General features: G+C 42.6%; 1 long non-coding RNA gene across 1 annotated transcript; it reads left to right on the top strand.

Moving 5' to 3' along the window:
- The first annotated feature begins 21,972 nt into the window (after positions 1-21,972).
- On the top strand, positions 21,973-23,522 carry LOC310714475. The gene is made up of 2 exons (XR_014529817.1): positions 21,973-22,411; positions 23,351-23,522. It is a non-coding gene; the product is annotated as an uncharacterized lncRNA (long non-coding RNA).
- Positions 23,523-72,089: the final 48,567 nt, after the last annotated feature.

The raw sequence follows: 72,089 nt of genomic DNA, 5'->3' as shown, positions 1-72,089 counted from the left end.
AAAGCAATGCACACAATGGAAGTTCCCAGCAAGCAGTGCTGGAATGTAAACAGACATGTGACACACAACAGTTCCACACGTCTGCTCCTTAAGGTGGAATTCTCAACACAACTCCCATGATCCCTAGCTAACAGGACCAGTGGTCAGGGATGATGGGAATTGTAGTACCAAAACATCTGGAGGGCCAAGTTTGCCCATGCCTGGTCAAGAACTTATGGAGGGTGACAGATTCCCCATCTCTGCTGCATCTGAATCAGTTTAGTTCCTGTATGGTCTGTTCACTATCATCCCTAACCCAAAACTGGTACTTTTACAGTGCATTCTGATATATGTCCACTCAGAGGCAACTCCAGTAAGTTTAATGAGACTTGCTCCCAAATGAGAATGCATAGGATTGCACCCACTGAAGCACCACCCCTAGTACAGGTTTCAATACAAATTCAGCTGGGTTCAATTGATTACAGCAATGAGGATTTCACTCTTATTTTCTTGGGAGGCAGTAAAAGGTAGGAATCACATAGCTGCTGTGAATCCTCTAACCGCCTATCAACTGCAGAGCAAAGTACATATAAATGAAAATCCCTGCCTCTGGATATATTTCTTAAAAGGTTATTGAAAGCTCGCTGCTGTTGGTGGACAAAATAACAATATTTTGTATACCAATTGGAACGCTTTCTAATAGCAGAACGATTTAGATATTCTACATATAAATGTATAAACAAATAATTGCAGCTTTTATGGTTTAATTATTGTGTAAGGCTATTCTGCTTCCTGCTGTGGGGCTGGGAAGGGTGAGGGTACAGGTTGGTCAAATAAATTAAGGCCTGTTAGGAGGTTGACTAACACTGGGAACCTGGGAGATAGTATTCCCTATATAATGTTTAAAATGGCTCTATTTTCGTCCACTTTGCAAGGAGGCTGCTTAAGACCCTTTAAAAATGGTAGCCTTGAGAGTTCTGTTGGTCACCTCAGAGGAGGTGAGTTACTAGTCATAAGTTTATGTTATTGGTGTGTATTAGTTTAGTTATCATTAGGGTTATTTAGCTAATTAACTCACACCAAATAAATGCATATTGCTACTGGGCTATTCCCATAATTTTAAAAGTTACGTATTGCTGCTGAGCCATTCCCTGTTGAATTGTTAATTCTTTTTCTATTTTCTCTCTCCCTCCCTCTGTATATATCTTTCCCTTAAACATACTCATTTTAAAGTTTGAGTGTGAGTCTATGTTCTTGGATAAATCTGCCAAAACACATTATTTCCAATGTCTAAAGATTCGAATTCACAGACAAAAAATATTAGCAGGTGTGTGTGTGAAACCCATATTGAATGAGGAGGCTTGCTAACTGTTGAATAGCCAAAGAACCCCACAAATGTTTCTGCGTAACAAAGAGCACTTTGGGCATGTGGGGTTTTTGAACAGCTGCTCCCTCCACATCGGAAGATGCTTTTGAAACTGACAGTGCACCCCCCGGTCTGGGGACAAATCCCACCTTGCAAGATTTTTTATGAAAGTCCTGTTAAGAAATAAATAATCAGGAAGGCTACTCTTAGCAGGTTCTTTATCTTCTCGGTCCCAGCTCCTGCCAACCTAGCAGTTCGAAAGCACAAAGTGCAAGTAGATAAATAGGTACTGCTCCGGCAGGAAGGTCAACGGTGTTTCCGTGAGCTGCTCTGGTTCACCAGAAGCGGCTTAGTCATGCTGGCCACATGACCTGGAAGCTGTACGCCGGCTCCCTTGGCCAATAAAGCGTGATGAGCACCGCAACCCCAGAGTCATCCATGACTGGACCTAATTGTCAGGAGTCCCTTTACCTTTGGGCAGCTTCCAACAAAAGATTAAAAATACATTAAAACATCAGTCATTGAAAACTTCCCTAAACAGGGCTGCCTTCAGATACCCCAAAATCTGCCACCTGAGATGAGCCAGCTCACCCCATTAATGGTAGGACTGCTCCTCCTTCTGAGGATTTGTTTTGAGGAGGGCTTGGGAGCCATTTTAGTTTTTGTTTACACCAGTTTGTTTCCAGGGGTAATGTCAAGAATGTGGGAACAAAGGAAAAAAATAATATATATAAATGAATACTTTTTTGGGTCACTGGCAAGATTGGGGACCAGGAGGTTTTGTTTATGTTTAAAGTTTTGTTTGTCTAGCTCTATCTTGTTATATATCTATGAAAACCAATAAACGTATTTACAAAAAAAGAATAATATAATGCTGTGAATAAAAAGTCCAAAATAACTGATGCTTTGCTCTGCCTGGCATAGCAGTTTGACAAACAGTGACATTAATCCAAAGTCTGCAAATCGTGATGGTTTTGAAGCATAAATAATATTATCTTCTGTCAACATGTCTTTCAGAACCGCTTCTTAACATAAATTCCCTTACCAGAAATTGTCTAGACTCCTAGGGGTTAAATACAGAGCATATTATATTACTTTAGCTCCTACTTTACATAACTTCTTCAAAACCTTAGTTTTGACTTCCCAAATCAACTTTTACTTAAGCTACATGAAGAAACAATGTTTAGATGTTTGCCCCAGAAAGGTGACTCGAAAATTAGTTTTCTTTTAAGAAAATGGTTGAGTAACTTGTGTGAAATATTCATTTCATAGCTCTTGGATACAGAATACCCACGTCAAAAAGCAGGCATTTTGCAATAACTGAATGGCATTGCGCATGTTTTGATCACAGGTGTTTGTGGGGGGTATGAGACTCTCCTGAGAAACCTCTGAAGCATTTTTTGGTCTTTTGGGGGCTACCTTTTACATTCTTTCATGTTTCTCCTGAGGAAAAATCCCAAATTCATTTTGAATATTGCTTTGGGAAAAAATCTGACGACTACCTAGCAATGCATAGGAAATGCACACACCTCTGAGAAATGCCAGCCTTTCTGAACTGCTTTAAAACAGGTGTGAGGGGTCTTTTGCAGCCCAAGAGCCATATTGCCTCATGGGGAATGTTCCTGGGGCTACATGGGTGGGGCCAAAGACAAACCTGGATGCAACAACAGGTGTGCCTCTTGTCTTTGTTCTGTAGGCTGTACAGTGGTACCTTGGGTTAAGAACTTAATTCGTTCCAGAGGTCCGTTCTTAACCAGAAACTGTTCTTAACCTGAGGTACCACTTTAGCTAATGGTGCCTCCCGTTGCCCCTCCACTGCCATCGCATGATTTCTGTTCTCATCCTGAAGCAAAGTTCTTAACCCGAGGTTTCTGGGTTCTGTAACCTGAAGTATCTGTAACCTGAAGCATCTGTAACCCGAGGTACCATTGTATTCCAGAAAGAAAAGGCGATAGTATTAATAAGTAGCAGCAGCAGTAGTAAACAGTAACTGCAGCAGTAGAAGCATTGCTTATCTTCTTAAAAAATTGTTTTGATTAAAGATTTTATTGGGTTACAGAAGTACATACATCATCTCTATTTTCAGATCATAAAGTCCTTTCTACAGATCCGTTATATTTGATGTGTGACATTAATGTTCTATACAGTACAGCATTGCTTTTCTTGAGGCCAGGCCTTGCCCCCGTGACAATGGGTGCCCCGTGACGGGCATAATGCTGACGTCATTGTGGCATGTGCACATCTGTGCATCATGTCGGCACACACTCCAGCATGCTGACGTCATGTGTGCATGTTGTAGGGCAGGGACACCCAACTCCCAAGATACTGCAATCTACTCCTGGGGGGGGGGGACTGGGAGTGATCTACCCATTTGGTGGGGGGGAGTTCAGAGTTGTTGAACTTTTTTTAGGGGGCAGACCTAAGTTGTTGAGCCTCTTTTAGGGGGGCAGGTCAAAGTGGTTGAGCTTCTGGACCATAAAGAAGGCTGATCGCCGAAGAATTGATGCTTTTGAATTATGGTGCTGGAGGTGACTCTTGAGAGTCCCATGGACTGCAAGAAGATCAAACCTCTCCATTCTGAAGGAAATCAGCCCTGAGTGCTCACTGGAAGGACAGATCCTGAAGGTGAGGCTCCAATACTTTGGCCATCTCGTGAGAAGAGAAGACTCCCTGGAAAAGAGCCTGATGTTGGGAAAGATTGAGGGCACAAGGAGAAGGGGATGACAGAGGACGAGATGGTTGGACAGTGTTCTCGAAGCTACTAACATGAGTTTGAACACACTGCGGGAGGCAGTGGAAGACAGGAGTGCCTGGCGTGCTCTGGTCCATGGGGTCACAGACATGGCTAAACGACTAAAGAATGACAAAAAGTTCTTGACCTTTTTATAGGGGGGGCGGGCTTCACAAAGTCGATGACCTTTTTTTAAACAGTAAGTGTGCAGAATTAAAATAAATCGCTCACCAACAACACAGCCACTAACAGACAAACACAGCGCTACAGCAACAACAAAGGGACGCACACTAAACGTGGCACAGGGAAAGACTGAGGGGGGAGGGGGGCAGAGACATGATTCTAAACAACGCGAGCAATAACAATCCAGCGATCGACCATGATCGTCCGGGGATCGACCTGTCAATTGCTGTCAAACAGTTGGACAACCCTGTTGTAGGGCATGTGCATGTCACAGAATAGAATCTGGGGGTCCTGGCCCCTTCATTTAAAATTTGTGGAATCCCAGGCACCCAGGGGCCCGCATAGTTGGAGCCTGTGCTTGAGGCTTCTCAGAGATAGGAGGAGTCCCAAATTCACCCCCAGATTTTGCTTGTGCAAAATATTGGGAGCGAGACTGATACATGGACTGGGAAGCTCACTTTCCTATTTACATATGAATTAAAACATGTCTTTTCCTAACACAAATTTCATGAGGAAATTTAAATTCATGGAACATGATCATATAAATCTCCTCAAATATACCTGGAGAAATTTCTGGAACAATGGGATATCAGCTCCGCCCAAGGCATGATGGATAACAGCAGCAACCGGGAGATAGGCACAGCATTTTATAAGGATAGGGAGAAACGCTACAGACAGAATAACTGCCACACATAGAAAGAACAAGGATATAGTCTGAGTGCCTCATTTGTAGTATTATAAATCATTTACTGTGTCAACACAAATAGAAGTTATTGATATTGCAGTTGTTGTATAAGGGATTATTATTATGACCGGAATGTAATTGAAATTAATAAGATTATGGAATGCAGAAATCAAGAAAATAATCAAACCATCAATTCTAGCACATGGGGGGCACTTTATCTAAATTATATAATTCGGTATTTGAACAAATGGTATTAGTAATGGTATTATAAACTGATATTGTTATAATGAAACTATTATTGGATTGTAATTGAAAACTAATAAAAAATATATTTTAAAAAATATGCCTGTGGAGAATTCCTTCTTTGCAGGTGGTCCCCACTCATAAAAATGAAGGGGACAGGATATGGTTCAGTGGTAGAGCACATAGGACATGCTTACCATGCAGGGAATATCCCATTAAGTGCAATCCTAGAGATCTTCAGTACAGACAGTCCTGAGCTAGGTAGACGAAAGTTCTGACTTGACATTAGGCAGCTTCCTGTGTTCCTAAGCTCTCCATACAAGGGAAAGCAGAGAAGGAGAATTTATTTCAACAACAACCCTAACAATAAAGCACACCTTGCATACAACCCACGTCACTGGATCTATCCATCTGAAATTTGGCATAATCTAATCAAAAGGGACAGATTTCATCCAGATGTGTCAAAGAAATAAAAAGTATAGCTGTTTATTGATTTCCCATTAAGGTCAAGGTATGTTACCCCTGGATGGTTAAGTCCAGTCAAAGGCAACTATGGGGTTGCATTGCTCATCTTGCTTTCAGGCTGAGGGAGCTGGCATTTGTCTATAGACAGCTTTCCGGGTCATGTGTCCAGCATGGCTAAACTGCCTCTGGCACAACAGAACACTGCGACGGAAACCAGAGTGCACGGAAATGCTGTTTACCTTCCCACCACAGCGGTACCTATTTATCTACTTGTGCTGGTGTGCTTTCGAAGTGGTAGGTTGGCAGAAGCTGGGACAGAGCAATGGGAGATCACCCCGTTGTGCGGATTTGAACCACCGACCTGCTGATCAGCAAGCCCAAGAGGCTCAGTGGTTCAGACCACAGTGCCAGCTGCGTCCTTTATCTTACCTTGCCTTTCCCCTTTATAGCTGGTTAGCTATAACTTTGAGAAGTGAACCATAGCAAACTCTGCTTTGGAGCCAAACCAAAGTGAACTGCTTCTCCACACAGAAGCAAACTGTTATCCAAAGTCTTTTTTCTTTTCTTTTCTGGCTCACATCACTGGCTCACAGCATGACCACATTGTGACTGTGGCCACCTCATTCCATCTGTGGCATTAAGCAGCACAGAATCAATTAAGCAACACATAATCAATGACTTTGATCTTCCAAGCACTTCCAATTCCAAGTCAGCCCTGTGTTCTCCCCACTGCCATTATCATTGTAATATGGCATCCCTTTGGCCTGCCTGTGTCTCACGTCAATGACATCACCTTGGCAGAAAACCTGGAGTGTTAACGCTTGATTAGATTGCCTCATAACAATGCTATACCTTCCTCTGAAACATTTTAATTGTCCTGGCCCTTGAAGAAGCATATGCCTCGAGAGGATTTATTGTTTACCTGATGCTCAGGAAGATTGAAGTGAAGACGGAGATTCTGGAGAGAAAAGCGATCACTCACACGACTTGTAACATTTTATGGATAAACTTTGCAAAGGCATCAAGATAAGATGATCTATCCAAAGGAGCTACAGCACAGGCAGCTTGTCGGCTTCTGACACAGACGCTACCTGGATTGAAAACCAAGATAAACATTATCAGAAGAAAGAGGAGATGAAGTATCATTTTCCTGGCAGTTTAAGAAAGAAAAGACCTAAGGATGCCAAAATATCTTTTTAACAGTGTAGAGCGATTGAGTTTCAGTTAAAGGTCAAAGGTTATTGGAACACGTTCTATGCTTTAAAAAAATGACATGAGCTTTCAGAATGTTAAGGCAGATAAAAGTTAACCACAGCTGTTTTCAAACACAAATTTGAAGTGTGTTCTTGTCATAGCTATAATAGCACACCGAGTCTGAACAATCTGCAACAAAAGACACTAGAATCCTTTATTCCTTGTTTTTGTATGTCAGAACGAAGAACCTTGACACACAAACAAAGCACTTGTTGATCCAAGCACCCCCATCCAGAACACGGAAATTCACATGGAAGTCTATTTTGTGAAGAAAGCTCCTTTATATTCAATGGTGGTGGTCGTTATGAATGCTGAGCTAGCCTCTCCATAGAAGCAAATGGTCAGCTTATTATGGCCAACAAAGCCTCGTGTGAATGCTATCATATGTATCAGGAAGATGACTGAGACTTGTAGAGATACTTAAACCACAGTTCCTAAAGCAATGAAACCAGTAAGACCTCTGCCGGTCCAGTAATGGTTTCTCCCTCTATAAATTCCACACGTATTGGGTTGTAAGAATTGGATATCTTTCTCCTACTGAATACAAAGAGCATTTGACCATACATTTGCTTTCTGGCACATCTGAAAAATCCCAATTAAAATATCCACAATTCCAATCCACACAAACACAATGTGGGCTTTGTTTTTACCCCCCCCCCCCAGCCATTGGATTCTATTGCTGTTGCTGGTGTATGCACAGTTCATGTTCCAGAGATCCATTAAATTAATTGCAAAATTAGGGAGATAAGAAGGCAGGAAGAAGGGGGAATGAAATGTTCTTCAGATTTCAGTTAACAAATCCGTTACTTGCTTCTAAAGCCCCTAAATCTTAATTAAAATCTTAGGGTAAAACACGAGTGTTTTAAGGGCCTCTCTTGTGCCCACTATCAAAATACTGAGAAAGCCCCCTGGATGCAGATTGCAATCCTCCATAAAAACTCATCCTTATTTCCTAGTCTATAATGTACACCCCCAGTAAGCAGAGTTTGAGAAGCCAGCAACAGCAAAACCATGTGAACCTGTGATGCCCAGTATCAAACTACAGTGTAAGAAGAAATCAATGTATGTTGTGGCCTCTGTCAACCAAGAATCTGTCGACCATGCAGGCTCTGAAACAGAGGCGATACTGTCACATATAGGAATGAACAAGTATTAAATCTTTGGCTGGAGTGCGATGTCTAGCTAGATGTTGGATGTGTGACGATCTCTCAGTGATTAACCAATAGGTCATTGTTACGGCATCTTCTCAGTAGTGGGCAACATGCGCCCATAGGCTTTACTTTTCCACAGCTGCCGTCTCCAACAGCACAATTATTTTATTCTCTGAGCTGATCAACCAGCCATCCATATATGATGTACAGGCTCTAAGGTTTTCTAGGCATGAAATAGATTGGGGTGGAGAAACTGTGGACCTCCATATTTTGTTGGAATCCATCATGGTTAATGATCAGGGATAATGGGAGATGCAGTCTGATGTTATTTGGAAAGCCAAAGGTTCCCCAGTCCTGAAATGGGTTTATTTACTCACTTATGCCCCCTATCTCTCTTTACTGGGCACTCAGGGCAGTCAACAGCAGTAAGTCTGCTCACCTTTTCTGGTGGGCAGCATTGTGGCCAGTGGTGGAGTAACCCCCTCCGGCACCCGGGGTGGGACGCTGAGGGGCAGGGCGAACCACCCGGTGGCGCACACGTGACGTCCCATATGGACTGCACATGTGCAACATCCCGTTCGGAGTGCGCATGCGTGGCAGCCCATATGGTCGCCGTACAAGAGGCAGTCCATATGGATGCCCGTATGGATGGTGTGCAAGAGTGGCAGCCCGTACGGCCGCCGTGCGAGAGGCAGCCCCTACGGATGCCATGCAAGCAGCGCCCATACTGGCTGTGCATGCCCTCGGCCACTCTATAGCTGGGGGGGGGGAGGCAGGGGCTATCCTGTCACACACACACCCAGAGTGGCACCCGGGTCAGAACGCCCCCCCTGCCCCCCACTTTGTATGCCCCTGATTGTGGTCAGGCATCTGGGCTCCTGCAGTGATCTGGCAGGGGGCAGAGATTGATGTCCCTCTTGTGCTGTCCCAGCCGTGTCACCGGCACTGGGCAGAGCTATGTCCAAGGGTGGCCACGCCCCCTACTGACACTGATTGGACAACTGGAAATTTAAACCCCTGCCTGGTCAGGGGCCCCTCCTTTCTTGCCCTTCACAGTATTAGTGTATATGTGTGTGTTATATACAGTGGTGCCCCGCAAGACGAATGCCTCACAAGACAGAAAACTCGTTAGACGAAAGAGTTTTCCGTTTTGGAGGTGCTTCGCAAAATGAATTTCCTATGGGCTTGCTTCGCAAGACGAAAATGTCTTGCGAGTTCCTGGTGTGTTTCCCCCCCCCTTTTTCTAAGCCACTAAGCCACTTATCAGCTGATCCGATAAGCCGCTAAAAGCCGCTAAAAGCTGCTAAAAGCCGCTAAAAGCCACTAATAGCGCTAATCCGTTAATCCGTCAATGGGCTTGCTTCGCAAGACGAAGAAACCGCTAGACGAAGAGAATCACAGAACGGATTCTTTTCGTCTTGCGAGGCACCACTGTACAGTGGTACCTCGGGTTACATAAGCTTCAGGTTACATACGCTTCAGGTTACAGACTCCACTAACCCAGAAATAGTACCTCCGGTTAAGAACTTTGCTTCAGGATGAGAACAGAGATCGTGCTCCGGCGGCGCGGTGGCAGCGGGAGGCCCCATTAGCTAAAGTGATGCTTCAGGTTAAGAATAGTTTTGGGTTAAGAATGGACCTCCGGAACGAATTAAGTTCTTAACCCGAGGTACCACTGTAAATCCATTTTGCCTCACCCTTCAGCTCCCAGAGTGGCTTACAGATCAGTAAAAAAACAAACCCAAGACCCTCCCCGCCCTTGCATTTACCATCTAAATTCCAAAGGACAGTACAAAGGGAAAACAGATGCAATGAAGGAAGAAGAAAACAAGTTCAGGCACCAGTTCTTAAAGTAACCAAGTCCTTATAAGGACCTTTCTCCTTAGGGAAAAAGATCTGGGAGGAAAGCTGTGAAACGGAGCTGGGTCTGAGCAGTGCTGCTTCCCAACTCCATGACTGCCTGATGGGACGGCTGCCGCTGCATGTCTAATAAATACATTTCACTATTATGTACAATTTGTCATGAGAATCTAGAGGGCACCAGTATAGGAGAGGTGAACATTGCTGGCATTATCCATGATGTTTCACATGGTGCACAACTTGGCTCTGGGAAATTGTCTAACAATTACATTCTCATGCTGCTCAGTGTGTGAAAAGGTTTGTCAGGATGGAAGGGGTCCTTGGTGGAAATAAGGTATTGGAAATAAAGGTTGGAATATTGTTTAGGATTTTTTATTTATTTACGTTTGCTGCTGTTAATGATATTAATTTTAGCTTTGGGGTTTTTTGGATGTAGAAATTGTTTAATTCGGTTGTGTACGTCTGATGTGTTATTTATTTATTACTTATGGCTACTTTTGTTATGTTTGTAATTACAGTGGTACCTCAGGTTACATACGCTTCAGGTTACAGACTCTGCTAACCCAGAAATAGTGCTTCAGGTTAAGAACTTTGCTTCAGGATGAGAACAGAAATCGTGCTCTGGCAGCGCGGCAGCAGCAGGAGGTCCCATTAGCTAAAGTAGTGCTTCAGGTTAAGAACAGAACCTCTGGAATGAATTAAGTACTTAACCCAAGGCACCACTTATATAATATTATTTTCATGTTGTAAGCCGGAGTCAGCAAACTTTTTCAGCAGGGGGCCAGTCCACTGTCACTCAGACCTTGTGGGGGGCCAGACTATATTTTTTTGGGGGGGTGAATGAATTCCTATGCCCCACAAATAACCCAGAGATGCATTTTAAATAAAAGGACACATTCTACTCATGTAAAAACACGCTGATTCCCGGACCGTCCGTGGGCTGGATTTAGAAGGCGATTAGGCTGGATCCGGCCCCCGGGCCTCAGTTTGCCTACCCCTGTTGTAAGTTGTCTTGAGCATGGTATGAACTATGGAAAGGTGGCATACAAATAAAATTATGTATGCCTGTATGTATCTATGGTACACTCAAAGTACAGGTACCATAGCTACATACAGGCATACATATTTTTTGTGACATGTACCTCCATATTTCTAGAACATTTGGTGCAGCTGTTCCAGCCTCCTTATTATTTGATGAGATTTCTGAGGGCAAGGATGAAGGGTTCTACATTTCTCTCTCTCTCTCTCTCTCTCTCTCTCTCTCTCTCTCTCTCTCTCTCTGTGTGTGTGTGTGTGTGTGTATTTTCAGGCAGATAAAGCTTTCACTGCAGTCCTCCAGTTGCTGGAAAATTTAACTTGGAAAATTGCTTCTAGAGACTTTAGACATGGTTGACGGTGAAAACTAGAATACTGTGCGCTACCAGACATTTACCTCTTCTGTTATCTTAAATAAGGATTTCCAAACTGTAATTGATTGGTTCCACATGGTATTCTGTCACTCCTCTATCAATGAAATGGAAGCGGGGTGGGGGAGGGGGGAGGGAGAGATCATTTAGTAGATGTTAAGTCTAGCTTGAGATGTTTAATTTCAGTTTCATTAACTTTGCCATCTGTTTTATCTCAGAAGAACAGGTAGTGGCAGATGGAGATCTTGCACTTTAGTCCATGCTGTTAAAAGCAGAACCATTAGCTAATAAAGTTAACACCAGCCATGATTTAATTAAGGAAGAGACCCTTGACTTTGTGGGTCTGGATGGGAATCTAGTGACCTTCACAGGTTCCACACTTCTAGGCAGGATCATGTGATAGACAGACAGACAGATAGATGATAGATAGCTATAGACACACACACCCTAAGTGTGTGTGTGTGTGTGTGTGTGTGTGTGTGTGTGTGTGAAGTGTTATGCTGTTGTGTATGGAGGTTTTGAGTTTCCAGATTTGCTGCTGCATCTGCTCCTCCTGAGTCCCTGCAGATACAGACAATTTAAAAAGAGTGTACGGTCATTAACTTATTGGGTGAGATGAGAGGGGTGGTGTTGTGTGTGTGCCATTAGATTTGTCCTACTTGAATTCTTGAGGAAACAGAGCTATTTATGAAGTGGTGGGCACCTGGTTTCACTTCAGCTAGTTTTGAATAGGTATATCAAGCTCTTTGGCATATCTGCACTCTTTAATCCTACCTTTCCCTACTCAGTGCCCTCTAGATGTTTCAGACCACAGCTCCCATCATTCCTAGCCATTGACCATCCCAGGTTGACCATTTCCAGCTGCCCCTTGTGTGAAGCAATTTAAAGATATAGCTAGCAAAACTAACTAAAGGTTAGTGGATCCAAAACATGCACACATTTGTAGATGTGATCACCTAGTTTACCAGGAACATGCATGGGAGGTGTGCTCAGTCCGGAAGCTTACAATTGTTCTTTACAATGTATATAAACTTGTGGCCAAGCTGAAGGTCTGAATGTGTTGCATTCTTTATCCTTCACTTCAGCCAAATGTTTCTTTTTTATAATTTTTTTATTAATTTTAACATATAAATTATAAAATGTACCACAAATCTTATCACTTATACAATCCTTTAGACTTCCATCAGCCCTTCTGCTGATCCACCGTTTTAACCACTTCTTATACATTTCTTAACTTTATATTGCATTTACATCTCTTAACAAATCATCCTCCCTCTTGTCCATTTTTACAATACTTCTAATAATACTCCTCACAAAACTTCTTGCAACCCTACAAACGTCGTCTGTTCTTCACAAATACTTTTCAAATAGTCCATAAATTTACTCCAGTCTTCCATGAATTTCTGGTCTCGCCGGTTTCGAATCCTTCCTGTTAGTTTAATTCTGCATAGTCCTTTAACTTCATCCTCCATTCTTTAATTGTCGGTAACTCTTCTTGCTTCCATTTTTGGGCCAATAATATTCTTGCTGCTGTTATTGCATATAAAAAGAGCTTACATTCCTTTCTATTTATGTCACTCCCCACAATGGCCAATAAAAATGCTTCTGGTTTCTTTATAAATGTATATTTCAACATTTTTTTCAACTCATTATATAACATATCCCAGAAGCATTTCACCTTTTTACATTCCCACCACATGTGATAAAATGTTCCCTCTTTTTCTTTACATTTCCATCATTTATTACTGGCTTTATACATTTTCGCTAACTTGACAGGTGTAATATACCATCTATACATCATTTTCATCACATTTTCTTTTAGGGCATTGCATGCAGTAAATTTTTAACCTTCCTTCCATAATTTCACCCAATCACTCAGCTGTATATTATACCCAAAATCTTTGGCTCAGCCAAAAGTTTCTTGATGAATTTGTGGGGAAATGCACGAAGCACAAATGTGTGCATCCTCTGGGTACTTGCCTACTATCCTCTCTCTCTCTCTTTTACTCACACACACACTCTCACACACACCTCTGATGGAGAAGAGCATGTGTCTCAGGTGGGAAAAGAGACAGAGAGAATGTGCAACGTGGGAAACAATTTCACACAAATTTAATTTCTGCTGGTTCCTCCCCATGGCTTCTGTGACATTGCTTCTAATATATCAAGTATGGACAGGCATACTTGGGGAACATTAAAGGTATGAGGTACCTTGGGGCAAAACATTATTTTGTGTGTGAGAGCAAGGGTGCATGTGTGCATGCATGCACATTCATATTAATTTGTGTTTTCCTGGGAATTTGTAATTATGATCCATCCCTCTTCTATACCAGTGTGCTTTCCTAAGGGATTTTTGTCCTTCAAAGACAGCTTGTGGCAGCTCCGTATCCTTCACAAATGTGTCTCTGGAGATTCCACAGACAGAAAGAACAGTCAGGTGATCTCATGCACCCAGCACCCAAATATGGCTCATGGGAGAACCCTTGTCAGTTTCCTGCATCCTTGATATCAGTATGGAAAACAGCTGAAGAAAGAAGATGATTTAGTCAAGCCTTGATGGAAATAATTGAATATTTAGCTAATATGAACAGGCAAGTAACTATTCATTAAGAAAACCATGTACACTCACAAAAGTGAAACAATAATTTCACTGAATAAACCCTGAATTGTAAGAATACATAGCAATGACCACTGCCCCTCTAGGTCTCCTCTAATCCCTTTTGTCTTCCTTTGTTCTTCTACTTGTGATTAGCATGGCCTTTCGATTATTATTTTTTCTGTGCATGCTTTACTTTCAAGCTTCCACTTTTGAAAACTGGCTTAACCACAACTTTGTCTGTTACTTTGTGGGTTTAGAGAGTTTCTTATTGTTACCTGGAATAAGGTGCTCAGAGATGTATTAGTATTAGAAGCGGAACTGTTATTTCTGCTTTAGCTCATTTCTCTTGACCAGAGTGCCTCCACTTTCCAACACAACTGATAGTAACTGGGAGCCAACAGTCATTCAATCCAGTCTGCTAGAAGGCCAGGTCTATGAGGTGCCTCTCAGTATTGAATTGTGTTCATTCCAGCTGATCATTTAAAAAACTACTAGTTAACTTTATGAATTGGTACACAAGTTTGCTCCCCACCCCTTCCCTCTCTTTTCCCCTTTCTGTTGTGTCTTTTAGATTTGCAGCCTACATGCAAGGACTGCCTTGTTTAAATTAATTGTGCATAAGACCCTCTTGGAGTCTTTGTGGCTGAAGAATGTGGGTGCAGAAGAAATGTTCTAAACAAATTGATAAGTATTCTCTGGATATTCACCAAGTGTTTGATATTAAATATGTGTGTTTGGCAGCTGGAGATTTCAGAGTAGCAGGCAACATTTGACAATACCTGACAGCTTTCATTCAGTAGCAATCAATATTCAACAGCATCTGACATACAACAGTCAACACTTGACAACAACTGACAGCTGACCTGTGGCTGTGATCAATGCTTGGTGGTATATGATTGATGACTCACCAAAGAATTATGTAATCTTGATACGAACAAGTCAAAAGAGGTGAGCTTAAGTGTTAGATGCCAAATTTTGATTGGAAAATGTGAGTGTTTAATTTAGTGATCAAAGTTCAAATGTGATTTTTTTGCAAAATGGTGAAATTTTCTGCAATCTAATTTCAGCTCTCGTGCATACCCAGAACATAAAAGCACTTGACCGCAGAGAGATAAATATAGCCAGGATATAATCACCTGAGGCCTGAAATTCAGGGTGGGCTGAACTGCCACTCATGCTCTCCTTAATGGTCCCCCTTGTAATCATTGCTAAAATGATTCTCACTCTATCATAACAATCTTCCTACAACAAGATCACTGTATTTCCTCTTTATCTTCTGCATACAGTATTGTAGACAGAGCATCAAATGGATTGAATATCTGGCAGTTTCTTTAAAATTGCTTCCGTCTTTCAGCATGTAAGAGCACTTCTTTCCATTTCTTGCAAACATGTTGTAAATGACATGCTTTTTGTCTTAAGAGGATTAATGTTCTTGGGAAATCAAATAAGCAGATGGAAGACTGCCTATCAGCGTTGTAAAGAGACACTGACAAAGAATGTGAGTAGATCATTCGGGGTTAACTTAAAAGTTAACTAGAATATTAAACACAGCAGCCTAGTAATGGAGATAAACTATATTCTTTGATAAGTCATATTAAAGCATATTGAGCAACTGAACTGCTACATGTGGCATGTGGATTGTCACTTCCTGCAATGCAATGAGTGCTTCCAAAACCAGCATCACCTGTCTTCCCAGTCTTTAAATTGAAGCCCTGTTGAATTCATTGCAACTTAATTTCAATGAATTGTCCTCAAGCGCTTCACAATTGCTTTTTTATTTATTTTTATTTATTTTTCTTCTGACTATACTGCTAACTCATAAAAAATATATCTAGGCAGTGTGAAGAATCTCAATTAAAAACAAAAGAACATCAAAGCAAAACACGTTAAAGTAAGAGAAGTAGAAAACAGGTCATCTGACAAGAAGGTTATAAAAACCGTAAATCACTTTCATAGGAAAGCTTGTTGAAGTAACAGAGCCTTAAGTTGGCGCCTACAACTCATTACAGACGGTGCCAGCTTGATTTCATTAGATAGGGTTCCATAACTCTGGTGCCACCATGCTAAATGCACCATTTCTTGTTGAGGACAGTCAGACAGTCAAGCATCAGGTGTGACTTAGTGACAGTAAACAAAGATCCGGCTGGGGTATAAGAAATAGTCATGGGGTAGGAGAGCTGTGGGGGGGAATCACATCTGGCAACCAATGGGCCCCTTGGGTTTCAGATGGTAGTACATGGGTAAAGGTAAAGGGAACCCTGACCATTAGGTCCAGTCATGACCGACTCTGGGGTTGCGGCGCTCATCTCACTTTATTGGCCGAGGGAGCTGGCATACAGCTTCTGTTTTTTTTTTTATTTTATAATATTTTTTATTGCTTTTTTCCAGGGTCAAAAACATAAACAGTATCTCATCAAAAGCGACTTTACAGAAAAGAAAAAGAAGAAAATAAAAAAGAAAATATTCATATTCTCCATACAATTTTTCATAATCCACTGGACTTCCCCACATCCTCCGCCCCCTGCATTCTTTTACAATAAAAATAACAGCAAATTGTTACCTTGTTTCATGCGTTTTTTGTATTTTCATCTAATTATATTTTAGATTTAGGGTACTTGTTGTTAAATCACTTTTTCCCATCATTGGTCCTAGAATAAAGACATTACTCTAAACTTTGATTCTTTCATGGTTGTAACTTAGTTTCCACCATTTTCAAATTTAATTACTGAAGCTAATTTCACCAAAACTTAGCAAATTCTCAACATTCATATAATTTATAATGTTTTTGTAAATAGTCCTTAATTTTTTTCCAGTCCTCTTCTATTGTTTCTTCTCCCAGATCTCGGATTCTGCCAGTCATTTCGGCTAACTCCATGTAGTCGATCAGTTGCGTATGCCACTCTTCCAGCGTGGGTAACTCTTGTGTCTTCCAATGTTTGGCTATAAGAATTCTTGCTGCTGTTGTTGCATATAAGAAGAAAGTTCTGTCCTTCTTTGACACTCTCTGGCCCACAATGCCCAAGAGGAAGGCCTCTGGTTTCTTGTGGAAGGTATACTTAAATACCTTTTTCAACTCATTGTATACCATTTCCCAGAAGGCCTTCACCCTCGGGCATGTCCACCAGAGGTGAAAGAACGTTCCTTCAGCCTCTTTACATTTCCAACATTTATTATCAGACAGATGATAAATCTTTGCTAGCTTGACTGGGGTCATGTACCACCTGTATATCATTTTCATAATGTTTTCTTTCAAGGCATTACATGCCGTGAATTTCATACCGGTGGTCCATAACCTTTCCCAGTCTTCAAACATAATGTTGTACCCAATGTCTTGAGCCCATTTTATCATGGCTGATTTAACTACCTCGTCTTGAGTATTCCATTTAAGCAGCAAGTTATACATTCTCGAGAGCACTCTCGTCTTTGGTTCAAGTAATTCTAATTTTGATTTTTCCACCTGGAAACCAATTTTTTTATCCTTTTTAAAAACCTCTTGAATTTGGGCATAATGTAACCAATCTCGCACCTTGTTTTTTAATTTTTCTAAACTCTGCAGTCTCCAGTTATCTCCACTTTTTTCTATTATCTCGCAGTATTTTGCCCAACCAACCTCCATATTAAGTCGGAGCTGGCATACAGCTTCTGGGTCATGTGGCCATCACGATTAAGCCGCTTCTGGCGAACCAGAGCAGCGCACGGAAACGCCGTTTACCTTCCCGCCGGAGCGGTACCTATTTATCTACTTGCACTTCGAATTGCTAGGTTGGCAGGATCTGGGACTGAACAATGGGAGCTCACCTCGTCGCGGGGATTCAAACCGCCAACCTTCTAATCGGCAAGTCCTAGGCTCAGTGGTTTAACCCACAGCGCCACCCGCCTCCCCAAGTACATGGGTAGATGGATGTAAAAAGCATGGGACACAAATTTTCCTGGCTCTCTAGCAGCTAAGGTGGCTCATTTACCAGAAATAATGTTAACTGTGGAAGTGTGTACAGTGTTACCTCAAGTTACAAATGCTTCAGGTTGCAGGCGCTTCAGGTTACAGACTCCGCTAATTCAGAAATAGTACCTCGGGTTAAGAACTTTGCTTCAGGATGAGAACAGAAATTGTGTGGCGGCGGTATGGCGGCAGCGGGAGGCCCCTATAGCTAAAGTGGTACCTCAGGTTAAGAATAGTTTCAGGTTAAGAACGGACCTCCAGAACGAATTACGTTCTTAACCCGAGGTACAACTGTACTTGATTCTGACCAAACTAAGCCTCCTAGAGCACAATATATATCAGGAGGCTTGGTTTGGTCAGAATTGAGTATACAGTTCCAGAGTTAATGCTAAAAACATTACTTCAGGTAAATGGGCCGCCATAGCTGCTAGAGGGCCATGAAAATATGTGCCCCACAGTTTTAAGAGTCGTCTACCCATGTACTATCTGAAACCCAAGGTGCCCATTGGTTGCCAGATGTGAAATATACTGGCTTAATTTTCAGGTCTGTTACCCCACTATATGGTGATGTCTGAAGTAGACTGGCTTCATGTACACCAAGAGGAAGGCCTTAAGGATAACTTACTAGCATAATGGGAGCCAGCACAGGTCCCTCAACACAGGTGTTATGTGTTGTTGGTAGCCAATGCTTGATAACAACTGAGCTGAAGCTTCCAAACTAGCCTTAAGGGTAAAGGGACCCCTGACCATTAGGTCCAGTCGTGGCCGACTCTGGGGTTGTGGTGCTCATCTCGCTTTATTGGCTGAGGGAGCCAGTGTACAGCTTCCGGGTCATGTGGCCAGCATGACTAAGCTGCTTCTGGCGAACCAGAGCAGCGCACGGAAACTCCGTTTACCTTCCTGCTGGAGCGGTACCTATTTATCTACTTGTACTTTGACGTGCTTTCAAACTGCTAGGTTGGCAGGAGCAGGGACCGAGCAACGGAAGCTCACCCCGTCGCAGGGATTCAAACTGCCGACCTTCTGATTGGCAAGTCCTGGGCTCTGTGGTTTAACCCACAGTGCCACCTACGTCCCTTAGCCTCAAGGGTAGCCCCACACAAAGCACAACACAATAGTCTGTCCTGAAGGATACAGGAACAGTCAAAGTTGATGCACCAGCCAAAGCTCGTAAAAGGTACTCCTAGCCACAGAGGTAAACTGACCCACAAGCTTCAAAGTTGGATCCAGGAGTTGCCCCAGACTGCTTAACTGATCCTTCAGAGAGAGCTAATCCATCTCATATTTACCAAACTCCAAGGATTGTTTTGGGGAAGCTATGATCGCTAAAGTGGGTTATTAGAGTGCTTTAAATGGAAGTTGTGGATGTAACCTGTATCAGCCGTCACAAGGTGAGACGAAAAAGACACCGATTCCTATCTTGGAAGGATTCACACAACCCTTTTGGAGATGAAGGAGTTGCCCTAATGTAATATTTTCCTTCAGTATTTATGTGACAGACTGGTCTTGCAAGCCTGAAAAACGTTAAAAAGCAAGGTTTCACCTCAAATATGGGTTTGGGTGTTTTTTTAAAAAATGAAAACCTTGGCTTCTTTGTAACTGAAACTTTCTGTCGGTGCAGTTAGGATGGAAATAACATCTCTCCAGGAGGTAATTCTTCTGAAGATATACCTGTTACTGTTTGTGGCATGCTCAGATATTAAAGAAGCATGCAGGGTGAAAGATCCTATTATTAAAAACAACCTTCTCAGTATTAAGAGAAGCAAAACAAATATATCACTAGAATATGCTTCATTACTCCAAAGATAAAACCAGCACATTTTTATTCTTGCAATTTATAGTTTATTTTGATGCACCTCATCTATATATCTGTGTACCTGTAAATTCCATTTCACTGGCTGAATTGCTTCCCTTGAATTTTCTTGAGAGCTGACCATCTTGTGCCTATGTTGTGATTAGAGATTGATGAATCTGTCAGTTTTGGTTTATCTCAGTCTCTCTTTTTTTCCAAATGCAAATTCAGTTTTCCACATTTCAGCAGCAGTTTGCAATTAAAGAAAAAATCTTCATGAAATTTGTCGGCATTTTAGTGTGAATTCCTTTCAATATGCACATTTTTATATTTGGTTTTGAGTCATATACACACTTTTGCGACCAATAATCCCTAACAATGCATTTTGCATGATATTATAACCAGTGCTTTTTTTCTGGGGAGATCCAGGGAAACACAAACCCCTAAACATTTTGTGAATCTTTTTACTTTTGTCTATTTACTGTATTTATTTTCCCTGATTTGAACTATAAAATGGTGGTTTTTCTTGAGTCAAAATGAGAGTACCCCGAAACTTTTTTTTTTAAAAAAAAGCACTGATTTTAACTAACAAATGCATATTTATGTTTATTTTCCCTACTAATCACCTGGCACCTTCATTATACACCTTTAAGTGTCAGGCAAAAATGTTCCTTTTTAACCAGGCCTTTGGTTGATCTGATTGACATCCTATGCCCTTTTATGTATTGTGGTTTTTATGTTGATACTTTCTGTGAACCACCATGAGACCTCTGGGTATAGGGAAGTATATAAATCCTAATAATAATAATAATAATACTATTTACAGTGCTGTATACTTAATTTTGTTGGAGAACCTCATTGCAAAATTTGGAGAAGTGCAAATTTCAAAATATCATTTTGTCCGGTACACATATTGGTTCAAGAAGTGCAAAACAAGTAGTTTCTCATTAATATAAAAAAAAAACCACCATTGGATTACCCCTCGTGAATTAAGTCTTGTGCCCTTACAGAACAACGCAATACTCAGATAAAGCCTCAATGAGCTCATTGTGGTTTATTCCCAGGAACATGTATCTAGGATTGCAGTGCTCATGATTCGTTCAAACACCTTACTGGATCAACAGGGCTTTCCCACACATCACTGAAAGCAGGATTCCACCCACAGTCATCAAGCTCATTTACAGGTTTTAGCACAGACAGTTTGGCCGCAGAAAGTGAATGAGACAGAGACTGTAAAGTGATAGGTTTCATTGAATCAACTTCTCCTGGTGGCAGCACACATGTCAACAGCTGTTCCAATGAAAGATATCTCCTTCCCACAGTGCCAGCTCAGTTTACAAAATCAGTCAACCTAATAAAGGATACTTCTGTTTTCTTTCTCATAATTCATACTCTCTAGGGAAATCTCCACATTGCATTCTCCCAGTCCCCGACTCCTATCAATGTCTTAGCAATGGCTTCCCTCATCTGTCTGGGGCCTCTTGCATGCTGCTCCCCACTATACAGAAAGTGATGTATACATGTTTAATTATGCCTCTCCATCTATCAAGCCAGTGATGAGCACCATGAGGACAAGAGTCCAAAAATAAAATGGAAACACCTTTGAGAAAATCTAATGTACATTTTTAGTTTCAGCCTGTTATAGACACAGATCCTTCAAGTTTCCCTGCTTTCCAGGGACAGTCCCAGACTTTCAGAAGCCATCCCAGTTTCTGATTTGATCCTGGAGTGTCTTGCTTTTCCTTAGAAAGTCCCAATTTTCATTGGAGAAATGTTGGAGGGTGTTATGTATTGGGTTTAACACTTTTTATGTTACAAGGCTCGTTCTAACAAATCATATAAGCGTTGGTAGACGAACGTTCTAATGGCTAGTAAGCGCATGCACTTTCAACTGTCAACTGTCAACAGTCAGTTCATGTGGGGGCTTTTATTGAGTAGTCCTGTGAGTTTGGGTTTTGTTTTCCTATGAGAGAGCCATTGTCACTGACAATGTTGAATAAATGTAGTTGAGGAACATATACTGTCTTGGGCTTCTGACTTTTTCTGAACATTTAACAGAGGGTATACAGTGGTACCTCGGGTTAAGTACTTAATTCGTTCCGGAGGCCCGTAATTAACCTGAAACTGTTCTTAACCTGTAGCACCACTTTAGCTAATGTGGTCTCCTGCTGCTGCCGCGCCGCCGGAGCCCAATTTCTGTTCTTATCCTGAATCAAAGTTCTTAACCTGAAGCACTATTTCTGGGTTAGCAGAGTGTGTAGCCTGAAGCGTATGTAACCTGAAGCGTATGTAACCCGAGGTACCACTGTATAGTTAAGGCCTTACTTGGGTGGCTTTGAAAGGAGATTGATACAAATCCATGGCTTTCAGTGTCTACTGGTCCTGATGGGCTATGTATTACCTTTAGGCTCAGAGGCACCAGGCATTGTTTCCCTCATGAGTGAGAAAGGACTATGGCCTCATATCTTGCTTAAGGGCTTCTCCTAGCCATCTGGTTGGCCACTTTGGGAAAAGAGCACTGGAAAGAGTTGAGCCTCTGATATGTTCCCATCAGGAAAAAGGAACCTGTCATCAATTCAGCAGAATAGAACATTTGCTCAACAGCTGATGAGTGGAGGTTAAATTTTGCTCAGTTCCAAGCAGAAAACAGGCACACAGAGCCAATAGCCTGTAAAAGGCCAGCTTCTTCCTCAAAGGGGAAGGGAGAAAGAAGCACTTTTGAAGCTGTTTGTTCAGCACGTCCCAAAGGTTTGACAGGTGAGTGAGGGCTAAAGTCTGTTAGGTTTGGTTGTTCTCAGTTCCCAGTAAGAAACACGTGTGTGTAGTGAAAGAAAATCTGTGAAATGCAGGCCTTTTTGTCCCCACTCCTGGGGGAGAGGAGACAAAAGTGCTTTGCAGGTTGTATGTTCAGTGCTTCCCAAAGCACAGAGTATAGGACTAGCAAGACTCCTCATGCTGCTAGGGACAATGGACCTGTCAATCATGTGGTGGCCATTGGGGGTCCCACCCACCTGTCACATTTGGCCTGCAAGGCCAATCCTGATAAGGATCTGGCTCATGGAACCAAGAAGGTACCTCCACCTCTGATTCAAAATGCAGATCAATATGCTGTTACTTGGTTAAGAATACCTTCTTGGCTCACACTTTGCCTCAAGGCACCAGGAGATTCTATGGAAACAGCTAGACGTAGCAGGATACAGCAATGTTATATGAATTCAGTGATGTCGCTTGTGGAATTTATGGGGAGAGTTCATGGCGTGATTACTTCTACTTACCAAATGTCACACAGAATGCGGCAATTAGAACTGATCTCTTCAGGAACTCAGAACTTGGTGTAGTTTCAGTTAGTTCATTTCTCCACCATTTTTTAAAGCTCATACTGTACTAGACAAGTATCTATGAAGAATATGTTTATTGAAACAGCTCCAACATATAGTTAAGTCACCATGCTCTCAAAATTATAGGAGGCCACCATATTGGGCCCTTCAGAAATTATACCTGGTCTTTAACTAACAGTGATGTTTATATACATATATACATAATGGGAAAACTAGTCTCCTGAATCCATCCTCAAACCAGTCCAATAGATTTCTTATTAAAACATATAGAAAGAGTTGCTGCTCAGAGGTCATGAAGTAATATATCTGTTTCCCTTGGTATGCCTGTGAGACTGAGATGAGTAATTTTCCCTCACAGAAAGCTGCATGAAAGTGTCTGAAGACTGCAAAATAACCTACCAACCATTATTTGGCAATCAAACAGAATGGAAATACAATCTGCAGTCACGGCAAGAAGCCTAGCTATTTGAGGTCTCTCCTTCACTTTTATTCACTATATTTTGCAACTAATAAACATGTCACTCAAGGCATCACATTGCTGTGGCTTTTCAGGGGACTATGGAAATGTTGAACTTCAAACAAGCATTCTTTGGTGGTGGAAGAGGAGTCAAGACATATCCTCTTTTTGGAATCAGCCAGGTCTAAAACGTGAGGGTCCAAATATAGGCATTAATTCTTCTTGAATGCATGCAATATATATGCACTGAAGGAGACATCTGTAATATTTTCATCTTCAGTCCTGTGACTTACTTACCACTAAATAAGATGTGAGTTTGCTGTCTTGCCTCCTTCGCTTGGATGGAATGGTTTTCTCTGCACACAACACCCTTCTGGCTTTTGTGATGGCTGCTATATATTCCATAATCTTCCATTGTTGGGTGATGTGTCTGATATAATGCCAATTAACTGGTTGTAAAGTAGCCTTCCCCAACCCAACATTTCCCAGATGTTTTTGGATTGTAGCTCTCAGCATCTCTTTGGCCATGCTGGCTAGGGCTGATGGGAGTTGGAGTCCATCAACATCTGGAGAGTATTACGTTGGAAAGCTTGTTGCAAAGCCTTTCAACCATTTTGTGTGTTGGTTGCTAAATTCTTTTCTGAACAAAACAGGCTGTTCTGAGCAGAAAGTTCAGAAAGTTCAAGGATGCTTGCACACAAATACACACACCACACTTGCACACACAGCACTTCAGTCTAGGAAACGGAAACTTAAAGGTGGGGACCTTAACATATTTAAGGGGAAGGAAATCTAACAAACTATGACAACTTGAAACTTAAACACAACACTATCTGATTGGCCAAGAGACTGGGAAAGGATTTACAGGTGGCGATTATTTTAGGCACGTCCAATTGATGCGTGATCGTCAATGCATGGGTCCTTTTGGACCTGGAGAAAGGCAGAATGGGAACAGGGTGGGACAGAACAAGGGCAGAGTGGGAAGTAATGGGCCATAATGGGGCAGGGCATGCTTACATGCACTCCACCAATGTGCCAGGCCGGGAACAGAAATAATGTAAAAGTAAAGTTGTGGAAATAATTTATAAGTAAAGCTGGCCAGTAAGAGTTAGCACCTGAGTGGGAATTAGAGCAGAAAAGAAAAAGAAAGAAAAAATCTGGAAAAGCTAAAGAAATGAGCCAGGACATGGCCTAAGGGCACAAGATGCAGCCATGTTGCAGAAGCTAAGCAAATCTGGGTCTGCTCAGTGCCTAGATGGAAGATTCCGTGGGAACTCCATGGATGCCATCTAGAGTTTCAAGTAAGAAAAAAGATGTGATATAAATGGGATAAAATAAGTGCAATCTATTGCTATTTGCCCTTGGAGATCATAGGATCCCATGAATTGGGCATTTACCATATATTTAATGAGGGGTTTAAGGGATGAGTTAGGGAGAGTACACATGAGCCCAAAGTTTCATTCTTGACACCTCCTCAAAGTGTGTCACAACATCCCCTCTAAAGTAAAGGTAAAGGTACCCCTGCCCATACGGGCCAGTCGTGACTGACTCTAGGGTTGTGCGCCCATCTCACTTAAGAGGCCTCGGGCCAGCGCTGTCCAGAGACACTTCCAGGTCACGTGGCCAGCGTGACGAAGCTGCTCTGGCGAGCCTGCACCAGCACAGCACACAAAAACGCCATTTACCTTCCCGCTGGTAAGCGGTACCTATTTATCTACTTGCACTTAAGAGTGCTTTTGAACTGCTAGGTGGGCAGGAGCTGGGACCGAACGACGGGAGCTCACCCCGCCGCGGGGATTCGAACTGCCGACCATACGATCGGCAAGTCCTAGGCGCTGAGGTTTTACCCACAGCGCCACCCGCTTCCCCCTCATTGATGTCTGGAATGCAAACGGAAAAATAAATGAACCCTGACGGCCACATAGCAGCTCTCAAACTGCAGATAGTTCCCAAATGCTTCAAATATGGTGCCTTGGTGTTCCTCTTTTTGCACTTCAACAAATATAATTATGATTTCTCACGATCTTGTGATTTTCAGAATGTAGCCTTGCCTCCAGGAAGCACATCCGCTTAGATCTGCCACATTTAACTAAACCAGAGGCATTATGGAGGGATAGAAGCCGACCTTTTGTGTTGGAAAACATGATAAACAGTAATAAACAAGTTTCTGAAAACTGTGGGAATTACAGAAAGTTTTGAAGGCAAAAGATAAAAGTGCAGCTGTGCCAAAGGAAATGAGATTCCCATTGCTCTACTATTGCCCCAAGAAAACATGATGCGCAGGTGTATATTTAGAAGCAGGCGCGGATGTCAGATGGTGGGGTCCCTCAGGCTCCTCAGCGACCTGCAAGATTATTAAAGAAGAGGCAACAGCTGCTTCTTGTAAAACCGCAAGTAAGATGGGGGGTGCATAAAGCCCCAAAGAGCTGCATGGATCTCAAAGGGACAAATCTAGAAAAAGGCGTCCAGTGCCTGAGGAAATGGCTTAGTACCATCAAGTGGGAGTGTTCCAATAATATATGAAACAGAAAGCTGTTGTTGAAAGGGCTGTGGTATTCTGCAAGATAACTGATCTCTAACTTTCCATTCAGGCTGGCATTAAGGGTGGTCAAGAGGGAGCTGGTGTGCTACTCAGAGGATGACGATACATTTGATGTTAGATTACCCTGGGAGATGGAACCTATGGCTCACCAGATGTTGCTAGGACTTCCATCCTCCCTTACCACTGGCCATATTGGCTGAGGCTGATGGGAGTTAGTATCCAACAACATCCGGGGACACACAGAATCCCCATCCCTGGGATAACCCAGCAACAACTTTGATCTGCTTTTCCAGAATTTAGCTGTTGTGTGAGTGTGCTGTATGGAGTAAACTTGCCAGTTTGAGTACACATTAAAATCAGTGTGATGCAGTGAGAGAGTATTGGATTTAGATCCTAGAAGTCCAGGGCCACATGCCTGTTTAGGGAAGTTTTTAATGTTTGGTGTTTTACTGTGCTTTTAATATTCTGGTGGGAGCCGCTCAGAGTGGCTGGGGGAACCCAGCCAGGTGGGTGGGATATAAATAAAGAAATATTGTTATTCTTATTGTTATTAAATTTAAGCCATGAAATCCACAAGGTGTTTTCTGGTCCAGAGCCACTAACTCACGGGCTTGTATCTTGGAAGAAGTGCAGGCTACAAATGTGAGATATGTGTATATATATATATATATATATGGTCACTCCTATTATTGCAATAAGGCAAACATCTAATAACCTTGTTCTTATCTCTTCTCTGTTTGGAAAGGGCAAATTGTACATTCAGGACACATGATATTACAAAACCAAGTTGATTTTATTGAGAAGTTCTAATTACACAACATGGTGCTAAGCTGTTTCTCCCTCAACGTATAATCAAATACTCCATAAAAAGTCTGTTCCTAGCAGCTTGCCAGCACAGAAAGGGGGGAAGAACCCAGAAGGGGGGGGGAATGTACGTAATACAATATGCAGGTACAAATTTAGGTGCTTCAACTTGAAAAGAATACAAAGAAGTGGAAACGGCGGTGGATTTCAGGCCAAATCTGATCAAAAAACCATTTAAATGCAGCACACTGCAGACAAAACAGCACAGTACATTTTTGATAACACAGGAGCCAACATCAAGCAAAGAAACAGAGAAAAGTTTATTTTTTATTTTTAAACCCAGAAACTAACAATCGATGCCATGTGTCTGAAGTGTGATATGTAAAGGGTAATTTTCTCTCAATAGATCTGATGGGCAGCATTATAAATAGCTGTCATGGGAAGTTTAGGGCATCCTAAACAAGAAGTTTATTGTGTCTCTTAATCAAAACAGAACAGCAACATACCAATCCTGACTCCAACCTGGGCTAGATCTAGACAAGTCAAAGAAGCAATTCAGTGAAACGTGTTGTAAACCCATACAGGGAAATCCAGTAGGGAAAGACAGGGCTCCACAGCGCCATCTGGTGTCGGTGTGTTATATAGCATATACAACACATATTAGGCGCTTTTTCTTTACCAATCTAGCTGAGTCCCTAGTATAACTAAATCTAGCGCCACCTAGTGACTACACAATGTAATGGCACTATCCACACAACATCTGAAGTTTTATAAAGTGCAAGTATTGGGATGGTGCAAACTTTCTTATACAACATAGATTATCTTTATTCATTAGAACAGTAAGATGAGAGGGAGAGGGAAAGTGAGAGAAAGAGAATTCTCTCCAGAGCATGTGTGTAGGCTTGATATCTTCCTATACCATAGCTTTATACTCAGGTGTGGGTATTTTCCCCCTTGAGTCTGGTAATTTTGTTAATGAATTCAAGGGAGCATATTGGGAGTGCTATATTCATTTACTGTTTAGTTTTCAGATCTGTTTCACAGCAAGGTTTTTGTTTTGGGTTTGTTTTGATGTTGTTTTTGGTGTGTGTGTTTAGGCTTGCCTACAAATATCATCTTACTATCTGATGAGTTCTAGAAAACCAATATGACAGCCATCTTCAAACATCTCAAATGCTGTCACATGGAAGATGGAGGAAGCTTGTTTTCTCCTGCTCTGGAGGGTAGGATCCGAACCAATGGCTTCAAGTTACAAGAAAGGAGATTCTGACTAAACATCAGAAAGAACTTTCTGACAGTGAGAGCTGTTGGACAGTGGAATGGTTTCCCTCGGGAGGTTGTGGACTTTCCTTCTTTGGAGGTTTTTAAGCAGAGGTTGGATGACTATACATCATGGATGTTTTTTACCTGAATTTCCTGCATTGCAGGGGGCTGGACTCAATGACCCTCAGGGTCCCTTCCAACTACACAATTCTGTGCTTGAGCAGGAGACACCCAACAGCAAGGGAGCTAGGCGTTGGCTGATTGAAGGCAATTGATGTTGGTGGGGCAAAAGTGTGTGATATTCATAGAATCATAGAGTTGGAAGAGACCACAAGGGCCATCGAGTCCAACCCCCTGCCAAGCAGGAAACACCATCAGAGCACTCCTGACATATGGTTGTCAAGCCTCTGCTTAAAGACCTCCAAAGGAGGAGACTCCACCACACTCCTTGGCAGCAAATTCCACTGTCAAACAGCTCTTACTGTCAGGAAGTTCTTCCTAATGTTTAGGTGGAATCTTCTTTCTTGTAGTTTGGATCCATTGCTCCGTGTCTGCTTCTCTGGAGCAGCAGAAAACAACCTTTCTCCCTCCTCTATGTGACATCCTTTTATATATTTGAACATGGCTATCATATCACCCCTTAACCTCCTCTTCTCCAGGCTAAACATGCCCAGCTCCCTTAGCTGTTCCTCATAAGGCATCGTTTCCAGGCCTTTGACCATTTTGGTTGCCCTCCTCTGGACACATTCCAGTTTGTCAGTGTCCTTCTTGAATTGTGGTGCCCAGAACTGGACACAGTACTCCAGGTGAGGTCTGACCAGAGCAGAATACAGTGGCACTATTACTTCCCTTGATCTAGATGCTATACTCCTATTAGCTCTAACAGAGCAACCTCCACTCATTAAACCTAACTTTACCCTATGTACACACTATACCTTTTAAATCACACTCAAAGCACATTCTTCCCCACAAAGAATTCTGGGCACTGTAATCTCCTCACAGAGTCACAAAGTCCAACAATCCTCAACAAACCACATCACCCAGAAACCTTTGAGGGAAATGATGTGCTATAAAATTACAGTGTGTACAAAGCCCTAGTAAGAAAAAGACCGAAAACCATCTCCACGTAACTGTAGAACAGACATGTTTCATGGTTATTTATAAATAAACAACTTTTTTTTTAAGCAAGGAGCTGAAGAAAGCAGGGAAAGGTATAACAGATAATGCCTTGCTAGCAAGGCACTCTCTTTTAAGTTCTGTTTATTGACACTGCAGCAAAAGTGCATAGTGGACAACCATGTTTGCATAGATTCCCTGTTCCTCATATTCCCTTGAGAAAATCCCATATGGATTTCCATGTCTGAAGGCAGCATTCAAAGTTTTCCACCCTTGGAATCCAAGACACTTATCTGATGCACTCGTGTTGGGAACTAGCAGCTTAGACATCTATTTTTTCTCTCTCTCTCTCGAAGCAGGTGTCATGTAATGAGTTGAATAGGATCCAAAATGCAGCAGTCTGATTGGTCCTAGAACAATAGGATTCAGAATGCAGCAGTCTTATTGGTCCTAGAACAATGCAGCAGTATGATTGGTCTACAGCAGCCACCCAATCCGGCTCCAGATGGAAGTGAATCCACAACCTGATTGGCCTACAGGAGAATACCGGAATTAGCCAATCGCATGCAGCCCATTGTGTAAATAATGTATATAAAGCAGATACTTTGAAGGGACTTCCATTCCTCCTCGCCACTAAGAGCTGAATAAAGAGCATCAAATCCACTCTGAGTATATTTCACAGGCATAGGCTCACCAAATGTCAGGAACAGTGGCGTAGCGTGGGGGGTGCCAGGGGTGCCGACCGCACCGGGCGCAACATCTGGGGGGGGCGCGAGTCCAGAGGGAAGGGACAAGTTCCTTCCTCCGCCGGGCTCCCCGCCGCCACCGCCAGCCTTGCGCCCTAGCGCGCGCGCCCCCCGCGTCGCTGTGGCTGCGCTCCGCTCACTGCTCGCAGGAGGAGCAGCCGCTGCAGCAGCGCCGACGCCGCCACCGACGCCTGGCCGGGCACGAGCAGCCTCTGCACCCTGCCGCCGCCGCCATCCCCTCGGCCCAGCCACAGGCGGCGGCTGCTTCTGCCTCCATCCTCCTCCGGGCAAGCAGCGTTGTTTGCGCGGCAACTCGCAGGTTAGGGGTTGGGGGGGCGCAAATTACTTGCCTTGCCCCGGGTTAGGGGGCGCAAATTACTTGCGTTGCCCCGGGTGCTGACAACTGACGCTACGCCGCTGGTCAGGAAAATTCCTGCTATGTCCTGGTTTTCGGGTGTAAAAATGGCATCTGGGGGATTTTTGCCGATCCAGCAAAATGTCAGGGGAAACCCGGGTGTATGGCAACACAATGGAAAAAGCAGCAGAAACAGCTCCTAAAACTTAAAATGCACTATTTTGGGGAGAGGTTTCTGGCTTTGTTTCCAATCTGGATTTGCAGGTGTCAGGGATGTTACTTTTTGAAATATGCAGGTGTGCTATGAAGCATCACTGCCAAAACTGTCACATTCTTGGAGCTAGTTTTACACTATCTGCCTCTAAATTGGAAGAAGTTGAAGTACACACACATATTCATTTAAGCAACAGAGGGTAATTTCTAAAGTTTTCCTTCATGCTATCTTGCGTGCACATTAAGCGACAATCACACAAAATGAATCTTATAATGAGACATGTTCTTCCTTTGGTGCCTTCATATTTTCAAGCCGGGGATGGGGAGGGGAGAGAGAGAGAGAAAATCATGTATTCGTTTATGAAGCAATCACACCAAACTAAGGATCTCTCATTAGTATATGCAAGGGAGAAATGGAGAATCAGTCGTTCGGCTGTGAGCTATCTGGGAGAAACTTGCTGGCTGCCACTGAAGATAAAGGACTGGACAAAATGGACTTTAGGTATGATGACAGTTCTTTGAGAGAATATAGCAAGGGCAATTTAGTGCTCAAGAAGGTGGCAGCAGTCCACCTTCAGGCATGCTTAGAGGAAACTGATTACTTGGATCCATTGCCTGGTCATGGCACTGAAACCTCCTTGGTTACCATGGTTTCTCAGGAAAAAGATAGGAGGAGTGCTACCCTGCTTATTCTTCTTGGTCTCTCACCATCTTTCAGTACAGTTGACCATGGTATCTGTCTGGACCATCTCAGGGAAGTGTGGGGTTGGAGGCACTGCGCTTAGTAGTTCTGCTACAATCTTCAGGGACCTACAAGAAAGTAGTTAAGACAGGCTACTGTTTGTCACCTGTGGTGTCCCACAGGGTTCTGTCTTGTGCCCTATGTTATTTAACATCTTTTTTTTTTTTACAAAAAAAAAAATACACATCACTTGGGAAGACAAGTGAACTAATATCAGTGTACTGGAAGAAGCAAAGATAACCAGTGTTGAAGCAATGATTCTTCAACATCAACTTGGTTGGATTGGTCATGTTGTGCAGATGTCTGATTATCGTATTCCACAGCAACTACTCTATTCCGAACGTAAAAATGAAACATGTAATACTGGTGGTCAACAAAAGAGGTTTAAAGACTGTCTCAAGGCAAATCTAAAAAAAAGTAGTATAAACACTGACAACTGGGAAACAAAGGTGTCATGGGCTTTGAAGATGCTCGAACTCAGGACACAAGGGAGAAACATGCTAAGAAAAGGCACGCTTGGCAAATCCACACTGTGATCAACTCCCGCCTGGAAACCAATGTCCCCACTGTGGAAGGACGTGTGGGTCCAGAATTGGCCTTCACAGTCACTTACGGACTCATTGTTAAAACCATGTCTATGGAAGACAATTTTACTCGGCTACGAGTGATCACCAAAGAAGAAGATTTAACATCTACCTGGAGCTGTCATCAGGAGATCTGGAGAGAAGCACCATCAGCATACAGTTCTGTTTCTCTGTTCCATCTGAATCAGGAGAGGCATTTGAGATGTTTGGTGCTTGGAGCAGGTGAAGGAGTAGGTGGTGTGAGTCGATAAATTGAGGCTGAATCCTGAAGGGATTCTTGGGTAATGTTTAGCATGTTTTTTTAGCATGGGTTTTTTCCCTTTGGCAGTAGCTCTCTCATGTGATTGGCTGACTATGAGTCACATGAGAGAGACATTCTATTCTGTTGTGACTGTTAGTCAAGTAACTGTCATTTTTAACTTTTTTTCTGTTCGTGTGTGTGTGTGTGTGGAGAATGGCTGCTGAGAGAGGTTTCTCTGGATGTTGCTGAGGACAGTGTGTGGGTGTAGCCTGTCTGGGATGAAGCAGACAGAGGAAGATCCTCAAACGTTAATTAATAAGGAGAAAGGAACAAAGTGAATAAGCATGAGATTGTAGATGTGTTCTTCTCAGTTATATGTTTATGAAAGTAAAGTTCTTTTGAATATACAGTGGTACCTTGGTTCTCAAACTTAATCCGTTCCGGAAGTCCGTTCCAAAACAAAAGTGTTCCAAAACCAAGGCGTGCTTTCCCATAGAAAGTAATGCAAGATGGATTAATCCGTTCCAGGCTTTTAAAAACAACCCCTAAAACATCAGGTTAACATGAGTTTTACTGTCTAATGAGACCACTGATTCATAAAATGAAAGCAATAAACAATGCACTGCAGTCACACAATCAATCAGTCAATAGCTGAACTGGGTTCCACACAGTCACAAAAACAAACAAAAAAAGAGCCGCAAAAACAAAAATGCAAAATAAATAGCAAAAACTGACAGACCTCAGCGTAATGCTCAAAACGGAAGTGTGGCACTCAAAACGGAAGCATAACACTCAAAACGGAGCACGTTCGGCTTCCGAAAAACATTCACAAACTGGAACACTTACTTCTGGGTTTGCAGTGTTTGGGTTCCAAGCTGTTTGAGTACCAAGGCGTTTGAGAACCAAGGTACCACTGTAAAGAGTCTGGACCAGGCATAGGCAAACTCCGGCCCTCCAGATGTTTGGGACTACAGTTCCCATCATCCCTGACCACTGGTCCTGTTAGCTAGGGATGATGGGAATTGTAGTCCCAAAAATCTGGAGGGCCGGAGTTTGCCTATGCCTGGTCTGGACATTGCATATCATCAATACACACACACACACACACACACACACACACACACCAGCACCACGAGCACAACAACACATTTTCCACTCCCACCCTAGTCCTGCTCTCAAGTGTGTGCACACACGGTGGAGACCGAAAGATACAGGTTTCTGTTGTACTCTGCCACAATCTTCTGCAATCACATCGGCACAATAATAATAATAAATGATCCATTGGCTTGTGAAGGAAGAGGAGGATGCCTTACAGCGAGCCACACCAGTCGAACCATCTAGTTCAGTATTGTCTACATTGATTGGCTCTCCAGGGTAGCAGGCAGGGCCATTCCCGGCCCTATGAACCTGGGACCTTCTGCATGCAAACCAGATGCTCTACCACAGAGTCTCCCTAGTGGATTGTTGAATGCCAAAGATGAAGTGCCTCTGGGCCTGAGTCCAGAGATCTGCTCAGCAGGCTGCCCAATTACCTGCATGTGCCCAGCTGCTCAACAGATAATGAGCAGCCTGCTGTGCATATTTCGGGATTATGTGCACATGCCTAGCCGCTTTAACAGCACCAGCCACCCAGGGTAATAGATTGATTTAGTCCTTTCTCAAAAGTCAAGGATCCAATTTTCTCAATGTAAAATCTGTGATATCCAGGATAAATATGAGTGAATAAAAACCTCAATTCTGCCATGAAAAGGTAGATCCTGCAGAGAATTATTAAAAAGGGAAGTCACATCATAATGACATAAAAACTTCCATGCTGGCTTTGGGTGAGACAAGATGTATTTTAAAATTGTGTTACATTAATAAAAAAATTAGCTTAATATGCCAATTATCTTTCCAGTGAAAGGGTTCTTCCCCCCCCCCACCCTCCTACTCTCATTCAAGCAGGTCTAGAATTTGGGGAGCTATTTGAACGATTTGATCCCTTTTAATCGTTTTATATAAGAGAGAAACTCTGATACAAAGGAAACTCTGAGATTGCTTAAAAATACTCTCAGCATTTTACTTAAAAAATAATTTTAAAAAGACTCTGAAGGTCTAGACCAGCCTTTCTGAACTTGGTGCCCCCTGAATGATTTGGACTACAATGCCCATCAGCACAGACTGTGAAAGGGAATGATGGATTTTGTAGTCCAAAGGATCTACCCTGTTGAGAAAGGCTGATCTAGAATAAGTCATTTTCCACAATACACTTTCACCCCAATAGATCTTTTTATGAAGCGACAAATCTCTTTTAAAATATACATTGAGCAAGAGATTTTTGTTGTTGTTGCCTTAAGCCAACCAATGTCAGAAGCCATAGTCAGTTGATGGTCAGCCATAAAAAAGCAACAAAACACTGGTGTGAGTGAAGTTAGCTCTTTATTCAAAGAAACAAAAACAGTTCAGGCCTACTGATAACAGTAACTCTTCCCTGTAGGTCTTGCTCCAATGAGGCAGTTGCGAGAAGTCTCCTCCTCTCCAAGCAATCGGAGACTGTGTCTGCACACAACCAGTCTCTCTGCTCTTTTCATCTCTCTGCATGTTCTGGGAGAGCAGCAGGGAGGGGAGCTGGTCGCAGCAGGAGGGAAGACTCCTTGGTTTCTTCAGCAGCCTGCTTCTTCTCCTTCTCCTGTCCCCACTCCTCTCCAGCCACTGAATCAGGACTTCTCTCGGCCCCAGCTTCTTCTGCTCACTAAACCCCGTTGCATCTTCCATTTCCAACACCACCACTGTGATAGGAATTTTGAGGTCTTAGATATATGGTAATGTTCATAAGTGTACCAACCAAGCATGTACATGGATCAGCACAGGAAGACCGACCTGAAACCATTTTGATTCCCAAACTGACCAAATGTTTTCCCTGCAAGGAGGGGGGGGTCAGGGAGCCTTCCCATTGTCTCAGGAATTGAGTAATCAGCATTTTAATGGGTGACAGACTATCAGGAAAGACAATCAGGAAAGGCAATGAGATAACCTGGCAAACAGGAAAAACAACATTCAAATTTCTGTTTTAGACCACCTTTTCTGCGATGTAGGTATGATGTATCTGGAGGGTGGTCTTAGGTTACACCCCTTCTGTGATGTATGTATGATGTTTCTAGGGGTGGTCTTGATCTACAGGGTGGCAATTTCAAAAGTCTATATAAGGGCTTGCGCACCATTGTTCTGGGTTCCTCCTGTGTGTGGTGAGTGAGGACCCTGTTGCAGCAGATCAATAAAGATCAGGCTTACTAGCTGCTTTGCTTCTCAATATTCTCTGGTTGGCTTCTGTTATTTTCTCCAATAAGGAACCTACGTAAGGACTCTATATGGACTCTTGGATACCCCATAAGGGGAAAAGGGCAGATTTTGTTTACAACACCACCCCCACCAGTCTGCTCCCTCTGACCACTCCAGATTTGTTCCCAGTGCCTGGTTGCTATTAGTAGCCGAGCGGCTGAATTTTGATCTAACTGCAGCTTCCAGCCTCCCTCCCTCCAGCCTGATGTTTTGCGCTACAACTTCCATCAACCCTAGCTTGCATGTTCCAAAATATCTAGAGGGCACCAGGTTGGTAATGGCTACAGCCACAGTAACAAGGTGGGTTGGTGGGTTGCTAGAACATGGAGAATGATCGCTAGGCACTTTCTTCCTTGTGCCTATCCCTTGTGTTTCTCCAGAGGACCTGCGTGTGGTAGCGATTGAACTGCCACCCAGTCAGCTCTAGTCTCTATCCCCACACATCCCAGTAGTTGAAGACTGCTTGCTCTGTCTCTTTTTCCAGCATTGGCAAGAAGTATAAGGGAGCTTCTTATTTTCCTGTATTCCACTGTTTGCAGGTTACACATAAGCTTTTCTTATTTCCCCCTTTTGGAATGATGCATATTCAGCTTGGCAAGTTAACTCCTGTCTGAATTGCTTACAAGGAGAGATGCTTAATACTATTAAGATATACGCAGAAATGGTAAGTGTTAACATTATTCCAGTATTTTATTTTATTTTTGAAAAAAAATAAAATCAAAGCACAACAGCAATAGTCGCTGGGTTACCTTCACTCCTCTCCACTTCTCTTTAATCATGAAGAATGCCCCAGGCTGTCGAAAAGGCAGCCTTCAGCATTGCTTAGTGAAGGGAGCTTAGTGCTGTCAGCCATCTTATCTCTCCAGTTGTATAGGTGATACAGCTTTTATCTGGAAGTATAAACATTAAAATGGAGCTATAATCCTATCTTAGTCCTCTAGATGATCTCCAGCTGCATCTCAGTTATGAAGGGACTTCCTTGCTTTCAGATGGATCTATTATTGGTAATTGTAATAGATGATTTTTTAAAAAATTAAAAAAGATATACTTTTGTGTAACACAAGGGACAAGAATTTATAGAGGGTGAATACAAATGATGATTTAGCTGCTAAATCATTGTTCATATTCATCCTACATTTACCTACTGATACACCACACTGGTTGAGGTGTGGTAAACTACCAACTGACTTCCAAATGTCACCCACATTACCAGCACCTTTCATGAGTACCATAGCAGGTACTGATAGGCACACCAGTACCAAGAGCTGCCATGCTACCAACCCTTCCTCCTCAAGTTGGATGAGGAGCATGCATTTGTGATATTTTGATGCATTGTATGCTTTTATAAGAAAATTACAGGGGGGAATATATTGAACTTGCCAAATGATTCTTCATAAGCAGGGAGTTCTACACGATTAAAAGGTAAAGGTAATGGGACCCCTGACCATTAGGTCTAGTCGCGGACGACTCTGGGGTTGCAGTGCTCATCTCGCTTTATTGGCTGAGGGAGCTGGCGTACAGCTTCCAGGTCATGTGGCCAGCATGACTAAGCTGCTTCTGGCGAACCAGAGCAGTGCATGGAAACGCCGTTTACCTTCCTGCTGGAATGGTACCTATTTATCTACTTGCACTTTGATGTGCTTTCGAACTGCTAGGTTGGCAGGAGCAGGGACCAAGCAATGGGAGCTCACCGGGTCGCTGGGATTCAAACCACTGACCTTTTGAACGGCAAGCCCTAGGCTCTGTGGTTTAACCCACAGCGCCACCCGATTAGGGTGTCGTTAATAAAAAGGCTCTGCTCCTTATCACAATGTGCTGTGCTTCACCAACACCCTGAGGAAAACAACCTCCAAATATCTTGAACCTGAGCGTAGCATAGATGAAAGAAAAAAGCATAATTCTGGATTCATATTGCGCAGGATTGTAAAAGTTAATAAGAGTTCTTCAAATTGAGCCCAGCAACAGGCCGGAGAGCAACTATTTGAGTTTAGGTACAGTAAATTTTGAGAGCCTAACTATATGTTACTCACAAATATGAGTAATGAACCCCAACAGGATTTCTTCAAAGGAAGGGGAGAAAAGCTATTTTAGGAGAGGGCAATACAGAACAGAGAAGTGTCAGGTGAAGAGTTTTACATGTTCCTCACCCACTTCTTCGTGCCAAATAGCCCCCAAAAAACTACTCCCCCCCAAGCCACTTTCTGGTTAGCAGGTTTCCAAATGTGCCTCACAAGCAAGCATTGAGAATTCAGCAGCAGCTTGGGGGATGATTTGGAGTGGAGACGTTGAGAATAGGGAAAAGGTTAAATCACCTCCCAGGCCACTTCTTCAGTCTAAATTGCTTCCTCCTAGAGTGGCTTTTTTCTTTTCTTTTTCCAAACAGCCATCAGGGTTCATGAGTTTTCAAGTACATTTAGTTATGCCCTTGGAAATGAGTCACTTGTTGCTGTACCCCATTCAGCCGAAATCTCAAGGTACCCTTCAAAGCCATCCCCATTTAGAGCACATTCTAGCACTCCAAACCCTGCAGTGTGACTTCAATGGATCTTGCCAAGAAATGGGATGTATTTAAATCAAAGCTGAGATTCTGAGGAATATTAGCTCTGAACCAAATACCAGAACTGGTGAGGAATGCTGTGCACAATGAATTGCCTAAAATGAACAGCCTGTAGCAAGTGCAACAGTCTCCCTAGCTCCTCTAACATAAAAGAAATGTGCCTGCAATCAAGAGATATCTATAATAGAGGAAAGCATAAACAGAAGAATTCTGGGTTCGATTGTGGGATGTTGTTGTTTTGCAAAAGAACATTAATAGAAAGTATAATGCAAGACTGCATGAATAAGGAAGTCCAGAATTTGAGGTATACGGATAGGAAAGCTTTTGCTTCAATTATTCAGCAGCAAGCAGCTGTTGGATTGTTTCAGACCAATACACACACACACACACACACACACACACACACACACACACAAGTCCATGTGTATTTAATTACAGGTTACTTTGGTGGTGGGCAAAGGCCACACCAATATAGCTTGCCTACCATAAACGTACAATGCTTTTCAAAATATAACTACAGTTTAAAAGGCAGCTGTTGAACACTACTTTTACATCGGATACCATAGCAATATGTTTGAAACAGCAGTATAGAGTCCAGCAGGTGAAAAACCCATCAATTCCAAAAAACACAAACACAAAAACTTGCCTAATTTAGGGGAAAGCAACCTGAAATATGTACTGTAGGTTTTTAAAACTGCTTAATGATTTGCATTGTTGAGGCCATGGGCAATTCCATTAGGAGGGAGTTCCTCCAGATTTCAATACATTTTAGATCGTAGGAGAAGCATGGTGGTCTTTGGAAAAAAATATGTATGCAGTTAAACCAAAACTTTTTTTGGGGGGTTGTGGCCCTTCTGAAGTGAGATTCACATGGATGCAGTGTTATTATTATTATTATTATTATTATTATTATTATTATTATTATTCCCTTCATCGAGAGACCATAAGGCAGTTTACAACACAAAATGCACAATATAATAATAGTAAAAAGGGGGAAAACCCAATACCACCACCACCCCAGTTTTAAGCCCTCCAGCCTCATTCATGAATGTCTGATCTGCTGTCTTGGTTAAAATCACTGCAGCCACGCAACAGCTATAGGGGTACTACTTCAGTCAATCAGCTTCCTGTGTGAAATTGCCCTGGTTGTTGTCATCTAATACATCAAGTGGCCCATACAACTGGCTGCCAGAGGCAAAAGATAAGCTGATGCCCTCGGCCTTCTGAATACAAAAGTAAACCAGAGTTGATTATTACTTGGGGCACTTCCACACTTCTGCTTATCCCATGCCTAGAAAGCACGGGTCCAAGTGGTTTCCCCCTCGCTCCACTCCTTTCCACGGAAAACCTATTCTTTAGCTCTAAAATGGAATGAACAGCAATCTGCTCTAAACTCGATTGCCACTTCTTCTGACTGAACATAAAAGAGTGTTTTTTCCCAGAAGAAAGCTGTGGAAACAAGAGGAAGGGTGGGTAAGCCCTTGAACCTTAATGGCAGGAAATTATCTCTCCACACACTTGAGGGGAGCAAGATAGCTTAAGCAGCGCAGGGCTCTGATGGGTCGGGTGAGAAGAAGAAGTGGGTGAACAGAAGGCTCACTGCCCACTTCTCAGCAGCTACTGCCTGAAGCAGCTGCCTCAATATGCCTCATGGTAGGACCACCAAGCAGACCTGTCAAGCAGACCTATGACCCTGTATTCAGCCCATACCCCTTGCAAGTCCTGGTTTCCACACTCCTTGTCTGTTTTTGCTTGCTGGGAATGTGCCCTTGACCTCTTTGCTTGCCTAGATGAGCCAGTGTGGTGTAGTGGTTAAGAGTGGTAGACTCGTAATCTGGTGAACCGGGTTCGCGTCTCCGCTCCTCCACATGCAGCTGCTGGATGCCCTTGGGCTAGTCACACTTCTTTGAAGTCTCTGAGCCCCACTCACCTCACAGAGTGTTTGTTGTGGGGGAGGAAGGGAAAGGAGAACGTTAGCCGCTTTGAGATTCCTTCAGGAAGCAATAAAGCAGGATATCAAATCCAAACTCTTCTTCTCCTCTTCTAGATGAGAAGTAGAGATCTGTGAGTACGTAGAAACTCGCCTACTATAGAAAGATAAAATTTGTATTTTTCATTCCACCCACTACTGCTTCTCACCCAACCCACCAGTGTTATGTGGTCCCCAGAAGGTAATGTGACCCTTGTCTGGAAAAGGCTCCCTATCTCCTCAATCCAAGGTGTGCAGCTGTTAAAACAAAAAAACAAAGCTCCTGCTTCTCTGCAAGCAAAAACTGTCCAGCAACCCCCACATCCAGGTCAAGTTGTTTTTGTTTTGTTTTTTTGGTCACTTGGCAAGCCCTATCAGCAGCTGACAAATAGAAGAACAGGGCTATGTGCTCATATATCAATGTGCAGCCTTCCCCAGCCTCTGACCTGCCATTTGGAAGCCCAGGGAATATTTTTACCTATTCATGCTTATGACCCACTTGAGTTGTGCTAAATTCAGTGCAGCTTGGCTGGCCGGGTAACAAATGGACAGGCTGTAAGCTGAGGCCACAGAGGTTTGCAGTTGTCAGCATGGTGATAAGCTAGTGCTTTATCATCAGAAACTAAAGAGTACTTAAATGACACTGGCTATAGTTGTGGTCATAATTTATTGGCCTCGAGTGACCACTTGCAGTATGGTGCCCCTTCTTTTTCCTTCCCTATTTCTGTTCTGCTGTCGTCGACATTATAAACCTGCAGTCACCCTTCTGCTTTAGCCTTTTCTTTCTATCGCAAAGCATCAGTGAAGAAAGGGGGGAAATTACACTGCAGCGGGAGAGAGAGAAAGAGACTTGCAAAAGACGGGAAAGGCGAATTTTGCAACATAAACACTATGATTTCTAAAGATTCACTTTCCCTACCTGCTTCCACCATCTATCAAAAGTAATGAGAACATTCAGTATACTTGAATACACTGTCCTCTGTAGATGTTATCTGTATTCCGATTGTGGCTATTAAGATTGTACAAGAGCTTGCTCTTAACAATATTGCATAGCTTGTCACACAGCTATGCAATTTTCATTCCCAGTCCCAGATGCATCCATATGCTGATACAAGTTTGGTGCCCACATGAACTGGCCCAGAGCCTGGGGAATTTCCATTTGACTAATGGGAATTAAAAACAGAGAAGGAAGACCAAGAGCTACAGCAAAGCTATCAGGACCGGGCACCTGTCAAGGTAGACTTACTCAGAGAAGGAGTTCAGGGAGTTCCAATGAGAGAGAAGAGTAGCATCAGTGGTGTCAAGAGAGCAGGCATTTGGGGCAGAAGTCCCAGGCTTCTTTCAGCGACAATACGGGTGACAAAATGCAGCAGGATTGGCAATACACATTTTGAAGTATGTGGAGTAATACACATTTCCATCTAAAGAAGGAGACATAAGATCATTAAGTTCAGATTGTACGTCATTTGCATTTGTTGTTAAAGCTGTGAAACCATATATTTTCTGCTAGAATGAACCAGTTTTAAACTGAAAATATCAGCCAACTAGCTGCGATTTGAACTATTGTACATACTGCAGGCAGAAAGGTTTTCTCAATCTCTCTCTCTCTTTCAGATTCATGTTCATACATAGATCTTTCTTCAAAGAGAATTTGCCATCACTGAAGCTAATGCAATCAAAGGCTAAGGGATAAAATATGCAGTTACTCTTCCTTTGCATAAACAACCCCAGTGTTTTGGCATTCGCAAACACTCCCTCAGATAAAAGGAATTCTGCAGATTGTTCCAGGATAAAGCAAGAACACCTGGACATTCCAACAGATCATATCTGTTGCTAAATGAATCCAATGTTTGATTTCATTGCTCAGCAATTCTTAAGCAGTAGATCAACCGTCTGCAAGCCTACAACATTTTCTCTGCAAAGCCTTATAAAGTATATTCCTTTAAAAAAAAAATAGATGTGGGTGCTTCTGCCTGAGCTGTATTTAGATCCTTTGTTCTCATGAAAACATAAATAACTGCAAACCACTTTTCTTTTTGTTCCCACTTTCAGGAATAGTGTCAGAAAGCTAACAGCCCTACAGTGCAACCACAAATGTCCCTGATATCAACATAGGTATTAATTGCAACTATTCTAGTGCATGCTGTATTCATATTTTCATAATTGACACTTCTGGAGCTTTGCTGAAGTCACAAAACAAAAAAGGAGTTTCCTGCTCATTGACATTGCTTTTTAGTTCTGTTGCCATCCTTTCGCTAGATTAATGGCATTCAATTAAAGCAGAGATGAAACGGAATCTCATGTCCCCCACCCAAGACTAACAGATTTATTGTGTCATAAACTTTCATGGACTAGAGTTCACTTGCCACATGCATGAATTGTTATTTCGTATATGCTCTGTAGCTTTGTTTATGTATGGGTGATCATAGATAGACTGAGGATAACATTTCATCTGTTAGCCTTTAAGGTGCCTTGAGAATCTCATGATGCGGTTTGTGTCTGCTGCAGCACATCTACCTATATGGAATTAATTAAGTAAATAACAGCTGAATGTGTCCACCAAATGCTCAGGATCAAGCTGACGTCTGTAACTGATCTAGGGGGCTTTTAAGTCCATCCACATAGATAAAGGTGTCTGCTGGCCTTTGATCATATCCCCATGCTAGCAACCCATTGGGCCTTAAGGAGCTTCTGACTGCCAGGTCCCTGTATGAGAAAGGTCTGCCGCCCAGGATGATATTGAAGAAGCCTACCGACCTGGAGTGTATTACTGAAACCTGGATAGATAATGGAAGAGAACACTTTCCCATTGTTTGGGGATGAGCTGGGTACCATCAGCATAGTGAAGATACTTCAAGCCAAATGTCTAAATGATGTCATAGTAGATCATGTAGATGTCGAAATGGAAGACAAGTTACAGCCCTGCAGTAACCAATAGGCCAGTACTAATGGAGCAGAACACCATGATCACAGGTTTCTCAAACACAGGGTTGCCATACACCCAGAATCCATTGCCAGGATTCAGCCATCGGAAACAATGTCCAGGCAGAAATCGCTTCAATGTCTGGGAAAATCCAGATGTATGACAACCCGTGTCAGAAGCTAAGCAACTTTTGTGTCTGGATTTTCACTGTATGAAATATGACAACCCTACTCAAACACAATTTTTGTTACTCTACCCCCCCCCCCATCTCAGCTTTTGGATGGTCCTTTTTTCTGCCTCAAATCTGGATCTTAGCATTCAGGGAATTCTCCCTATATTATTTAATCAAATTACGCAAGCCACAAACTTTCCCTACTCTTGTTGTACAACAGGAGGTTGTATGTAACTCCTGTTGTACACCTTTGCAAGTACGATTTTATTTTTTTCTGTTTTAGAATTCCACCAGCTGTTTTCAGTTTATATAATATTTAAAGAAAGCACGTATCTATTCTGTAACATGATGCACTTGCATCTCGGGGCTTACCTTGATTTCCCCCAGTAATCAGTCGGAGCCGGTACTTCAAAAGAGATAAATAATAGTTCAGGAAGAGAACTTGATCAACTGCTACTTATGGAAATGACAGAGCAGAGTTGTAAATGACCCACCCACCCACCCAATCAAGGAAGTCTAAGGAAAATGAAAGGCTTTAGACAACCTAAGGGAAGACAAGGTCTCTAGGACTGGATGCAAAACTCAGGCGACACATCAAAGGTATTTGGGGTGAGAAGGGTCAACTATTTTTTGACTCTGATGAGTGAAATCATATCTGTGCCAGATGTAGCACAAGGGCATCTATTTATGAAAATGAGAGAGCCATAGAATTATGTGGTGAGCCATCAAGGAATAAAACAGATGTGTTATGTGATGAGGTTATGGGGGGAAAGCATTAATGGACAAAGGCTAATGGACAAAGAAGAGATGCCCTCATAATCAATCTGGCATTAAGAAGGAATCAAGCTCAGCAGACTTCCGGTCGGTGCCAGCGCTTAATGGCGGTCCTAGCTCCGAGCTCCGGAGAAGGACTGCTTCGCAAGTTCGGGTCTTACCCGCTACGGCAAGCGGGGGACCCCTAAAATCCCAGGCGCTGAAGCCTGAGAACAAGGAGACTCGGTGGGCAGCTTTGCGCCCCCCGGTACCGTGAAAGAGCCTTTTTAAAGGCTACGGATCGACATCGGGAGTGAGCGCGGTGCTGAGAGTCGCTACCCAGCCTGCGAAGTGAAGCCGCGTCGCCATAAGCGGAGAGCGCCGATTCCTTCCTGAAAAGAAAATTTGGACTGAATCCCCGTGAGTAAGAGCTGAAATATAACCGGGACCTTTTAAATTTCAAAAATTGGGCTAAAAACGGGGGAGATCTAAACAAAGGAAGTCTGCCTCCCCCCGACTGCATGAAAGTGAAAGCAACGGAGCTTTAAACCTGCATCCGTTTAAACCTGCTACTTGATTAGCTTAACCGGACATTTAGACCCTTTGATCTCCCCTCTAGCTAGCAGGGCAGAGGGGAGGTGAATTTGAACAACAACTGCATGATTTGTTAGAAGTAAAAAAAAACCTCTGCTGTCTCATCCATCTGAAAATGAAACGGTCTGCCTTTGTACCATACTGAACTGACTTTTCCCTGTGAAGTGATACCTTGATACAAAGTTTCCACAGTGCCTGGCTACTGTACAATACAAGAAGAAGTAGCATAAATTGGGCAACTGTGGCAATCTAAAGCAACAAGTTTTTAGTAATACTGACTTTGACCGTGTTAACTTCCCTTTTTACATTCTGGACAGACTCCTTTGTTTCTATACTTGGAAACTTTGTTCTATGGCCATTTTGATTTGCTCCCTCTAGAGGACAAAGTGAGGCCCGGCACGGCCTAAGACAGTGGAATTTTCCAAGGGACAATAAATCCCGTGGGAACTGACCTTGACATGAGTGGCGCACAAGAGGAGATAGTCACAAGAGCCAAAACCAAGCAACAACAACAACAACAGCTGCAGCAGCTACAGGCAAAGAAAAGAGGCTCAATCTCAGGCGCAACAGTTGGATCAACAGGAACAACAGGACAAGACAAAGGAGCAGCCGTCTCCATGGAAGCTGTGACAGATGCTTTGCTCAAGATAAATCAAACTCTGGAGTCTCTGACAAAACAGACTTCAGAGAATACACTAAAACTAACAGAAATTTCAGCAAGACTAAACCAGAATACAGAATCCATAAATAAATTGGTGGAGGAAAACGCCACTACGCACCAAATTGCCGAAGACGCCAAAGCTACTGCGGGAGAGACACAGGAGAAGTTAGAGCCGATCGCCAAGAAGGTCTATGAGCATGATGCAACTTTGGCCTTGTGGGAGTTACAGAGGAAAGAGAGGAATTTAAAAATAAGACTGATTCCGGAGAATGAAGGAGACAACCTTGTGGAATACTTGACAAGGGAGTTTGTGGACTGTTGGGACCTCCAGGAAGACGAACTCAAAATCACGACTGCCTTTAGATTGGGCAAAAAGCAAAACAGAAAGACCCCGAGAGACTGTTTGATCACACTTAGATCCAAGGAGGAAAGAGACAAAATATTGGGACTACACTTTGAAAAGGCCTTGCAAATTGGAAACTCAGCTGTACAGATCTTCAAAGACATCCCAAAATACATTCTGGACTTAAGAAACTTTTATAAGGATTTAGCCCTTCTACTAAAGAAAAACTCTATCCGCTTCAGGTGGGAATTCCCACAAGGGCTGTCATTTGACTATAAGGCAAACAAGGTGAAAATAAAGACAATTCAAGATAAAGACAAATTTTTGGCAAGATACCAGGAGGATCTACAGAAGGGGACTGTGGACGCACTTGCAGAACAGAGGAGAGCGTTGGACATCCTGAATCTCTCGTTTGGACAAAAACCACCACCATCAGAAGAAGAGCAACAACTGGGAGCTGTTGGAGGAGCCTCAGAAAAATAGCAAGATGGCTCTGCAATTCCTCAGTTGGAATTGTAATGGGCTCAATGGGCCTTTGAAGAGAAGACAAGTATTTCATGTATTAAATAGAGAACAACTGGACTTGATATGCTTACAAGAAACTCATATAACTAGAGCCCACAGGAGATTACTTATAAACAAAAGGCTAGGACAAGAATTTATCTCATCAGACAAAGTTAAGAAGAGAGGAGTGGTAATATATGTGAAAGAGAAATGGGCTCCAAAAATGATATTCAAAGACGAACAAGGGAGATATCTGGCTGTGGAGATACAAGTACAAGGAGAAAAATTTCTAGTTGTTGGAATTTATGCACCAAATGAAGGCAAATCCGACTTCTTTAAGAGACTTCATGAAACGTTGATGGATTATTTGGATTACAATATGATAATCATGGGAGACATGAATGGCGTGGTCTCCACCAATATGGACAAGGCACAAAGACTAACAGTCACCAAAGAAGGGAGACTCCCTAAGACTTTTTTCGAAATGACTGAAAACATGGACTTGATAGACATTTGGAGAACAAGGAACCCTCTGGAAAGAGAGGGAACCTTTTTCTCCCAAGCAATGATGACCTGGACCAGAATCGATCAAATCTGGGTTACTAGTGGAATGGCTCCAAAGATTAAGAAAGTGGAAATCTGCCCAAAAACTTGCTCCGACCATAACGCCGTGAAGATGGAGATGAAGCTCACAATAACTGGTCAATTTAGATGGAGAATGAATGACACCCTCTTTCGTGATAAGGAGATTCTCACGAAGGCCCAAAAGACTCTAAAAGACTATTTTGAAATAAATTTGAGGACCGACGTGGAGAAAAGAGTGATCTGGGATGCAAGCAAAGCGGTTATGAGAGGATTTTTGATTCAACAAAATTCAATAAAGAGGAAAAAACAAAATGAGAAAAAAGAGAAGATTTTGGAAATGATAAAGGAAGGAGAGAGGAAATTAAGAACAAAACCAAAGTCTCAAGACATTTTAAGAGAGATCAAGTTATATCAAACACAATACATGGAATTGATGAACCAAGAGATTGAATGGAAGATAAAGCAAATGAAGCAAAAGACCTTTGAATCAGCAAATAAATGTGGTAAACTTTTAGCATGGCAACTGAAGAAAAGGCAGAAACTAAATACAGTTACAAGCCTTGAGGTGGATGGAAAGAATATATCTAAGCCCAATGAAATCAGAAATTGCTTTTTAAGTTATTTCAAAAAACTCTACACTCAAGGCCCGCAAAATGAAGAAGATATAGACAAATTCCTTGGAAAATATGGATTACAAAACATCTCTCATCAAAGTAAGATGGATTTGAACCAGAGAATCTCAGAACAAGAGATAGAGGCTGCCATTCAGAATATGCAACTGGGCAAATCTCCGGGACCAGATGGCCTGACTTCCAGATACTACAAATCGCTGAAGGAATGGTTGACTCAACCACTAAGAGAAGTTTGTAATGAGATCCTTGAGGGAAAAAGGGCGCCTGAATCGTGGAAAGAGGCATATATTTCACTCATACCAAAGTCAGAGACTGAAAAGACCCAACTCAAGAACTACCGCCCAATATCACTCGTTAATGTGGATTACAAAATTTTTGCAGACATTTTGGCAAAAAGACTTAAAAGAGTTTTGATGGAGAAGATTCATAAGGACCAAGCAGGCTTTCTCCCTAAAAGACACCTGGCAGACAATGTAAGGAATGTAATAGACATTTTGGAAAAGCTAGAGGTGAATATAAACACTAAGGCAGTATTGATCTTTGTGGATGCGGAGAAAGCCTTTGACAATATTTCTTGGAGTTTTATGAAGAAGAATCTTCATGGGATGGGGGTAGGCCGGGGTTTTGAGAATGGTGTGGCTGCAATATATTCTGAACAAAAAGCTAAACTGATTGTAAACAATGTTGTGACTGAGGAACTTAAGATAGAGAAAGGAACACGACAGGGGTGCCCGATTTCCCCATTACTTTTTATTTCAGTTCTGGAGGTGTTGCTGAACATGATAAGAAATGACCAGCAGGTTAAAGGTGTGCAGGTCGGAGCTAAACATTATAAGTTAAGAGCGTTCGCAGATGACCTAGTATTGACTTTGCAAGAGCCAAACACTAGTACGAAAAAGGTATTAGAAATAATACAACAGTTTGGCCAGGTAGCTGGATTTAAGTTGAACAAGCAAAAAACCAAAGTTTTAGGGAAAAACCTAACAGATATGGAAAAGGAGAAATTTCAAGAGGAAACAGGTTTGACTGTGGTCAAGAAGGTTAAATACCTAGGGGTTTACTTAACATCTAAGAATCAGAATTTGTACAAGGACAATTATGAAAAATGTTGGTTAGAAATCAAAAAAGATTTAGAAATATGGTCAAATTTGAAATTGTCAATGTTAGGCCGAATTGCAGTAATCAAAATGAATGTATTGCCTAGAATGTTATTTTTGTTTCAGACCTTGCAGATTATTGATAAGATGGAATGTTTTAAGAGGTGGCACAAAGATATTTCGAAATTTGTCTGGCAGGGCAAAAAGCCCCGAATTAAATTTAAAATATTGACAGATGCTAAAGAAAGAGGGGGGTTTGCCCTGCCGGACCTGAAACTGTACTATGAGGCAGCAGCTTTTTGCTGGCTCAAAGAATGGATGCTCCTCGAGAACACGGACATTTTGGATCTGGAAGGTTTCAATAACGCTTTTGGTTGGCATGCATATCTTTGGTATGATAAAGCTAACAGTGCCTTTAAAAATCACATTGTCAGAAAAGCATTGTTTAATGTTTGGATAAGATATAAAGATCTATTGGAAAACAAAACCCCTAGATGGGTGTCACCAGTGGAGGCTAAAGCAGTGAAGAAACTCAATATGGAGGTCGGATGGCCGAAGTATTGGGAAATTTTAGAACAGGATGGAGATAAGTTCAAACTACAAAGTCAGGAGAAATTGAAGTATAAAGTAGAAAATTGGTTCCAATATCGCCAAATAATGGAATTCTTTAAACAGGACAGGAAAGTCGGCTTCCAGGTGGAAAAATCAAAATTAGAAATCGAACTGTTAGAACCCAATACTAAGAATCTATCTAGAATGTACAACTTGTTGTTGAAATGGAACACACAGGATGAAACAGTTAAATCGGCTATGATTAAGTGGGCTCAGGATGTTGGACATAACATTATGTCAGCTGACTGGGAATGGTTATGGAACACCGGTATAAAATTTACGGCATGTAATGCCTTAAAGGAAAACATTATGAAAATGGTATACAGGTGGTACATGACCCCAGTCAAGCTAGCAAAAATCTATCACTTGCCCGATAACAAATGTTGGAAGTGTAAAGAGACTGAAGGTACCTTTTATCACCTTTGGTGGACATGCCCGAAGATTAAGGCCTTCTGGGAAACGATCTATAATGAAATGAAAAAGGTACTTAAATGTACCTTCCCTGTAACTGATCTAGGGGGCTTTTAAGTCCATCCACATAGATAAAGGTGTCTGCTGGCCTTTGATCATATCCCCATGCTAGCAACCCATTGGGCCTTAAGGAGCTTCTGACTGCCAGGTCCCTGTATGAGAAAGGTCTGCCGCCCAGGATGATATTGAAGAAGCCTACCGACCTGGAGTGTATTACTGAAACCTGGATAGATAATGGAAGAGAACACTTTCCCATTGTTTGGGGATGAGCTGGGTACCATCAGCATAGTGAAGATACTTCAAGCCAAATGTCTAAATGATGTCATAGTAGATCATGTAGATGTCGAAATGGAAGACAAGTTACAGCCCTGCAGTAACCAATAGGCCAGTACTAATGGAGCAGAACACCATGATCACAGGTTTCTCAAACACAGGGTTGCCATACACCCAGAATCCATTGCCAGGATTCAGCCATCGGAAACAATGTCCAGGCAGAAATCGCTTCAATGTCTGGGAAAATCCAGATGTATGACAACCCGTGTCAGAAGCTAAGCAACTTTTGTGTCTGGATTTTCACTGTATGAAATATGACAACCCTACTCAAACACAATTTTTGTTACTCTACCCCCCCCCCCATCTCAGCTTTTGGATGGTCCTTTTTTCTGCCTCAAATCTGGATCTTAGCATTCAGGGAATTCTCCCTATATTATTTAATCAAATTACGCAAGCCACAAACTTTCCCTACTCTTGTTGTACAACAGGAGGTTGTATGTAACTCCTGTTGTACACCTTTGCAAGTACGATTTTATTTTTTTCTGTTTTAGAATTCCACCAGCTGTTTTCAGTTTATATAATATTTAAAGAAAGCACGTATCTATTCTGTAACATGATGCACTTGCATCTCGGGGCTTACCTTGATTTCCCCCAGTAATCAGTCGGAGCCGGTACTTCAAAAGAGATAAATAATAGTTCAGGAAGAGAACTTGATCAACTGCTACTTATGGAAATGACAGAGCAGAGTTGTAAATGACCCACCCACCCACCCAATCAAGGAAGTCTAAGGAAAATGAAAGGCTTTAGACAACCTAAGGGAAGACAAGGTCTCTAGGACTGGATGCAAAACTCAGGCGACACATCAAAGGTATTTGGGGTGAGAAGGGTCAACTATTTTTTGACTCTGATGAGTGAAATCATATCTGTGCCAGATGTAGCACAAGGGCATCTATTTATGAAAATGAGAGAGCCATAGAATTATGTGGTGAGCCATCAAGGAATAAAACAGATGTGTTATGTGATGAGGTTATGGGGGGAAAGCATTAATGGACAAAGGCTAATGGACAAAGAAGAGATGCCCTCATAATCAATCTGGCATTAAGAAGGAATCAAGCTCAGCAGAAACGTTAGAAAGAAGAAGTTTCTTCTCTTGGCTATGAAAGAGTGATGCACTTTGACACTCCTGTAATGTGATGTGTCTTTCATTGCAACTAAACACACAATACTTGGGGTGCCTACGTCTCTTTCCCAAGAATCAAAGACAGTACCATAGAATTGCCACTGTCCACAATGTCCATTTTCAGTGTGTGTGCATGTGTTACAGAATCATGGGATTTTGGTGGAAATAATATAACCTCAACTTGGTTGTCATATTATTCTAGTATTCGCCAAAACATTAGCATGTGGATTCATATACAGTTTCCTCTGATTCATTGCCTTATCCAGAGAAATTGCATCCTGTTGCATACATGCATTATGAAGCAATGTAGTCCTTCATTTTTTTAAAAAAAAGTATATGAAATGTTTTATGATGGCCAGCAATATTATACAGTTCTATTGTGGGTTATTTGTGGAAGAAGCAAAGGACTCTTCCAGGAACTCTAAATCTGAGAGCACTGAGATGAATGCAGAATAGAGAAGGCCAGTACCTGGTGTCATGTGCCTTGGATAACTGGGAGATATGCAACAAGTGTAGCTTCTCTCACTTTAATGCAGAGAACATGTTGGGTCAAAGTCAAAGCTCGTGTTCTGTAAATATGTCATCATTGACATATATATGATCTTGAACAGAAATTACACTCTCAAATACTCCTTGGCCACATCAAAATTAAGTTAAGTACATCACAATCCAGCACAAACATCCGTACAAATTACACTGAAGTTGTCTCTCCCCTTTCATAATTTGTGAATACAAATTCTTATATTGGTAAAAGAGCAGGATATATATAAAGGATGAGTCCTTTAAAAGAGGCCCCATGGATATAGAGTACACATGTTCTATGGGGCCTCTTTTAAAAGACTCTGTATGTATATGTGTGTGTGTGTGTGTATATATAATTTGCACAGCCAAACTAGTGGCATCACACCACCCAGCACTTTGTTCATGGGCTCCTTTGTGAACCATTATTCATGTCAGTGGCATCAATTGTCATTGTCATTACTGATTGTCTAGTGTCATGTACTGTACTATCACTGATTTGCTACCTTGAGCTCCGATTGTAATTCCAGCAACTAGCACCTGGGATGGAGAAGCTTTTGGTTTTCAGATGTGTTGGCCTTCATCTCCTGTCAACCCTCACTAGTATGGCCAATGGTCAAGGGAAATGAGAGACATAATCCTAGGGTTGCCATATCTTGAAAAGCAAAAAAAGAGGACAGCCTGAGCAGCTGCCAGCCCAAGGTGGGAAAAGAGCTCAGGCTGGCAGCAGCCCCGGCATGCAGAGATGCCCGTACCACAAATAAATAAATTCCCCAAATCCCAGGTATTTCCTATAAAATGTGACAATCTTCCCAGATGGGCCTGTTGGCCACCCAAAAGAGGACATGTCTAGGATTTCTCAGACGGATGGCAACCCTACATAATCCAAACAACTCTATGGCCACTGTTTCTCAATCCCTGGGCTATACTGTGCCTGTAAACACAGTGGAACAAGTTCATATAAGTGTCAACCACTTTTAAACAAAAAAAAGGGCAATAAAACTTACATGGGGAGGGGAGGGGACCCCTGTAGACTTTTGTCTTATAAATGTTCAAAGCAAACATCCCTATGATCCTTCAACACCACTTCTTATCTTTAATAAAACTTACTTCTCACATAAAAGCAGGAATGGAAAAGCAGGAAGGGCTTTTATCTGATGATCTTTAATTCCCCCTCCCATCCTCCATTCTTATCTGTCTCTGTCCAATTACTGATCTGTCCCAGACCCAGTTTTGGGTTTCTCTTTTTGTCAAAGTTCGTGATAAAGTACCCTAACACACTCCCGGACTCTCTTTTTCTCTCTCTTGCAGCCTCTCAAATTGTTTGGGCTGCAGAAAATATAATCTTGGCAACAGTCACTGACAGCAGTCAAAATTGTATAATCTTCACTCCTAATTACAAACTATACTGTGAGGTGGAGAGAACTCAGAAAAGCAGAACTTCTTAAGACAAAACTTTCCACTGCGTTGTGTTAGCATCCAATATGGGATTGGTCGGGGTGAAATGAAATCTGCATTTTCAGTGTGTAGCATGTGGCAATCTAAGACTGAGAATTCTCGTATCAAAAACTGCATATACATGTATCTGTGTACAATTGCAGTTTGGGATGAGTGAATCTGACATTTTCAGTTTTTCTGAGTTTCTCATTTTCCCAGTCTTTTTTCTCCTCATTTCCACATGGTTTTGCATATTTGCTTCACATGTATTCATTTTTATGCATGCTTCCCCCTAACTGAAATATTTCGTAAGCACTTTTGAGTTTGGCAAACTGACAAGAAATTTTGAAAAGCGTGATTTTCAAACCAAAACCAAAACAATAACACAGTTTTATTCCAGTTTACCTGTCACCATCAGGAAGTAAAAATGAAGTAGGTCCACATCAAAATACAAACTGAATGAAATTTTTCGACCATCCCTAGGAACAATACAGTTAGAGCAACAGGAGACCATGGACCTTTCGCAACTGCAATGATTGGTGACTATGGAATCGTCTTAGCATTGCCAAGTAAATTAACACAGTTGTTTCTATTTAGAGCCAAATGAGTCAAATTAAACATTTTGATATACATTAAATCAAACAACTTGCTTGGATCTGTCAAAGTTATGTTGTGACGGAAGGAACTGCCAGACCTGAGCAAAAGGAAAGTGGGCATTGCAACAAGCAGGAGTACAGAAAATGGGAATATCCTCAAAATGTAATCACCTCCCCTGCAGTTTCAAACAAATTGTTTTGTTCTTAGCAGCACAACACATCTCAGCCTTCTGAATCGTTGGCACAAGGGGCGAAACAGACATGTCTGAAAGTTAGGATTTTGTCCACCTAACCTTTGTCCATCTTGGAAATCATTCAATCATTGTAGCTGTGCAGCCATGCAGGCAGGTGGTTCCTAGAACAGGCCCTTCATGCGCTAGTGCTGTACGTGTTTGATAAAGTGTTTCAACAGTCAGGCTCATTCTACCGTAGGAGGTCTATTCTGAGATCATTTGCAGACCTCTCCATATTAGAACAGAGCTTCGTGGGTGGGTTTCCAGGCTGCTGAAGGTTGGAAAATTGGGTGGCTACTAAGAGCAGGCAATTCACTGAAATGCAGCATATTGGCAATCAAGTTATTTGTGGCGTTGCTACCACCACATACACAAAGTAGCAGTGCAGGTTTGTGCAGTCTGAGCAGGGCTGGATTGTGTCATAGGTTTGAGAATCCTTTGCATGCATCCCCAGTGCATTTGATTCCAATGTCATCGTGTGGAGCACCTTCCAAAATTTGTATGCAGTAGGATCGCCGGTCCCACAGCTAGCATGCATCTGGAAGCACCTGAAGTCAAACATGGCAAATTACAGCAGCATTCTTATACATTTAAGAATAAAAAGTGAAGGATGAGATCTCCCTGCCTGTGTGGTCTTCCTAGAGCTTACCTGCAGCCATGACCTTCAAATCAGACAAAAGGTCACCACCTTAATAAGATCTAGAACTCACAATGTCATATTTGCCATCAACAACTATCTGCTCCAGTTGTTACAGCTATGGTTGAAGTACCCAGTGCCAGAATCAGTGATGCGTAGTGGGATCAGTTTCAGCTTATATAGTTAGATTATGTGGACAAGGTGCATTATGTCCAACTATGTGCCCTCTTTACCCCTGTCCCTCCTGGCTTATTGAATCTAAAAGAAGGGTTTTCAATTGGTTGCATCCAGAGTCCAGAGCATGGTCAATGTTTCATTGTATGAGGGGATGGTTCCTACTGTCTACTAAATAAAATTAGATCAAATCAAATAATCCTACAAAAAAACTATGCAGGGAGCAGGTTTCCCTCAATAATTTATATATCGCTGAAGTAACACAGTACCTGACTCTACCCTCTCCTCTTGCAATTATGCAACAGGAGTGGACTAGCCTGACAAGTTAGTGAGCCAAGTAAATGAAACCTAATTGGTTGTCTACAGATTTTTATCAATAGCAAATTGTCTGATAAAGCGACCTTCTAAATTAACCTGCTATAGAGGTGGTAATCATTCCAAGCAGGCAAATACAAAAGCAGCTTATTAGCGACAAGCGAGTTGATAATGTAACCCATCAATCAGTTGTGATGAATGCCTGATAACCAGTTGTGCATTTACTTATTCACTGCTGCAGACTCCACAGAGGGAGAAAAACATGCTTTGGCAACAACGCTTGGCTTTCAAGGTGACTAATAAAGAATGCTAGCAAAGATCCTGCCGTTCTGAGGGGAAGGGTGCGAATCTTGAACTTAAGTCTTTACACACTGAGGTATATTGTATGTGAAATCCTTGTCAAACAGTCCAGTAACTGGGGTGAGGGGAAGGTTTATCACTTGGAACAATAGTGCACTGCATAAGTGTGTTGGCTACTATCCATCGGCATGGCTCTTCAAAGTACTGCTTCTGTTTCCTCTTCACAGGTCTCTTCTGTATCACACATCGAAAGCATTATTATATCATGATAAACAGTCATAGCTTCCCCAGTGAATCTTGGAAATAGTTTGTTCAGAGTGCTGAGAATGGTTAGGAAAAATCCATCAGTAGAGGAATTCTTTGTTAAATCACGCTGTGAGGGGAATAGAGGGTCTCCTAATCAGTGGCGTAGCGTGGGTTGTCAGCACCCGGGGCAAGGCAAGTAATTTGCGCCCCCTACCCTGTGGATTTGCGCCCCCTATCCCTAACCCCCAGATGTTGCGCCCGGTGCAGCCGGGCCCCCCTGCACCCCCCACGCTACGCCACTGCTCCTAATATCTCTATGCACAAACTATTGTACTCAGGAATATTTGGCTGTTTGAAGTGGTATGATACTGCTTTAAACATGTATAGTGCTGATGATCTCACAGAAGGAATGGGGAAGGGGCAAGTAGGATTTGTTCAGCGAAGTTTTTAACTGTTGATGTCCTATTGCTTTTTAAATATTTTTTGGGAGCCGCCCACAGTGTCTAGGGCAACCCAGTCAGATGGGTGGCATATAAAAAATATTATTATTACTATTAAGCAGGGTGGGGACCTTGCTTCAGTACCTCCTTCCATGTTACACTGCACACATAAGCTCAATACTTCAAGAATGATTGGTAGGAGTTAATCGACTGTAGTAACATCTCAGCTTTGAGTCCTTAGGAATAGACCGTCGATGCGAAAGACTTGTATTGACTTCTTCCCAAAAAGCTGTAGAAAGCAGGGCTTTTTGAAGGCTCCTTTTTCTCCATGCAACTCCCATTCCTGACAATATTTTAGGCAGAATCTGACAGTGGTGAGAAAACAATATGCCTTTCTGACCCACATCCACATAAACAAACAAACAAACCCACCCAATTTGTCAGGCTTCACATGAAACACAGATTCCGCCCTTTCAATTGCAGGCCTCAAACGTGCGAGACCTGGTTGGTGTCCCTAATTAAATCTTGTGAGATCAAAGAAGCAGAGGCAGCCAGTACGCTGTCTGTCTTGCAGCATTTCAAAACAGAACTGAACAGCACTGGAAGAAGTGCCATAAGAGGCAGGAATGTTGCTAGGTTTGCTGAGGAATGAGCGAGAAGAAACAGTGCCTTCTCTTTAATGCCTGTCTTCTGTTTATCGGACAGCTGCTTTCAAAGGAAAGTTAAAAAACACACAAAGAAACCTGAACACCAAGGCGGAGAGGTTGCAGCAGCCTGGGATACTGATAACAATTGTAATTGATAGGAATCTTTCATTTCGTGGCATTTTTACCACAAATCTAACAACGTCTGTTTAAAAGCTTTGGAAAGGTGGCATGAGGAATGAGGGAAGAACGAAGATATTTGGGGAACGGTGAAGTGCGGAAAAATAAGTTGCTTTCTTATTTGGTTCCATCAGTAGGAACCACGTGATCCATAGCTGTCAACTTTTCTCTTTTCTTGCGAGGAATCCTATTTGGAATAAGGGAATTTCCCTTAAAAAAAGGGAAACGTTGACAGCTATGACGTGATCTTGGACCACTGGCCTCTAAGCTTTTGCGTGGTGGTGGTGTTAAAATTTATTTATACTCCACTCTGTTCCCTGACAGGGACTCAAGGCAGCTTACTGATAAAATAAGACCAGCTAAAAACAGAGAAAAGGAAACAGTCACTTAAAAAGCACATATATGAAAGCTCAATAAAAAGCAGATAATTGCAATAATAACAGTCAGGCATCAGCCCTCTCAGTAAAAGCCATAAATTCCAAAAAGTCTCTTTGGGAAGTCTTCACCTGCTGGCATAAGGACCACAAGGAGATAGTCGGTCTATCTTATTTTGGGTGGGAGTTCCAGAGTCCAGGAGCAGCCACTGGGAAAGCCCTCTTCTGCATCCCTACCAAGCAAAAGGCCATTGCTAGCACTTTCCTTCATGAATTTGTCCAATTCTCTTTTGGGGGCCATCACTGCCTTCTGGGAGAGCAAGTTCCATAGCTAGACTATGCACTGCATGAATGTGCTGGCCCCAGGGGTAACCTGTGCAACGTGGTCCAGGTCTGGTCCAGAATCGGAAGGTTTTGCTAGGAGTCATTCTGGCAGGGCCAAGGCAGGACACGAGGCAGGAAACCAGGCAAGGGCAAGTACAAGATCTCAGGCAGGATCTAGCATACAGCAATGTTGCTCCCACAACCTGGGGCAGGGTCCAGCAGCCTTTTATCTCTGATGGGGTAAAGGCCGGTCCTGATCCCCTGGTGACTCACCTCCCTGTTTCGCCTGAAGGCGAGCACTCCTCCTGTGAGGTACTCAGGTCTCTCCTTCTCTCAGACCTCAGTCTCTGCAGCTCGGGAGACGTCCGTGGGTTACTAGACCCAGGGGCTGCCTCAGCCTCCCCTGACCCAACCAGTAGTGGAGCAGCTGTAAGCAATGGCCCAGCTGAAGGCAAAGAGGTAATCCCCACATCTGGAGCCAGGGCAGGCTCAGGCCCCTGACTTGGCCCAGATGGTGTTCATTGCAGGGGAACCTGTGCAGACTGGGACTCTTCAGGATCAGGCCCCAGACTTGGTTCAGGTGATGCCTGAGGCAAGGATCTGGTGCCGACTGAGACTCCTCTGGCTCCAAGTCCAAGTCCCAGGCCATCACAGTGAAGATACTTTCTTTTATCTGTCCTAAATCTCCCAACATTCAATATCATTGGATGTCCATGAGATCTAGTGTTGTGAGAGAAGGAGAAAAACTTTTCTCTGTCCACTTTCTCCATGCCATGGAGAACCACACTTGTTCTCTTAATAATAATAATAATAATAATAATAATAATAATAATTTATTTATACCCCACCCATCTGGCTGGGTTTCCCCAGCCACTCTGGGTGGCTCCCGACGGAATATTAAAAACACAATAAAACATCAAACTTCCCTCAACAGGGCTGCCTTCAGATGTCTTCCAAAATTCTGGTAGTTGTTTGTTTCCTTGACATCTACCAAGAAGGCCCTCTGTCTGATTCCCTTAACCTCACTTCTCACCTGAAGGCCCTTGGAGCTGGACCTCAGTGTCCGGGCTGAACGATGGGGGTGGAGATGCTCCTTCAGGTAAGAAGTCCCCAGTGCTGCAACCTTTCTTCATAGGAGAGTCACACCATCCCCTTGATCATTTTGGTGGCCCTTTTCTGAACCTTTTCCAACTCTGCAATATCCTTTTTGAGGTGAGGCCACCAGAACTGTGCTGGGTATAGCAAATGTGGTCCCAGCATTGTTGTTGTTGTTTAGTCATGTCCGACTCTTCGTGACCCCATGGACCAGAGCACGCCAGGCACTTCTGTCTTCCACTGCCTCCCGCAGTTTGGTCAAATTCATGCAGGTAGCTTCAAGACCATCTCGTCTTCTGTCATCCCCTTCTCCTTGTGCCCTCCATCTTTCCCAACATCAGGGTCATTTCCAGGGAGTCTTCTCTTCTCATGAGGTGGCCAAAGTATTGGAGCCTCAGCTTCAGGATCTGTCTTTCCAGTGAGCACTCAGGGATGATTTCCTTAAGAATGGATAGGTTTGATCTTCTTGCAGTCCATGGTCCCAGCATAGAGTTGTATAACTGCCGTATGATATTGGCAGTTTTATTTTCCTTTTTTATAATATATTTATTAACTTTTCACAGGTTATACAGAAAAAACAAAAAGCAAAAATACAAAAATAAAAACACATATAATTCCATTCACTTATTTTCTTTTAACTTACTTCTCAGACCTCCTCATACCTTCCCTTTTTGTATTCCAATTCAAATTATTCATTCAGCAAATCCTTACCATTAATTTCCACTTAATTTCCCACCTTTCTTTCTCTCCCCCCCCCCAATTATCTTAATCATTACAGCTGATAACCACTTAAATTCTAACCAACATCATTCTAACATTCACTAATTTTGTAATATTTCCCAAGATAGTCCTTGAATTTCTTCCAATCTTCTTCCGCCGTCTCTTTTCCCTGGTCTGGCAGTTTTATTTTCCATTCCTTTCCTAAAGATCCCTAACATGGAATTTGCCTTTCTCATTCTCGCTGCTAACCCCCATGAGTGCAAACCTTTCCGCTTGTGTAAACAGGGATTTACCCCATCTTCCTCCTCACATGCCCCCTAAATCTGTTCCCACTATCCACTGATTCAAATTTGTGGATGGTACACAGCACATTCAGCAGGGAGGATTGGAACAGAAAGTCCCATTGTGCAAACAGAAATCCTTGTGCTGACAGGACGACTATGCATTGGGTACAAACAGTGCTTTTTTCCTGGGGGTATGCATACCTCTAAAAAAACTGTGAATCTAACGGAAGAAGATTTTAGTTTCTTCTCTAACACGGTGAATCACCAGTTCCGTTGCTACCCCCCAATGGCAGCCTCATTTCCTGTCACAGTGCTTCCAGAATCTCAGGAAGTAGGAGTTGGAATCAAGCATGGTGATTGGTCAGTTTCATTGTTACCACCTCCAATGGCGGCTTCATTTCCTTTCCCAGTGATTTTCTTGAGTCAAAATGAGAGTACCCCAAACCATTTTTTAAGAAAAAAAGCACTGGGTGCAAACCCTCATTTCCTCACATCACAAAAAGCTGTACTTTGAGGGGAAATACTTTTAAGAATCTATATTTTGAGACAGAATATGTTTGAAATAGTTTTTAAATACACATTTTATGCAGATTTCTTTTGTAAAACAGTATCAGATTAATGCAGAAACAGGTGTGATGTATTTATGACTGAACACTTTTTAAAAAAATAATAATAATGATTTATTTAATGTCTGCCCCACCCTTCCTCTAAAAGGAGCATAGAGCAGCAAACATATCGGTGAACCAGAGAAGAAACAGTGTGATTTATCCATCCATCCTTCTCTCCAGCTTTCATTGCAAGTGTATTCAAACCTGTGAAATAGCTTTGTTTCAAAAATGGCAGTGCCTCCACATTCCGCTCTCCACTGAGACCATTTTTATGGGCACAAAAGAATTTTCAAAATTCCAACATTTCTGACCCAGCCTCTTGAAGAAGGGGGGGGCACCCAAAACCCTTACCATAATTTATATGCGTAACTGAAATAAAATTAGTCATGTGTAATCTTTAAACTCTTCACTATAATAGAGGCTGTGAAATTGTTCTTTACATGATCTCTTTAAAATGTCTACAGTAAATGCTTCAGATTGTCTCGCAGTGCACAATGTGGTTTTAACTGCTTTTTAAATGTATGAAAATCTAAGCAATTAAAGAGCAATTACGGAGGAATTAAAGTGCTAGTGCAATTAAGATGCATATAACGCATAAGTCTGTCAACAACTCCCTATTTCTTTGTCCCCTTACACTTTTTGTGTGGGTTCCCTAATTTCTATTTGTGGGATACTGAGCTGCAGGGAAGTATTTGTGTCTGTTGTGAGGATTTGATCTCTTTTGAAAAGCAATTATATTAGCATTATTTGCAGAACTAAATTATATTTAACAAGAAAAACAATTATATGGGGGGGGGGGTTTGAATCATTTTACTCCAAACTAGCAATCATGCTACCCCTTGTTCAATTAAAAAGAGATCAGGCTCAATCTCTATTAGATTTTGTGGGATAAAAGGGTAATTTAGATTCTGTTTCTCAAACCTTACAATTGAGACTATGTAGCCTGGAAATGAAATAAATAATAATGAATAATAAAAGCAGGGAGAAATTAATTAATGGGAAAAGAAGCTAAGCATTGCTTCTTATGTAGGAATATATCACTCAAGGACTGATGACTCGAGAACGTTCAGCTGAACATACAGACTGCCTGAATCATAAGAAAACTTTTTTAAGCAGACCAAAATTACTGCCACTTTCCAGACTAATACCCAGATCATTCTTCAAACTGCACACTTCTCCATATTTTGCAATGCAAATATGCAAGCTAAATAAAAATCACCTCTCTCTTCTTGACATTTCGAACACAAAGATGGAAATTTTTCTGTTAATCTCATTTAACTTTGCCGGTACAGTGTACCATCTGCTCATAACTTTGAAACAATTTTATAATACCCATATTTGAGGGGAAATTGTGAGCTAGTTTCCACAGATTTTCCCAGATGTTCCAAGCAACATTTCCCCCAATATTTTGTGTCCATTTCACCATATATTCTTTTATTTTTTCCGGTTCTGTTTCATATTTGAATAGAAGCTAATGTGTTTGCTAATCTGTGTGTGATTGTTTTCTAAGATGTTCCTGTACCAATGATCTTATTTGAAAGTACTCAAACAAACTGAGATTTCTAACTCGCAACTTTTCTCTCTCTTTTTTGCTTCTGAAGAAACCTCTTCATAGAACCTCCGTTGGTGATACCATGACATCTAAATAGATTATTTTCCCCATTAATAGTCGTTTATAAAGCAGGCCATAAATTTAAATAACCATTGCTGACATATTTAAAGAAATAATGCCTCTGCTCGGAGTGCATTTCATTGGTGGCAGGACCTGTTTCTGGAGAACCTCGGGGAATGAAAAAGAAAACAAAGCAGAAAAAACCCAAAAAATGTTCTCTCGCCTTCTTAAAACACTTAAATCATTGGGGGCGGGAGTTGTTGGGTAATGTCTTATTTTCTATTTGTCTTATAATGAGCATGTTGTTGTTGTTGTTTTAATAGCCCTGGCTAAAGTTATAACTAATCGAATATGAAGGTGAGAAAGAAGAAAGTCAGAATGTTGAAAAATAGAAGGAGAATGAACGAAGCCTTTAATGCCCAACTTATGTGCTCCAAGAAATGACATAACTAAACTGAGCCCCAGATCTTCATCCAGACGGAAGGCTGCCTGCTCTCCCAGTCACTCCTTATTTTATACCAGCCGCCATCCATTGTGGGCAGGTAATTCCTCTATAAATCAAAAAAAAACTAAGATCATGGCCACTGGTCCAATCACCTCCTAACAAATAAAAGGGGAATAAATGGAGGCAGTGAGAGATTTGACTTCCTTGGGCTCCATGATCACTGCAGATGGTGACAGCAGTCATGAAATTAAAAGACCCCTGCTTCTTGGGAGAAAAGCAATGACAAACCTAGAGAGCATCTTAAAAAGCAGAGACATCACCTTGCCAACAAAGGCCCGTATAGTTAAAGCTATGGTTTTCCCAGTAGTGATGTATGGAACTGAGAGCTGGACCATAAAGAAGGCTGATCGCTGAAGAATTTATGCTTTTGAATTATGGTACTGGAGGAGACTCTTGAGAGTCCCATGGACTGCAAGAACAAAACTATCCATTCTTAAGGAAATCAGCCCTGAGTGCTCACTGGAAGGACAGATCCTGAAGCTGAGGCTCCAATACTTTGGCCACCTCATGAGAAGAGAAGACTCCCTGGAAAAGACCCTGATGTTGGGAAAGATTGAGGGCACAAGGAGAAGGGGACAACAGAGGACGAGATGGTTGGACAGTGTTCTCGAAGCTACTAACATGAGTTTGACCGAACTGTGGGAGGCAGTGGAAGACAGGAGTGCCTGGCGTGCTCTGGTCCATGGGGTCACCAAGAGTCGGACACGACTAAACGACTGAACGACAATTCCTCTATGTCAGTTCTGATGCAGCATTGCAAACAGAATCACCTCTCCTCAAAGGGGTCACAACCAGAACAGTGACTCATTCAGAGAAATGAGTCATTCCTGGTGCTAAGCATTCCATGTAACAGCTCATCTTCTTCAGGTTGTCGTAATGACACGTGCCTCCAATTCAAAAATAAAGCATGGCTCAGCTCTCAGAAATGCTGATTTGGGCAGCTTCTTTTGGATGCAGTGACAAAACCAAACGACTACTAAATGGTTTGGGGGTTGTTCATTGTTTGCATCCCTTTTTAGATATTATCTCACCATCGATGAGTCAAGGATGTGTAAATGATTGCTAAATGCTTGTCTTGGCCATGGCTTGAGCCCACCTGATGAAAGATACCAGCACTGAACAACTTTCTTTCCATTAAGGAGACTTTAATAACTTTGTACCTTCACCCAGAGAAGCAATCTTATGTGAATCTCAAACAAGTGACACAAGAGACTGTTTGTTCAAGGATAGATGTGTGGGAGAGATTTTTATTTTTTAAAAAAAGAAATCATTCCTGGCAAATGTGCAAGAGTGTTTGTGGAGAAAAACTTTTTTTTTTAAGAACGATATATTTTTAGTTTATTGACAGTGCCACAGACTGTTTCACTTGGACAAAGTACCGTCTGCTACCCTTAGATGTGATGTGAATTATAGTAGATAAGGAAAGTCTCTTATTATCTGGAACTGCAGGCTTCAGAAAGGAAAGCTGGGGCCATCTGCTGTTTCTGTCTGAGTAGGGTTGTAGATGTTCTCCTTCGATATCTTTACTAGAGCTTGAACAGTTAGGCTGAAAAAGAGCCAGAGGTCAACAGCTTTGTAGGTCAACAGCTATGAAGAGCTTGTTTTTGGTACAGACTTTCCTTCCTATAAAGCTTACAGAGACATCGATGACATCCAGACAATCAGGAGGGTTTTATTTTATTGTTCAGGTGTATGAGACCCTCTAAAAGTTCCTGGTCTCTTTCTATATCCAGCATAAATTCCTTCTTACCTTCAAAATTTCCTATATTTTTGTATTGATCACCCAGTAGAACCCACAACCCATTATCTTTTTCCTCCTAGTCTACTGCCCTCAAATGGCTCTCCAACTCTCCTAAAGTAATTGGACTGGTAATTATAGATGAATCATTTGGCCCATGCATGGAGTTCCATGCCTGTTGGACAGCAAACACACACATATGACAGTTTTATGTTCCTCCCCGCTAGGGATGGAATTTTCTCAAAATCTCATTGTCATTCATCCATTCATTTTATTCGTTCGCCCCTTTTCCACACGCAAATGACATGCCCAAAGCAGCTGACAATAAAGAAAGCAGGAATGCATTTCAAACCAACCCTACGAAAACAAGTTCATAATAACACAGCAGAGCAATACCGTTGACATATTAACAATTTCACAACATGGCAAATATAATAACATACAAAAAAACCCACTTTCCAATACAGTCATACCTTGGAAGTCGAACAGAATCCGTTCCAGAAGTCCGTTCGGCTTCTGAAACATTCAGAAACCAAAGTGCTGCTTCTGGTTGGCTGTAGGAAGCTCCTGCAGCCAATCGGAAGCCGCAGAAGCCCCATTAGACGTTTGGCTTCCAAAAGACCGTTCAAAAACTGGAACACTCACTTCCGGGTTTTGTTCGTTTGGGAACCAGAACGTTCGACTCCCAAGGCATTCGGGAGCCGAGGTACGACTGTACTATAAATCTAACAAAATTATATATACAACATGCAGGAAACCAATAGCGGAAATAGCAAGGGAGCTTCACACTTTCACCGTAGTCCTAGAAACACCCCTCCCATGATGTTGCTCGCAGTCCCTCTTCTAAATAGATTCTGGTTTACAAGGGCAAGGGGTGTGGTAGCTGGAAACATACCTCCTGTGATCTGGAGCTTATCTGAATGGTTTCCTCACACTTGCTAATAACCACCTACCCTGGATCTTGCCCAGGGCCAAAACAACTCACAGCTCACCCAAGACTGGCCATTCACTGAATCTGTGGGGTCTTAGGAGCAGCAGCATTGGTGCTCCTTGCCTCACCTCCCATTACTAGCATCGCCAGGACATCTTCCAGGAAGGAGAGGGATGAGGTGGTGGTGAAATTGCCCTGGTACAAATGTAGCAGCTGGAGCACCAGAATGCCCTCTGCCAGCTGCTATAACTTTAGGTAGATTCTCCTCGAGATGGAAGTTCATATTATGTAAAGGTTAACAATGAAGGTTGCCCAGCTTGGGAACAACACACACAATAGTAGAATGTACAGTCTTCATTCTCCCCTTGTTTTCCTAACTGTGATTTATTTAATCGCCAAGGGCATGGAGTGCTGTTTGGCATTATATGCCTAAACTCTGAGAGGTTCTTAAGGTTCCTGTGGAGTCCCAGAGCTTAATTTATTCCCAATTACTTGGAAGTCTAAAGTGACCAGAGAAATATATTCAAGAAATGACCTTTGGTAGCTAGATTAAATATAATTTATTTTATATTCTAGTTAGAGTCATAAACACCTGTGTTAATATTTCTTTTTCTTTCGCTGAGTTTTCAAGGTTCTGAATTATAATCGTCACCATGGGAGAACCAGTAATATAAGTAGCGATGGGCAAATTTCTTCTCCCTCTTGGAAATGAGCTGAGTAGTTTCTCCCTGAAAATAAGAAAGACAGAAAGAATGAAAGTAGGCTTATTTGCCAAGCCAGTATTTGAAAGTTGCTCACCTACCCCATTCTCTCCCGTCTTGTTTTCCCTGGTTGTTTTATTGGTTTGTGTTATTGTTGTTGTTGCTGCTGCTGCTGCTGCTGCTTTTATTGCGGATTTTGTGTTTTTTCTCTCTTGTATTTTATGTTATGAACCACCCTGAGATCTTCGGATGAAGGGTGGTATACAAATTATTATTATCACTATTATTAACCAAAACAACCTACCGTATTTTTTACTCTATAAGACTCACTTTTTCCCTCCTAAAAAGTAAGGGGGAATGTTTGTGCGTCTTATGGAGCGAGTGCAGGCTGCGCAGCTATCCCAGAAGCCAGAACAGCAAGAGGGATTGCTGCTTTCACTGCGCAGTGATCCCTCTTTCTGTTCTGGCTTCTGAGATTCAGAATATTTTTTTTCTTGTTTTCCTCCTCCAAAAACTAGGTGCATCTTGTGGTCTGGTGCTTCTTATAGAGCGAAAAATACGGTACGTCCCATCACATCTGACATAAAGTTTTCACACCTGGTTCTATCCTGATTCCCTAGCTTCCTGCTTACCCACCTTCCTCAACAGACAGACCCACTGAGCATGCTCCTTAGAGTCCACCCCTCCCCCAAAAAGAAATATTTTAGTGCTTCTGCACTGCTGTTACCTTGCCCTTCTGCATAGCTGGCAATGTTTTTGGCTACAGAAGGATTCATTCTCAGGAGAACGAGTTCATTATTATTGTATACGAATCTTAGCATTCATTGTGGTCTCAATGTGACATTGATGATAGGGTACAACTGGTATTACATATACACTCCTGAGGATAGGTATTGTATAAACCTTCATTTTCATAACCTGTCATCCACCTACTGTGTGGTGCCACACACATTTAAAGTCTCTCTTTAAAATGAGAAGCAAATGTGGGATTCTTACAAGTGCTTCTCAAATTATTCATCTTGAATTACTTGTCCAATTAAGTTGGGAGGCATTATTTCTACAAAATTATCCACATTTTCTTCTTCTTATTCTGCCGGCTCCTGTTGTCACTCAAAATCGCTACACTCTGGCATTTATCAGTCTGTCGGGGATTTTTTGACAAGATAGAAGGGAGTGATTTGCAGCTCAAAAAGAATTTAACTTTCTTCTCATTATATGTCAAACCAAATGTGTGCTTGAAACAATAGTGCATTATTTATAGAGATGGTTCCCACTAGGGAGATGCCTGGTACAGAGTCAGAACATTGGGCCATCTACCTCGGCATTGCCTACACTAAGGGTGGCCAACGTGATGTCCTCTATATGTTGCAGCACTACAACTCCCACCATCCCTTGGCATCAACCATGCTGGTTGAGACTGATGGGAGTCAGAGTCCATCTGGAGAGCACCTTGTTGTCTGCTCCTAGTGTACACTAACTGGAGGCATCTCTCAAGGGTTTCAGATAGGGATCTTTCTTAGCATTACCAGGAGATCTAAAGGATGTGCTTGATCCTACAACTGTTTCCCATGAGCCAAAGCCTGGTTCACAATAAGTGTGAGTTCTCACAAATCGCCAGTGTCTCTCAACTGGGAGAATAGATGCCAGGTTTGGAATCTTGAAGGCTCTCCCTTGAAGGTTTGTGATACTCAGTTGGCTGCCACCAGGGCTGGTGGCAGGGAACTGGCATTGTTAGGCACTTGCTGAACCCCAAACCTTAGCCAGGGATGGGACATTGCTGACCAACAAAACTCACTGGCCCTGTTGCTGCTCCTCTTACCACTGCTACCTGTTTCCCCACTATGTCCCTCTAGCCTAGGAGGAGAGCACAAGCAAACAATGGGACAGAGACAGGGATGGGGAACTGGTTTCACTCCAGATGGACTCCAGCTCTCATAATCCCCAGCTAGCATAAGCAATGGCCAGAGATGGTGGGAATTAGGAGTCCAGCAACGTCAGAAAGTGTCATGGCTTCCCTACCCCCCACCAGAATAAGCAGAAGGAACTGTAGCTGTGACTACCTCCTCTTGTCTGCTCTTCTCTGGGCAGCAGTTGGGATTATCACCAGGGAGCAAGTGGGTGATTGCAGGTAGAGGAGATCACCAAAGACATTTTGTTGAACCAACTCTTCAACACACACACACACACACACACACACACAATAATGCAGTTGACACTGTCCATTTGTTTGTAGTAGAGATAGGGTAGAAGGAGGGATCTGTTCCAGTTCACATGTAAATGTGAATTTACCTCATCCATGCTTCCTGAAGCAAGATGCCATCCTCGGCCGTCTCAGCATTCAAAATTTCAACTCCTCTGCATTTTTCAGTACAGTTCTCTGGCTGGGTAAGGTGTTTAAAAATACCTATACTCGGAGAAAGTTTGCATATAAATGCATATATTAGTGAAAAGAATGTATAAATATGCTTTAAAGTAGGGGACATTGCTTGCAAAACTGAATATTAAGGGAGAAAGGCACTAAAATGCAGGTGAGTTTTCATGAGGACTTTTAACAAATCACAAATTGATGTGGAAATGTGAATAACTGAAGTTATTACTGGAAAAATGAGAAATTGAGGTGGAAACAAAATTGACAGATTCACTCATCATTCCTTGATAGGAAAAGGCTCGTATCCCATAACAAGAACAGTTTTGTTTTTCAGAATAAACATGTCTAGCTGGTCTCTTTCCTTCTCCACTTGCTTTGGTATGGCTGATATCCCCAGCAGTCAGGCGGCAGAAGAACAAAACAAAAAGGGAACAATCACTGATCAGGCCTGCTCCCATAGCAGGAGAAGGCAACTCCAGGCACCAGCTCTAAATTCTCTTGCATTCTTTCCTTCGCTTCAGCTTAGCGGGGTTATGGATCAGTCAGAGTTATTTACACTAATGGATTTTATGGTGAACCACAATCTTCTTTCCTCCTCTGTTCCTGTTTGGCTGCCTCTTTGTCAAACACCACCTTTCACTTTGTGCTCCGGCATCAAAGGAGCGTGGGTTTCTGAGAGTGAACGGATAGTGAATTATTATAGCTGTCAACCCATTTAAAATCAGAAATGTATGAAAATGGTGTCATTTTCAGCCGTTTCCCCTCACCCTTCCAAGCCGTGCATCCCTGATGTTAAGCAGGACACACTGGGCTCTTAAAACATGCTCTTTTGTATCAGAAACATTCATAATAACATGCTTTGCATCCCTCCCTCCCTTTCTTCTTCAGTGTGAGCTGAGATCAAGTCAGGCTGAAACTCTCCAGTGGTTACTCAATTAGCATCATTCTGATGACGTATTTGCATGGCAACTAGTGGTATAAAAATGCAATTTAAACCAGCATGCCCAAAAGTAATTGGTGGCACCATTCCAGAAATAATTAAATTTGATGAATGGCTGCTAATAAGGTTTTTACTCGGCGATTCACATCCCTCACCTCTTTCTCTCTCACTGTTAGCAACAGAACTCTCCCTAATGAATGAGCGAAACAGACAAGATAAAGCAATACAAATGGAACACAGAAAGATTTCTATTAAATGATACCAGTCCCAGAGACTTTGCCCAGGAAACTCGTTCCTTTTGCCAATGTGCGTTGAGTAGTGAGCAACCCTGTGGCATGGTCCGCAAACAAACTATCAAGCCCAAACAGTGCCATTTCAGCTTATTTGGGGTGTAGTTAGAGAAGACTATATTTTTATTCAGAATTAACACGAGGTGTTCACTTTTCACATAAATGTGTCGGGATGGCAGCAGAAGCCAGTCCTGCCCCCATAGCTAACAGGCTTCACAGACACACATTGGCAGCACATTTGACTATGGGAAGGAGTTGCCTGCGTGCATTAATATAAACATGTAAAGTTCACATGTGGATGAACTTTACTCACACTTAAGCACTACTTATTATTCATTCCTATCCACTCAGACCTTTGATGGTTGAAATATACAGTTCTTGAGAACTTTGCAATTGGTAGCTGTGAAGATATGCGACTGTTTTTAGATGTTTTTAATGTTCTTAAATGTTAGGAATGCTTTTGGTTAATTTAAATTTGTATTGCTTTAACGCTTTGCTGTTTGCTATGGTTGGCTCCTTTGGGAGGAAAAGCGTGTCCCTACAGGCACATCAGTACAGCATTTTCAAATAACTCTCTTTGCTTTGTTCTAGTAGCTCATTTGGCAGAATTCCTTCTTTCCAGCCTGACAGCATTCATAGGTCAATCAGCCTTTTTGAGTTGATAAGAGCCAGTCCCACAGACTGTTGTTGCAGACATTATCTTACCTGAAGTGGTTATTTGCTCAGGGACTGAACCATGGATCTTCATGTCAAAGGGCAAGTGTAGTTGTTATGTTACAGCTAAAGAGACGGTTGATGGGAGCATATAACTCTGAACTCCAGTGGACTGCAAGAGAGCAAAACAATGCACTCTTCCTTTATTGATGGCAATAAGTTTGCTCAGAGGTGAACCTCTATTAACATATCTATTGCTCACCATACTCCTGACTGTTTGACTGGGATTTCTATTGCTATTCTGTGCGGGTGAGCTTTTATTTTATTTTTTGAAGGCTATGGGTTAGTTCTAGACCAGCCTTTCTCAACCTGTGGGTCCCCAGATGTTGTTGAACTACAACTCCCATCACCCCTAGCTAGCAAGGCCAGAGCTCAGGGATGATGGGAGTTGTAGTCCAGCAACATCTGGGGACACACAGGTTGAGAACTGCTGTTCCAGACTAAGACATTAACTTTGCTGAAATCAATAATACCTTGGGAGTCCTGCAGAGGTCCTTTTAATTGTGCATTTGTGGCGACTTGTGCTCAGGGTGCTTCTATGCTCTGGCGGAGGAAGAGGGGGGCAGGGGGAATGCACCGCCACTGGCACCACAACCCAGGTGGGGTGCCATTGTGGCTGCCCCCCCCCACACGCTGGGTGCCATGTCCCTGCAGGCGGTGTGCCACATCCCTGGGACATGCACCATGCTCCTGCAGGCGGCGTGCCATGCCCCCGGGACACACCATACCCCCATAACATGTGCCAGCCACCCCCCCACCTGCTCTCCACCCCTGGTGTCAGAGCATGAAGCTCCGCCACTGGTTCTTTGTGCCCTCAGAAGTTTCGGGGGGGCACCCTGCTTTGTTTTCAATTGCTGTATGTGCCATAGCTTCCTGCTGAAATCCTATAACTTGAGTAAAACAAATGTTCCAGTGGGACTGTCTCGCTTTTGATGCACTATAGTGCAAGGATGTCCCTCCCGATAGGAGTGATGTGGTGACATTAAGGAAGTATCGCAGAACCACTGATAAAGCAGAATGATGTCTGAATGGCTCGGTATAAACAACCTGCCAATGTGCTATTTTTGCAGCAGTGACATATTGCAAAATATACCTGGCCATCTCCCCCAACCCCTCCCCCCCAGGGGGGGACTCTAACATGGGCATAGTCAAAGACCCGGGGGGAGCAGCTACTCCCCCCCATCAAGTAAATCAATAAAAATACTTAACTAACTTTGCATTCCTCTTGTTCTCCATTTGCTTCAATTGTCCATAATCGCCACACAGCCATAGTGAAAGCAGACATGGGCTGCAATAACCATGGGCTCCTTTGGTCTCCATTTATAGCTGGTAGGCTATAAATGGAAGGTATAAATCAATATCTACTTGAACCAGCAGTTTGAACCAGGGTGGGAAGGATGGGGTGCTCTCAGCAGAAGTTAGAGAGTGCCCACACATATCCTTCGGATTTCTGTTTGCCTGCTTGCAGATCCCTGTTATCCAGTAAAGTGTACACTTTGCCCAAGTTGCTATCTAGCAGCATTATTCCAGTGAAGGGGGAGGTAGTGCTTTCTATCTGTACACGGAAGGTGGGAAAAATGGAAACTAGGTAGCTAGAGTCAAGTTCCATCCATCTGAACCTTCTAAATCTAAAACAACCATTACTCAGTGGAAATAACACCAGTGGCGTAGCGTGGGTTCTCAGCACCCGGGGCAAGGCAAGTAATTTGCGCCCCCTAACCCGTGGATTTTAGCACTCGAGTCTCTTCTGCGCCCCCCCCCAGATGTTGCGCCAGGTGCGGCAGGCCCCCCCTGCACCCCCCACGCTACGTCACTGCTCCCACCACAAGTCTTCAGGACAGCCATCCGAAGGCTGGCGCGGGGAGAAGGTCTCTCCGCCCCACCACCAGCCTTCGGAGGAGCCTTCTGAAGCCTGGCGGCGGGAGGAGGTCTCTCTGCCCCACCGCCAGGCTTCGGAGGAGGTCCGAGGACAGTGGGGAAGACGCGCTGCGCTTCCCCGCTGTCCCGGAGATTTCCCTATGGACTTTTGTCTTGTGAAGGGCCGGCCAAACGCGCCCCCCCAATCTTGCGCCCGGTGCAGCCGGCACCCCTGGCACCCCCCACGCTACACCACTGAATAACACTATGCATAGAGTAGGTTTATGGTTGAATCCCCGGCCTATTCAGAGAAGAATGGGAAGTAGGAAAACCCTGGATAGCCACTGCCAATCAGTGCAGACAATATTGAGCTAGATTAGCCAATGGTCTGACTCATTGTAAGGCAGTTTTCTACGCTCCTATGTCTCCCAACTTGATAATTGATGCTACTTGGTGCAGATCTGTTCTTTAGCCTGGTAGTATCAACAACAATGGGACGCGGGTGGCGCTATGGGTTAAACTGCAGAGCCTAGGACTTGCCGATCAGAAGGTTGGCGGTTCGAATCCCCACAATAGGGTGAGCTCCCGGTGTTTGGTCCCAGCTCCTG

This window comes from Podarcis liolepis, assembly GCF_965112155.1.
Source record: "Podarcis liolepis genome assembly, chromosome: 8".
NCBI lineage: Eukaryota > Metazoa > Chordata > Lepidosauria > Squamata > Lacertidae > Podarcis > Podarcis liolepis.
This window is presented reverse-complemented; position numbering and strand designations above follow the sequence as displayed.